The 72,089-nt window shown below is 33.2% G+C and overlaps 1 non-coding gene and 2 pseudogenes across 1 annotated transcript; 2 read left to right on the top strand and 1 right to left on the bottom strand.

Annotated features, from left to right (window-relative positions):
• The first annotated feature begins 45,931 nt into the window (after nt 1-45,931).
• Nucleotides 45,932-48,331, top strand: LOC139897731 (succinate--CoA ligase [ADP-forming] subunit beta, mitochondrial-like; annotated as a pseudogene).
• A 1,725-nt stretch (nt 48,332-50,056) lies between these two features.
• LOC139897722 (uncharacterized) lies at nt 50,057-52,224 on the top strand (annotated as a pseudogene).
• A 3,455-nt stretch (nt 52,225-55,679) lies between these two features.
• Nucleotides 55,680-55,785, bottom strand: LOC139887057 (small nucleolar RNA R71). The gene has a single exon (XR_011772907.1). It is a non-coding gene; the product is annotated as a small nucleolar RNA R71 (small nucleolar RNA).
• Nucleotides 55,786-72,089: the final 16,304 nt, after the last annotated feature.

Raw genomic sequence — 72,089 nt, 5'->3', positions numbered from 1 at the left:
ATATATATATATATATATATATATATATATATATATATATATATATATATATATATATATGTATACATATTTATTTACTCTTAGTTGTTCGTGAATCGTCGGGAGCAGTCGAAGGTCAATTGAATATATAAACATTGTTCCAAAATTTTCTAGACTCAATATTACATACCTTGCTCATCGTGTCGGAACATATAAAGATTAAGTTTAAATTTGGTCGGAAATTTCCGGGTCGTCACAGTACCTACCCGTTAAAGAAATTTCGTCCCAAAATTTGAGTGAGGTGGTCATGGCTAACAATAAAAAAATGTTTTCATGACGAATATGAGTTGATAAATAGAGTTTTATCACCATTGAATAAATTGGATAAAACGATTCGATTACTCGAAGCGTATGAATGAAACTATCACAAAAGATTGAGATAAGGTAATAGATATTCGTCTTTACTTCTGAAGTAGTCACGTTTGAATTCCGGAAATCAGGGAATTTAAAAGAAAATCTTTGAAATCTGAATAAGATTTGATTTCCTCGGGATTAAGGAAATTAAAATCTCTTTAACTTAATGCGATCATCTATCTCGATTGCTTTTTCTGGTATCTCCACTATAAATGAACTTCTTCTGTTCCATTATTTTCACCACTCCTATACTAAATTCCCAATTTCAAAAGACTTTGAAAATGCTTAATCCAGTTCTGATTCTTGTCCTTATCCTTACTATCGCAACAATCCTTCTCCTTTTCCAACTACAACAGGAGGAATCTGTTTTCTTCTATTTTGCCCTTAGGGTTATAATGTTTTAATCCTCCCGTGTCTTTATGTTGCAATAAACATTGATATACACGGTTTGTAATTTATGTGTTGTTTTCGGGTTTAATATCCTCCTTTATATTTCAGAGCTCTATGGTTTTGTTTTCTCTTCCCGACTTTAAATCAAGTGAATAATGATCCAGAATTCGTAGGTATGAAGTTTCGAATGATTATAACGTTCGAAACACGAAGGAACGTATTCTCACGATTTGACTTGTCAAATTACCAGAATTTCTGAGGATAGAACTATCAAGAATATATTTTCTTGATATGTTTATAAGTTAAGCAGAATGAAAGAGTTATGTAACATGGCACATGATGGCGTTATGTTCTGTGAATCATCACGTCCCATTAGAAACTCAGTATGACTTACTGTAATATAATCACGTTGGCCAAGCGTCATTATATTATACTAACCCATGCTTCAATTTCCAACACTTCTCCACAATTCATTCATAATTTGTACTTAGATTTTACAGAAGTTTCCAATATAATGAAATACAGAAAACACGAAGAGGTAGAGGATTTCGGACAAGAATATTTATGAAAATATCCTCAGAAATATCGAAGATATTTATGATGATATTTTGGAATTTCTAAGTTCGAAGGTTGATGAAGAAAATTTTCCGCAAGATTTTTAACATGACTTCGGAGCAAGATATTCTCTAAAGATTTCATCGGATCCAGAATTACCTGGATTCTTTGAATATAGGGTTTGGTCCTTGTATTTGTCCTTGGTCTCATTCATGGTTAGCTCAATCCGTTTTTCAGTACCAAATTTTCTATCGAGCGTTCCCAACACTCCATTCTTTATCATCAAACTTTTGGCTATTCAGGCCATCTACAATTTTACTGTTTCGTATGCATTTAATGCAGCCATATCTGAATCGTCGGTTATCAATCCGAGGTGGTTTCAAGAGAATTTTGTTTTTAGGTGATTAAATGCTGATGGTAAAATGGTGGAATATAAAAGATTCCCTTGTAAAAATAAGAGAGCACGCGGATATATCAAAATTATAATAAGGTTGTTTCGAATGAAAGGTCGAAGTTGTCTTGCTGGAGCTGTGATAAAATTGGCTATTTTGAAAAAGAATTGCAAAGTTATTTTGGGTAATAATAACACTAAAGGAATTAGCACAGCTACGTGTTAAACAATTACTCGGTTTCCGAGAGTTTTTCAGGTGCATAACTATATGTATCAACCTTTCCTTCCGTATATGAAATGCGGTTGGTACATTCTCTCAATCGAGGTGTTTTCAAGAATTATGAAAGGTTTGAATCACAGATTGTAATTGTCAAGATACAAATGAGGTTTAAGACGAAATCAAGTGGCAAACTTGAAGAATTGTTTAGTTTCATATGTTATAATCAATATTTAATTCATTTTAATTGTCCAATGTCGGCAGTCCACAGTTGATAGTCCACAGTTGACAGCCCAATATTTCATATATAGCTTAATATATAATATTCGAATTAATTAATATGTATCGTGTCCCGTGTACATGTCTCAGACTCGATCACAACTCAAAGTATATATATTATTTGAGAATCAACCTCAACCCTGTATAGAGAACTCGATCATTACTGCATATAGAGTGTCTATGGTGATTCCAAATAATATATATAGATGCGTCGATATGATATGTCAAAACCTTGTATACGTGTCCCGATATTTAAAGTGCGTAAAATAAATAACAGAAATTAAATGACGATAAATTAAATGCGTAAAGTAAATATCAGAAATTAAATGACGATAAATAAAATTGTGATAATTAAACTTCGATAAATAAAATGTAATCAGTTAGCTAGGAACAGTTAGCTAGGAATAGTTAGCGCGGATTCTAAACAAAATTCTTCATAGTTAATTTGTTTGTTTCTAACAAATTTTATTTTGTCAAATGTTTTTCTTCATTATGCCACTTGTTGGATTCTGATAAATCAAAATCCAAATATGAAATTGGATGAATATGGTTATTCTGTGGTGAACGATTTTATAAATCGGTGAATGTAAGTATGATAGTAAACGACTGTTGAATCAGCTTCGAAGAATGTACATTGTAACTTATTAATGTGAAATCTGAATATTCCTCGGGTATTACCTACCCGTTAAAATATTTTCACAATTAACACTTTGTACGAAAGAATTTTTAATTATAATCTTTATGAAAACATATATACATATATATTTTCATCAGATGTAATCATATATTCAATGAGTTAATATAATATTAATCTCATTTGATTTACCGTTATAACTAGAATACATAATCTCTAAAACCTTAGAGATTACATAATCGCCATGAAGAACGAAGATAATTGATGTAGAACGATACGTAGAATGATGATTGTACTCGAGGTACTGAATGGGATGTTGAGGCATGGATTGTTGATGGTACTGGTGCTGTTACTGATGGTACTGTTGGTGCTACTGAAGCTGCTAAATTTAGCACCATATTCTCCAAATTGATTACTCGAGCGCGAAGTTCGTTGAATTCTTCTATTACACCGGGATGATTGTCGGTCAGAACGAGCGGATGAATAAGGTGTAGAATTTTAGATAGAATATAATCGTGGTGAGATATTCGGGGAATGAGAGTGAAAATGGTGTTTTGGACTGGTTCACCGGTAAGTGCTTCAGATTTTTCGCCAAGAGGTAAATTTGGTTGGTGGAAAAAATCACCTTCTTCGCTTCTCCATTGATTAAGTCGACTACGAACCCATCTCCAATTTATCCAAAATAAATGATGGATAATTGGTTGATTCATTTCAGTTACACTGCTTTCAGAGCTTGAGTGGAAATCCATATCGGAATAGCTGTCGGAATAACTATCAGAATTGCTATCGAAATCTGAGGGACTCGAACTGGTTGAGGGATTCATCTTGTACGATCAAATGAAGGATTTTCGATAAGAAATAGATTATAGGATGTAGATTAGTACCCTGCAATACATAATTTATATATGCATATATAATACTAAAATCCCATAAGTTACGGAGGAATATACGGAAGCTGTCAGGAAAAGGTCTATAGTAACAGATACGCTAAGATATGAATTTTTATCTATACACTATCGATGCACTAAATGCAGTAAGACGTGTCTAGACTTAAGATGATAAGCAAGTGATTCCCTAAGAATGATAAGTAGATACTTTTCGACATGAAATGATAAGCAAAACTTTTGACATGCAGACACGGTCGAAGTCCAGACCCACTAATGTATCTAAAGAACTATCAGTTAGACACACTAATGCAAGACCTGGTTCGCTAAGACCACCGCTCTGATACCAACTGAAACGCCCCGTCCTAATTCATCTGGACGAAGTCTTCAACAGTTGGTCCCATTGCGAGGTTCTGACCTCTATATTCCATGAACGACTCCATGTAATATGAGCAAATGCACAGCGGAAGATTTCTTTCATACCTGAGAATAAACATGCTTTAAAGTGTCAACCAAAAGGTTGGTGAGTTCATAGGTTTATCATAAAACAATAAAATTTATCATTTTGATAGACCACAAGATTTAAATCCTGCATGGTACAAATGGGCCCGAATCCTATACCCACCTGTAATGTACATGCTATATCTTTTAAATATAGTACATCTTTCTCGTGTATGAAACCATTTTCATAAATTATAGTAACCGTACACATATCTTGTGCACAAAAATAACATACACATAACCTGTGCAAAAAATATTCTCTCGATATATAACATTCACATCAACTGGTGGCAGTTATCATGTCCACATAATTCAATGGTGGCAATTATCATGTCCACATAATTCAATGGTGGCAATTATCATGTCCACATAATTCAATGGTGGCAATTATCTTGTCTACATAATTCAATAATAATTCGCAGAACTTCTGTCTGCATAATAATTCATTCGAGGAATGTTTTGCTTTTGTCTATCTCGTCAAACATTTATAAAAGCATTTCATATATTCGTAGTTCAAAATATATTTCAAAAGCATTTAATAAAGCAGTTGTAAAAACAGCGCATGTATTCTCAGTCCCAAAAATATAAAGGGTAAAAAGGCAAATAAAACTCACGCATATAAATATTGTAAAATAGTTCATAAAGCATTTACATGTATTCTCAGCCCAAAAACGTAAAGAGTGATGTTATGCGAGGTGTATATAAAATAGCTTATATTTTTACAGAAAAAACTATTAAATACGATACAATTTTACACAAGATATTTATTTATTTATAGAATGGATATACTTAAACCTTGCTACAACACTTATAGGCAGTGTACCTAATCGTACAGTAGTGTAGTTTTTAGTAAGTCCGGTTCGTTCCACATGGAATCTTTTAATCAAAGCTTAACGCTATATTAGTTTTATTTTATAAAAATACAAATATATATAAGTAATATTATTATTATAAAGGAGGTTTTTACCGTTTAATGACCGGTTTGTCGATTTTAAAACTTTAGTCGCAGTTAAAACCTAATGTAAAATAATAAAAATAAATATAACTTAATTTAAAGCGTAAAGTAAATAACAATAATGAAATTGCGATAAATAAAAGTGCGATGAAATAAAATACAATAATTAAAAAGTACGATAATTAAAAGTGCAATTAAATACAATAACAATAAATTAAAGTGCAATAATTAGAAGTGCAATTAAATATAAAATAAAGGAAATTAAATATGAAATAAAAGAATTATGCTTATTTAAACTTCCGTAATCATGATGTTTGACGTGTTGATTTTAGTTTTATGCCCATGGGTTAATTGTCCTTTGTCCTGGATTATTTAATATGTCCGTCTAGTTTTTGTCCATAACAGTCCATCAGTCATAAATATAAAGTGCGAGTATCCTCGTCAAATTATCCTATTACCCGAAGTTAAATATTCCAACTAATTGGCGACTTAAACTGTAACAAGATTTTAATACTTTGTTTAATAATTACACCAGGTTATCGACTGCGTGTAACCCAAGATTTTAATACTTTGTTATCAATTATGCCAAGTGTCCTTGTACATAATTTCACCCCTGTTTTAATAATTCTTGTGACTATTAATCCATTCCCGTGTCCGGTTAAATGAAAAATTATTCGTACATATAAATACCCCGCCCATCGTGTCCGATCGAGTGTATACGGTTATTTATAGGGACGTCCAATTGTAAATCTTTATATTAAAATTAACAAATTATCATTTAGTTAAACAAATATAAAGCCCATTAATAGCCCATAGTCTAATTTCCACAAGTGTCGTTCTTTTGTCCAAACCCCAATTATAGTACAAAGCCCAATTACCCAATTTTAATATTTTTAGCCCAACATCATGATTACTTCGGATTAAATAAGCATAATAATAACTTAGCTACGAGACATTAAATTAAAAAGGTTGAACATAACTTACAATGATTAAAAATAGCGTAGCGTTACACGGACAGAATTTCGACTTACACCCTTACAACATTCGCTAACATACCCTTATTATTAGAATTAAAATTAAAATTAAAATTATAATATATATATATATATATATATATATATATATATATATATATATATATATATATATATATATATATATATATATATATATATATATATATATATATATATATATATATATATATATATATATATATATATATATATATATATGTATGTTTACGAGATAGAGAGAAAGATATATGATATATGGTACACCAGAGCTCGTGTTTTATAGGCCTTGTGAGCTGGAAAAGAGCCTCATGAGATCGCATGAACTTTGCCCTTCAAAGCCATGCGATCGCATGGCCAGCTGGGGAGAGCCACATTTGGTTGTTTTCTTCTGCCGACGGTTTTTAAATATAATATAATATATATATTAATTTTAAGAATTAATTATATATTATATTATATTCATGTGCATAGTTGACTTGTAATTTTTAGTCCGTTGCGTCGAGCGTTGAGAGTTGACTCTGGTCCCGGTTCCGGATTTTTGAACGTCCTTGCGAATAATTTAATATCTTGTACTTTGCGTTTTGAATCTTGTACTCTTGTAATTTTGAGACGTTTCTTATCAATAATTGGAACCTCTTTGATTGCATTTTGTACTTTTGAGCTTTTTGGTCGTTTGCGTCTTCAATTTGTCGAATCTGTCTTTTGTCTTCACCTTTTATTATTTAAACGAATATCACTTGTAAATAGAACAGTTGCAACTAAAAGCTTGTCTTTCTTGAGGAATAATGCTATGAAATATATGTTCATTTTTAGCATTATCAAATATTCCCACACTTGAGTGTTGCTTGTCGTCAAGCAATATCGTCTTGAAATACTAGAATCACTTCTTTATTCTTCACACTTTGTACATCAGTGATTTCTTTACGGCTGTATAAACAATGGCAGTAACGATGTGGTTTACAGTCCCATATGACTATAAAAATTTTGATCCTTTAAGAAATTGGATCTTTATGAAAACATTTGATCTTTTTGAAAATTCAATCTAGCTTTTACCTAGATAAGTTTTCCGGAATAACCTTTCACCGTTGTTTGCAAATTCTTTTTGTGGGTTTGGTGGGTTTCATATTTGAAAATTTTAGCTCAAAACTTACGGTTTTGTGTCACCCACTTGCTATCCTTGTATTGGGAAAGCAACACGTCCAGTATACTTGTTCCGAATATTACCTTTCGGTAAACTACCGTCCGGTTGTAAAGGAAAGCGTTGAACAAGAAACTGTTAAGGCAATGTCCCCTGACATGCTTTTAATTATGGTCTATAACGTGTCGGACGCAATTACTACCCTTGGTAGGAGCAATAGTAAAGCTCACCCTTATAATTTTTCGGTCTGGCACAAGGTCCTGTCTTTGACCATGCTATGCAACCACCGTTCTTACGGTTGACACCCGATTTGGTTCAGGTGACCTAATGAATTCCAGGTGAATTCCTAGGATTTTACGTTCAATGGTAATGAACGCATTGAAAAATGGGTTTTCAGAAAACAAATCGGTTTTAATTTTGATCAAAATATTTTCTCGTTCAAGCTCGAGTTTAGATATCATCGAATTCCATGAGTTTGTAATTCTCAATCTTTAAAGTCAATCTCAAGGATTGAGTAATATCAGGCTTAAAAGCTGATTTTTAATCTTTAAGGAGATTATCCTTTCTGGGGGTCTAATTCATTAGTCTTATCAAGCTAATTTGCACGGCGCCCTCCCCATTTTACGAGACAGATCCTCTCATGGTTAGGATAAGTCTGACCACATGGCGACCCTGTTTGATGCTGAGGTCCATGGATTTCCTGCTGATTTTAGAGATGACTTTTCTAGATTTTTCGTCAACCTACAACTGGTCTGGATGACAACTTCATGACCTAAATCAAGAAGCGCGTTTCTTTTACGGAAGACTTTACTTCCTTTTAACGATGGAATTGATTCATCGTGTAGATCCATCTTTCTTTCAAATATATTATAGTAAATCGGGTAAAACTGTTTAGTTTAGTCCAAAACAAAAGTATCTTCAATTATTTGTTACAGAAATATGTGACATATGTTTAAGATAACTTGGTAATTTTTCCCACACTTGGCTTTTATTTTCCTTTTTATTGTCCTCTATTCCATTTTAAATGAATTTTAACATTTTGGTTTGTTTCTCAATTTATGTCCTTTTCGAGGTAACAATAATTTCGATGTTAACACCTAGTTTTATCGTTCATAAATATGTATAAACATGATTTTGAGTTCATTTAATTGAAAATTTTGAAAAATTTTACTAGAATTGGGTAGTCAGTATATAAGACTAGGGCTGTTCTTTATTATCAGAGAGCACTAGATTCTAATACAACTACTACGTTACTAGTATTTTTAATGGTAACCAAGTGTTTAAAGTAAAAAATTTAAAAATCTGAAAGAATTTAACCCCTTCCCACACTTAAGATTTTGCAATGCCCTCATTTGCAAGAAATCAGTAACAATTAAAATTATTGGGGGTGATTAGCGTAGAAAAATGATTAAATTTTACCAAAGTTTCCAAACATATTGGCGTTTGTTTGCTGAATGATAAATGGTGCACATCATTTGTTCATTCCTTCTTGTTGTTACATCACATTTGTTTTTCGTTTTGTCGTCAAAACTAGCTTTTGCTGAACTTAATGCCAGTCTTTGAAAATGCGCTGTTTTACCCTGTTTTGTACAATTGACAATATACATACATACAAATATAAACATGCATGGCAATTTGAAATGGGACTTAATATCCCACTTTCAAATCCTAAATGTAAAATATTAGTACACAATAATAATAAAAATGATAAAAATTACACAAATATATCTAATAACATAAGTTTAAACATGAATAATTAAAAAGATAAAAATCATAAAAATAACCAAATGGAACTAAATCAGTCTGGATATGGGTTCCAGTTCATCTCGTCAGGTGGGTTCCATTGTTGGTTATAGGTGTTCTGATAGGCTTGGTTATAGTCATACCGGTTAAAGGGTGGTCGGATCTCGGGGCTGTGTGGCGGAAAATAAGCAGGTCGAGTAGGTACATAGTTATTTGGTACCTGATATGATAGCTGGCTCATGATTTGGTGCTGATGAACTAACCAGCTATCGTGTTGGCATCGCCTATAATCCTTGTATACACGCTCGAAGTTCCACTGCTCATACATACTATGTCTGGCCACATTCGTCATTGATTCCTCATCTATGCGAACGTGGATGTCAAGAATAGCATCTTGAAAGACATCCCTAATGTCTTTCGCTTCCTCCATTTCCTCGTCTGAGCCCCTTTCTACCTGTGGATGAGGTCCCTCATAGGGTACTGCCTGGTTACGTCTACTTTTCAATACCTTAGCACCTACATAAACTTTCAATCCTAAGGGCTCAACCTGTTCTCTACAAAGCTGTAATGGACCCCCTTGGTTCCTATCAACACCTAAATACTCTCCAATGAGAGTAACAAAAATACCTCCTCCTATTATACTCCCGTCCTGCATTCCCTCTGCCATTTTAGATAAATAAAAAGTGTGATGACCCGGAAATTTCGACTAAATTTAAACTTAATCTTAAATGATTAATGATTTCGACACGATAAGCAAAGCCTATGAAGTTGAATCTCAAAATTTTGAACTATCCAATTACCCTTCGGTTGTTCTCAACGATTCGCGAACCATTATATGTAAATAGATACATATATATACTATAACTTGAAAACGTAACAAAGTTTTAATTGCATGATACCATACATTAAACTTATTGGTTTATATATCTATTTGAATATATATGATTTCAAGTTATTTAGTAAACGATAGTAACATTCGTTTATTGATTCGATTGATATTTAGATAAGTTAACTAAAGCGTTTAAGATGAACCAGTAAAACACTAATTTGCTACAGTGTTTTCAAATTGCCACATTACTCAAAATGCTACAGTGTTTTCGAAAATCACTATTTGCTACAGTGAAATTGACTTTGCTACAGTGAATTTCTACAGTAAAATTTGACTTTGCTACAGTAACTTTGCTACAGTAAAACGCTATTATAAAAATGTATTTTAACAAATAGCGAGACGATGATTTATAGAAGTAAATGACCAAAACACTCGAAAGTTTAAGATACACTTTGAGTGATATAATTAAGGGATAATTTAAGGCTATTGATAAGGCTAAAAAGGAACATATATTTCATAGCATTATCCCCCAAGAAAGACAGGATTTTAGTTGTAATCGTTCCATATTCAAGTAATATTCGTTTATATTTAATAAGTGCGAAGACAAAAGGCGAAAACGAAGAATTGAAGACGGAAAGGTCCAAAATACTCAAATGTACAAGATACAATTAAAAAGGTTCAAATTATTGATGAAGAACGTCTAAAAATGACAAGAGTACAGGTTGCGGAACGCAAAGTACACGATATAAAATAGTACGCAAGGACGTCTGAAAATCTGGAACCGGGACCCGAGTCAAGAAGAAACGCCCGACGCAACGGACCAAAAATATCTAGTCTACTATGCACAAGAATAAAATATAATATATAAATAATTATATTAATTATTTATATATTTATATTTATTTTATATTATGTCGACAAGCTAGGAGCCAAAACAATGTGAGCTGTCCCTGGTCCTCATGCGAGTCGCATGGCCAGAAGGCCATTTCCATGCGAGTCGCATGACTCCAGATTTCAGGCCAGGTTCTATAAATTGCAACATTTTCTGCCGAGTAAAGAAAGAAAAAAAAAACACACACATACATATTACTCCGTATTTATTTTATTTATTATTTATATTATTATTATTATTATTATTATTATTATTATTATTATTATTATTATTAATAAGATTATTATTAATCTTATTATTTTTTTTATTATTAGTGTTATTATTTTTGCGATACAAAAATAATAATGTACATCAACTATTACGACGGAGTGCTGTCCAAGTAATTTTCAAAATGAGTTTTCGAGCAAGCTAGAGCTAAGGAAATTATGGGTTATTGCCAAGGAGGTTATGGGTAATGTTCGGGGGTATTTTTTGTGAATCAAACCTCGTGTTTATCATCTCCGATGCGTCTACGTGTTTTCCTGCAATATTGTATATCAATATTAAACAGTGAGTTTCATAAGATCCCTTTTACTCTCTACATTTTTGGGCTGAGAATACATGCAAATGCTTTATTAACCGATATACAATATTTATATGTGTGAGTTTCATTTGCTCCCTTTTTAAATGCTTTTGCAATATATATTTTTGGGCTGAGAATACATGCGCTACTTTTGTAACTGTTTTTATGAAATGAATACAAATACTAAAACTGATTTTTCGTGAGTTTCATTGATCCCTTTTTAATTGCTTTTGCAATATATATTTTTGGGCTGAGAATACATGCACTTTATTTTAAACGCAATGGATACAAGTACATACTAAATTCTACACTGAGTTTGAACCGAAAATCCCTTAGCTTTGGTAACTGTTAACTGCCAGTTATAAGAACTGGTGGGCGCGAGTAGTAGTATATGGATCCATAGGGCTTGATATCCCCGTCCGAGCTAGAGCGCTAGCCTTTTAACGGACGTATGCTATTTGAGAAGCGTACACGTTGGTTTGCGTGTATTTATTAAGATGATTATACAAAGGGTACAAATTATATATACGTTAAGTTTAGTTACCAGGGTGCTCAATTTCGTAGAATATTTTGATAAACGTTTCTGGATGAAACAACTGAAATCTTGTGATCCACCTTTATATACAGATTATACGAAACATTAAAACTATGAACTCACCAACCTTTGTGTTGACACTTGTTAGCATGTTTATTCTCAGGTTTCCTAGAAGTCTTCTGCTGTTTGCTTATGTGTTAGACAAGCTATGTGCATGGAGTCTTACATGGCATATTTATCAAGGAAACGTTGTATTCACCAAATCATCACCATGTATCTTATTTTGACTGCATTGTCAATGGAAGTACTATTGTAAACTTATTTACGGTGATTGTCTATATGTAAAAATCATCAGATGTCGAAAACCTTTGATTTAAATATTCATTTATGGTGTGCCTTTTCAAAAGAATGCAATGTTTACAAAACGTATCATATAGAGGTCAAATACCTCGCAATGAAATCGATGAATGACGTGTTCGTCCATATGGATTTGGAGCGATCGTCACAGTTGGTATCAGAGCGTTGGTCTTAGCGAACCAGAATTTGCATTAGTGTGTCTAACCGGTTATTGTTAGGATACATTAGTGAGTCTGGACTTCGACCATGTCTGCATGATAAAAGTTGTTGCTTATAATTTTTTTTGTTAGAAATTACCTGCTTATCATTCCTTGTGTGGAAAATTACCTGCTTATCATTTGTAGTCTAGACACACCTTATTGCATGGATTGCATGACTAGTGTATAGACAAAATGAATATCTTAGCGTATCTGTTACTGTTACCTTTACTTGACAGTTTCCGAAAGTTTCTCCGTAATTTGCGGATCCTTTGTACTATATAAAGGTATTCTATGTAATTAGAATATCATCCGATATCCGAAAATCATTTCACATCGAAAATTATTTATCTAACCGTGTAAGATGAATTCTGCAAGTAATTCGGGTTCTTCGGATTCCGATATGAGTTTCCACCCGAGTTCCGAAAGCAGTGTAACCGGAATGAATCAACCAATCAGTCACCACCAATTCTGGATGAATTGGGGATGGGTTCGTAATCAACTTAATCGATGGAGACAAGAGGAAGGCGATCCTTTCCACCAACCGAATTCACCTCTTGGTGAGGAACCTGAGGCACTTACCGGCGAACCCGTTCGAAACACTATCTTTACCCTAATTTCCAGGATATTTCGCAACGATTATATGATAACTAGAATTTTAAACTTTATTCATCCTCTCGTACCAACCGCCAATCATCCTGGAATAATAGAAGAAGTTAACGAGCTTCGCGCTCGAGTTGTGGCTTTGGAGAATATGATGCACAATTTGCAGGCATCACAGGCAGCACCGGTAGCACCACCAGAACCAGCAGCACAACCAACAACAGTACCAGTACCACCAACAACAACATCCGCACCGTAAACCTTAACCTCATAATCTGTCCCACGAGTATCAACCTCATACGCACCGTAGGCACCGAAGAATACTAATAACCATAAACGATGAAGTATTAATTCATAACTTCATTGGAGAAATATCCTGCGACGATTATGTAATCTTTAATATAGAAGAGATTATTCGTTTCTAGTTCCAACCGAAAATCAAATGAGTTTAATAACTCATTAAATCTATATTACATCTGAAGGAAATATACATACATATATTTTCATAAAGATTGTAATTGAAAATCCTTTTGTACAAACTGTTAATGATGAGAATATTTTAACGGGTAGGTAATACCCTAGAAATATATAAATTCCACATTAATATGTTACACTATACATTCTTCAATTTTGATTCAACAATCATTAACTATACTGCTCAAACCTATAGATATACGTATCTGTTCATTGCAGAATAACCATTTTCATTCAATTTCATATTCTGATTTCGATAGATCAGAATCCAAGTCAAGATTAAACGAAAAACATCACTCTTAGATTCCTACATCTTTCAAAACCATGCTTCGAAAACCATGCTTTGAATTCAGAACAGTACTAGAACATCATATGATTACATTTTGCGTTCAAACCCATCGAAATTCTTGGAAACACTTCAACTAATGAACAAACGAGAAGACAAACCAACTACACGATATCTACGAGAAGAAAGATTTGTAATTATAATCATATATCTGGAAAGCTCTCGAAACCTAAGTAAAACTTTAACACGTATCTGTGATAAATCCTTCGGCATTATCATTACTGAAAATAACCTTGCAATTCCTTTTTAAAAGTATCCAGTATTATCACCCATTCAACTAGTCAACGACGACCTTTCAGACTTATAACTTTGGCATATACGTTTTTGTTACTGGGGAACCTTTTATGTTCCACCATATTAGCAGTAAATGTACCAGCGACTCCGTCACTCTGCTATTTGAATCTCTCCGGAAATCACTATATATACATTGAAACCCTATCATGTACTCATCCACATCTTGTAACAATAGTTGCCGTTCCAACTATCGGGAATTTGCAATCAGTATTTTGAAATCTTGCAGCACGTCTACGCCAACAGTTATATGTGTACATATAACGTCTACCTCCTCAAATTACATACTTCGAATGTGAAGTTTCCGAAAAACACCCCAAACTATGAAACTAGTTCTCTGAAATTGGAACAATTCTGATGAAGCAGCAAAAACTGTAAACGACCTTAACAGTCAAAAATTTGATGATACAGAATAGTATGGTGGTAAAGCTGAGAAAAAAAGAAGGTTTGAAACTGGAAAACGGATTGAGCAAAGTATGAAGGAGGGCTGTGGATAAATCACAAAGACTAAACCTGCCTTCAAAGAATACAAATGATTCAGTATCTGCTGAAGTCATTAACGAATACCTTGCTACTAACTCAAAATCCGTTACGAACAAATCTTCTTCATCATTCTTCGATATTAGAAATTCTAAGATATCATCGTATCTTTTATTATAAATATCCTCGATATTTCTGAAGATATTTTCATAAGCATTCTTATCTGAAATCATTCATCTCTTCGCGCTATCTGTATTACATCATAAAAGAAACTATTTTAGTTTCTAAATTCTGAAACCTTCAAGTTTAAAATTTGAATGTTTTGAAGTAGTGTTGGGAACTGAAGCATGAATTAGTATAATATAATGACACTTGATCAACGTGATTATATTACAGTAAGTCATGCTGAGTTTCTAATGGAACTTGATAAATGTTCACAGATCACACCATCATCATGACCCATGTTACATAACTCTTTTATTCTATTTAACCTCTAAACATATCAAGAAAATATTTTCTTAATGATTCGGTCTTTTCCGGATATTCTGGTAATTTGACAAATCAAGATCGTACCATTACGATTACCTTCTCAGAACATTAACTATGTTCATCCAAAACTCCATACCTACGAATTCTGGACCATTACAAGAGATGTATAATCGCAAGAAGAAGAAACGAAGGGACAAAGCTCTGAAATAGAAATTGGAGTATAAATCACAGCAAATAGGAGGGAGCATTAACTGTGGATGTCAATGATTATAAAAAGATAGAAGCAGGGACTCTGAAAAATAAGGAAAGATATAAAATCCGATGACAACACATAAATTACAAACCGTGTATATCAATGCGTATAGCAATATAAAGACACGGGAGAATGAAAAACACTATAACCCTAAGGTAATGGTAGAAGAAAATAACTTCCTCTGGTGGTAGATGAAAAAGAAGAATGACAGATATGAAAGTTAGGAGTATATCAAGAATCAGAACTGGATGAATCATTTCACAATCTTTTAAAAGTATGAAATGAGGAAGAAGATGTAGGAGTAGTGAAAATAATGAAATAGAAGTGGTCAATTTATAAGCGAAATATCAGACATAGCAATCGAGGCAGATTACGCATTTAATCAAAGAAAATCCTAATTTCCGCAAATTCTGAAGAATCAAATCTTATTTAGATTATGAAGATTTTCTATTCCTTAAAATCCGGAAATCAATTGTTACTACAACAAGAGATAAGACGCATCTCTATTCTCCATTTCACTTGATTACGATAACTTCTCTCATACGCTTCGAGTAATTGGATTGTTTTGTCCATATTATTCAACGGTGATAAAATTCTAATTATCAATTCATATTCATCATGAAAACATTTTTATTGTTAGCCATGACGACCTCACTCAAATTTCGGGACGAAATTTCTTTAACGGGTAGGTACTGTGATGACCCGGAAATTTCGACTAAATTTAAACTTAATCTTAAATGATTAATGATTTCGACACGATAAGCAAAGCCTATGAAGTTGAATCTCAAAATTTTGAACTATCCAATTACCCTTCGGTTGTTCTCAACGATTCGCGAACCATTATATGTAAATAGATACATATATATACTATAACTTGAAAACGTAACAAAGTTTTAATTGCATGATACCATACATTAAACTTATTGGTTTATATATCTATTTGAATATATATGATTTCAAGTTATTTAGTAAACGATAGTAACATTCGTTTATTGATTCGATTGATATTTAGATAAGTTAACTAAAGCGTTTAAGATGAACCAGTAAAACACTAATTTGCTACAGTGTTTTCAAATTGCCACATTACTCAAAATGCTACAGTGTTTTCGAAAATCACTATTTGCTACAGTGAAATTGACTTTGCTACAGTGAATTTCTACAGTAAAATTTGACTTTGCTACAGTAACTTTGCTACAGTAAAACGCTATTATAAAAATGTATTTTAACAAATAGCGAGACGATGATTTATAGAAGTAAATGACCAAAATACTCGAAAGTTTAAGATACACTTTGAGTGATATAATTAAGGGATAATTTAAGGCTATTGATAAGGCTAAAAAGGAACATATATTTCATAGCATTATCCCCCAAGAAAGACAGGATTTTAGTTGCAATTGTTCCATATTCAAGTAATATTCGTTTATATTTAATAAGTGCGAAGACAAAAGGCGAAAACGAAGAATTGAAGACGGAAAGGTCCAAAATGCTCAAATGTACAAGATACAATTAAAAAGGTTCAAATTATTGATGAAGAACGTCTAAAAATGACAAGAGTACAGGTTGCGGAACGCAAAGTACACGATATAAAATAGTACGCAAGGACGTCTGAAAATCCGGAACCGGGACCCGAGTCAAGAAGAAACGCCCGACGCAACGGACCAAAAATATCTAGTCTACTATGCACAAGAATAAAATATAATATATAAATAATTATATTAATTATTTATATATTTATATTTATTTTATATTATGTCGACAAGCTAGGAGCCAAAACAATGTGAGCTGTCCCTGGTCCTCATGCGAGTCGCATGGCCAGAAGGCCATTTTCATGCGAGTCGCATGACTCCAGATTTCAGGCCAGGTTCTATAAATTGCAACATTTTCTGCCGAGTAAAGAAAGAAAAAAAAAAACACACACATACATATTACTCCGTATTTATTTTATTTATTATTTATATTATTATTATTATTATTATTATTATTATTATTATTATTATTATTAAGATTATTATTAATCTTATTATTTTTTTTATTATTAGTGTTATTATTTTTGCGATACAAAAATAATAATGTACATCAAATATTACGACGGAGTGCTGTCCAAGTAATTTTCAAAATGAGTTTTCGAGCAAGCTAGAGCTAAGGAAATTATGGGTTATTGCCAAGGAGGTTATGGGTAATGTTCGGGGGTATTTTTTGTGAATCAAACCTCGTGTTTATCATCTCCGATGCGTCTACGTGTTTTCCTGCAATATTGTATATCAATATTAAACAGTGAGTTTCATAAGATCCCTTTTACTCTCTACATTTTTGGGCTGAGAATACATGCAAATGCTTTATTAACCGATATACAATATTTATATGTGTGAGTTTCATTTGCTCCCTTTTTAAATGCTTTTGCAATATATATTTTTGGGCTGAGAATACATGCGCTACTTTTGTAACTGTTTTTATGAAATGAATACAAATACTAAAACTGATTTTTCGTGAGTTTCATTGATCCCTTTTTAATTGCTTTTGCAATATATATTTTTGGGCTGAGAATACATGCACTTTATTTTAAACGCAATGGATACAAGTACATACTAAATTCTACACTGAGTTTGAACCGAAAATCCCTTAGCTTTGGTAACTGTTAACTGCCAGTTATAAGAACTGGTGGGCGCGAGTAGTAGTATATGGATCCATAGGGCTTGATATCCCCGTCCGAGCTAGAGCGCTAGCCTTTTAACGGACGTATGCTATTTGAGAAGCGTACACGTTGGTTTGCGTGTATTTATTAAGATGATTATACAAAGGGTACAAATTATATATACGTTAAGTTTAGTTACCAGGGTGCTCAATTTCGTAGAATATTTTGATAAACGTTTCTGGATGAAACAACTGAAATCTTGTGATCCACCTTTATATACAGATTATACGAAACATTAAAAATATGAACTCACCAACCTTTGTGTTGACACTTGTTAGCATGTTTATTCTCAGGTTTCCTAGAAGTCTTCCGCTGTTTGCTTATGTGTTAGACAAGCTATGTGCATGGAGTCTTACATGGCATATTTATCAAGGAAACGTTGTATTCACCAAATCATCACCATGTATCTTATTTTGACTGCATTGTCAATGGAAGTACTATTGTAAACTTATTTACGGTGATTGTCTATATGTAAAAATCATCAGATGTCGAAAACCTTTGATTTAAATATTCATTTATGGTGTGCCTTTTCAAAAGAATGCAATGTTTACAAAACGTATCATATAGAGGTCAAATACCTCGCAATGAAATCGATGAATGACGTGTTCGTCCATATGGATTTGGAGCGATCGTCACAAAAAGCAACACAGTAAGGGATATTGACAAAGCTTCTAGGATCCTGAATACACTTTAGGTAGAATAAATCATGTAAGGTAATTTTTTCTTTATTGTGACCTCTCTGTGTAATCGAGTTAGCCAAAAATCTTTGAATAATACGAAGCTCAGCTCTGTCAATATGTGTATAGGAGTGTCCTCCTGCTCGTGTAAAAACATCAAAATGTGACATACGCCTCCAAATGGCGTCAGCGTCAAAGTTGCTATCTACCCTTTCACCATAATGAATCAAGTTTGTACAATCGGGTAGTAGCAACTCACCAGGAGTATATATCTGTAAAGCCCTGGCCATGTCCAGCATGGACATTCTGTACATCCTACCGCCAAGGATAAACCTAAGAAATCTTCTATCATCTATTCTAACTATATTTGTATCAAGTGATACAGTACTCATCAACTCAACACACCATTCCTTATATACAGGTCTACGAATGGTGAAAAGACGTTCCCAATCTGTAAAAGAAGAACTGCCATACCTTTGAACTAAAAGCTGTCTAACACGGTCAGCTAGATGGACCGTTTCCAAAGGAACCCAATCGATTACCCTTGGCACCTCTACATTTTTTGTTACCAATTTGAATTTGTTCCTTTGATATGTCTCGTAATCTCTCCATCTCCTATCAAATCTCAGATTAGGATGCAGAGTGTGCTCAGGAATCGTTGGGAATTCTACTGGCGGCCTCATTGGGAATACTATGAATTCATTAATAAACTGTACCGAATCATAATAAGGTATGTGCTGATCAGGCTGTTGTTGTGGTTCTTGTTGTGGTTCTTGTTCGTTTTGCATTTCTGGTTCTGGTTCTGGTGCTGGTGCTGGTGCTGGTCGTCTAGATGATGATGCTCCTGAACCTCCCGTATCGGCTTTCTGCAAAACACATTAAACACAAAATTTTTGCATCCAAATATACATTAGTGTTAGCAAAATAACAACTTAAAACAATCACTATAACATGTTAAATCAAAATTAAACTTATACACATTTTCACAATTTTTCACAATTCTACACTTTTCAAATAAGCACATATGAAAATGTATACAAAGTTCATAAGCATTTAACTCAAATAACATGTCAAAATAGTCATTACTAATAATTAAACAAATCTCGAATGGCAATTACATCAAATTAATCAAGTTCATGAATTTTGGACTTAAAAAGTCCACTTTAATCTCCAAAAATCATGTTTAGGATCAATGTTTGGATCATTTAACTACCTAAACATGTTACACTACTCAATTTAGTAATAATTCATGACAAAAATAGGCCATAACCTGTTTATATCAAAAAGCCCCAAATTGCTCAAGAACACAAACCCTAGATTTCTAAAAATTTTGAAGTTTTTGGCTTCAAATCATGTTAAATAGCATCAATCTAGGTTATACATGCATCAAATACTAATAATTTAACACTAATTACACTAGAAATTAACAAAATTGCATTAGGTAAAATATTGGTAATTATCACAAAAACTAGCAAATTTATGAGTTTAGGGGTGTAATTTTTACCATTTTGCTGAAGAATGAGAATCTAGGCATGATTAGAGCAAGAAAAATGACGAATTACGGTGGATTTTGGTGAATTTTGATGAAGATTTGAGAGTATTTTCGTGTATGTTGTGTGTGTTTTGTGAAAAGAGAAGAGCAGCTCGCTGGCTGTTATCATTCGGACCTGTATTTGGTCCCCATGCGATCGCATGGGTTCCAAGTGCAAACCCCATGCGATCGCATGGGGTGCCGGCTACAGTACTTTCAGCTTTTTTTTTTATATGTAAAACCTTATACTTTATAAAATATATAATTAATAAAATTCTAAAAATTTTGTTTTCCTTTAGGAGCGAGGGCGTTTCGGATCGTTGTCCTAGTCTGTCCCTCGACAAAATTTTAAAATTTGTCAAATCAAAGCGCGGTTTTAAAAGTAAAGATTTTGGGATTTTTTAATGTTTTTGGCATACTTTAATTCAATAAGATTAAAAATAATGATAATAAAAGTTCTCGTCCCTTCCTCGGGTAAAGCAATTTCGGTTCAAAGACCTAGTCTTTAACTTACGACGAATTTTAAAAATCATATTTTTAACTTAGCAAAATAAAGTAAATTTTTGTTTTTAAATTCACACCAAACTTAAATTAAAAATGCATAAAATTAAAAATTCACACCAAACTTAAATTAAAAATGCATAAAATTAAAAATTCACACCAAACTTATATTATATTTTAATTTTCATACAAACTTATATTAAAAATATTAATTTTTCAAATATTTACAATTTTAAATATATTGATTTAAAAAGTTTACAATAAATTTTTTTTTATACAAATTTATTAATTTTAAAAACATGGTAAAAATAAAAAATCTTTTTGGCTTTTTATCCCACTTTAATCAATCAAATATTATCAAAAATATACGCCCCTCTTTTCGGTAAAGTAATTTCGGTTCCATGACCTAATTTAACTTATGACGAATTTTTGAAATATTTTATTTTGATTGATTAAAGATATTTATACCTTAAGAATAAACGTTAAATTTCGCAGTGATGTAATAAATTTTTGTATGATATCAATAATTTTGGTCGCAAGACCTAATTTCATCGAATACCAATTTAATACTTTATAGCGAACAAATTAGCATTTATTATCAAAAGGTTAAAAATAAAAATAAAAAAATAAAAACTGTATAGACTTACCTGTGAAATATATTTCTTAGTGATATGCTCTAGCCCACTCATAAGATAGTCGGACTAATTGATTTTCCATGGCTACATAGGCGTAACCTCGAGCATTTAATGTTTTTTCTTCTAAACATATGAACGGTCCGTCTCTGCATAAAGTAACAAATTCGGTATTTGAATAGGTTTGATTATTTGAACATTTACCTTCGTGTGACCATTTTCCGCATTTGTGATATTTTTTAAGGTGTCGTGCTCTTCTTTTCGCTGCGGATTTTGATTTTCCTTTACCAAATTGTGACTTATTATCTTCGCATATGGATTCTTTTCTTACTCCGTCCAATTTACCTCTGATTAATGATACTATTTCACTTGGAAGTGTGTCATTATTACGTTTAGTGATCAAAGCGTGTAGCATTAGACCATAGTTTAGTTCACAGGAAGTCTTCATTTCGTAAAAACCTAAAAAAAATAAAAATTCAGAATGGGGGGAGAAGACTAGTTCTTTAGGGTCTGCTAGGGAAAGACCATTCGGGTTCCATTTTCGAGAACTACACGAAAACAGAAAATCTAACTCTAACAGAAATACATATTATCCTTTAAAGACTTGATTCTCCCCACACTTAGTTAGCTGTGGTATCGAAATTGTGATTAACTTCGTTGTCGACTTCCATCGGACTATCTATGTAATGTTTAACTCTATGACCATTAACTTTAAATTCAATTCCATTTGAATTTATTAATTCTATCATTCCGTATGGGAAAACTCTTTTGACTATGAATGGTCCAGACCATCTTGATTTCAATTTTCCAGGAAATAGCTTGAATCGTGAATTGAAAAAAAGAACTCTGTCTCCTTCTTTAAATTCTTTTAAACTTCCGATTCTTTTATCTTGCCATTTCTTTGTTCTTTCTTTATAGATTAACGAATTTTCGTATGCTTCATGTCTTAATTCTTCTAATTCGTTTAGTTGACTTAACCGTAGACGTCCAGCTTCATGTAAATCAAGATTACATGTCTTCAAAGCCCAAAATGCTTTGTGTTCAATTTCTACTAGAAGATGACATGATTTTCCATAAACGAGTCTAAAAGGTGTGGTTCCAATTAGAGTTTTGTAGGCTGTTCTAAAAGCCCAAAGTGCATCCTCCAATTTTATGGACCATTCCTTCGGATTTGATCCTACGGTTTTTTTAGAATACGTTTTAAAGCTCGGTTGGTATTTTCAACTTGTCCACTTGTTTGTGGATGATAAGCAGTGGAGATTTTATGAGTTACTCCATATCTTTTGAGAACTTTCTCAAGTTGATTATTACAAAAAATGAGTTCCCCGATCACTTATTAAAGCTTTCGGTGTTCCAAACCTTGCAAAAAGACGTTTTAAAAAGTTTACTACAACTCGTGCATCGTTAGTTGGGAGAGCTTGTGCTTCCGCCCATTTAGATACATAATCAATGGCTACGAGAATATATGGATTATTATGAGATTTTGGAAATGGACCCATAAAGTCAATACCCCAAATGTCAAATACTTCACATACTTGAATGATATTTTGTGGCATTTCATCACGTTAACTTATTTTTCCGGCCCTTTGACAAGCATCACAGGATTTGCAAAGAAGGTGTGCGTCTTTGTAAATTGTAGGCCAATAGAATCCAGCATCATAAACTTTTCTTGCTGTTAGTTGAGGCCCATAATGCCCTCATATTGGTCCTGTGTGACAATGGTTTAAAATTTTACTAGCTTCATCTCCGAATACACATCGGCGTATTATTCCATCTGGACAACTTTTAAACAAATGTGGATCTTCCCAGAAATAGTGTTTTATATCACTGAAGAATTTCTTTCGTTTTTGGTACGATAATCCTTTTTCAAGGAATCCACATACTAAGTAGTTTGCATAGTCTGCAAACCATGGAATTTCATTATAATCTATCTTCAATAGATATTCATCAGAAAAGTTGTCTTGTATGGCCGATTCATTTAGAACTTCTAATTCGGGATTTTCAAGACGAGAAAGATGATCAGCGGCGAGATTTTCTGCTCCTCTTTTATCTCGAATTTCAATATCGAACTCTTGTAAGAGTAAGATCCAACAGATTAATCTTGGTTTGGCATCTTGTTTCGAAAATAGGTATCTAAGAGCAGAATGGTCGGTATAGACCACCGTTTTTGCTAGAACGAGATATGAACGAAATTTGTCAAAAGCAAAGACAATAGCAAGGAGTTCTTTTTCAGTAGTTGTGTAATTTGTTTTTGCTCCTTGTAACGTCTTACTAGCATAATATATAGGTTGAAATCATTTTTCAATCCTTTGTCCTAAAACGGCTCCCATTGCAAAATCACTTGCATCGCACATAAGTTCAAACGGTAGATTCCAATTTGGTGTTATCATGATCGGCGCATTAGTGAGTTTCTCTTTAAGAATATTAAAAGATTTGATGCATTCATCTGAAAAGATGAATGGAGCATCCTTTTCTAGGAGTTTATTCATAGGAGTGGCAATTTTAGAAAAATCTTTTATGAAACGTCGGTAAAAACCGGCATGCCCTAGAAAACTCCTAACTCCTCTAACATTGGTGGGATGTGAAAGTTTAGCAATTACATCTACTTTAGCTCTATCCACTTCAATTCCTTCCTTTGAAATTTTATGACCAAGAACGATGCCTTCTTTAACCATGAAATGACATTTCTCCCAATTAAGTACTAGATTTGATTGTTCGCATCTAATAAGCATTCGTTCCAGATTAACTAGACATGATTCAAAAGTATCACCGAAGACTGAAAAGTCATCCATGAAAACTTCCATGCATTCTTCTACCATGTCGTGAAAAATCGCCATCATGCACCTTTGAAAGGTTGCAGGGGCGTTGTAAAGTCCAAATGGCATGCGTTTGTAAGCAAAAGTACCATAAGGGCACGTGAACGTGGTTTTCTCTTGGTCCTCGGGTGCTATTGGAATTTGAAAATATCCGAAAAAACCATCAAGAAAACAATAGTAACTATTTCCGGCTAATCTTTCCAACATTTGATCAATGAAAGGTAAGGGAAAGTGATCTTTTCTGGTGGCGTCATTTAATTTTCTATAATCAATACAAAAATGCCATCCTGTTACAGTCCTAGTAGGAATAAGCTCATTTTTTCATTTGTAATGACAGTCATGCCACCCTTCTTAGGCACGCATTGAACTGGGCTTACCCATGGACTATCAGAAATCAGATAAATTAAACCTGCATCTAGCAGTTTAATAATTTCTTTTTTAACAACATCTTGCATATTAGGATTTAGTCTTCGTTGGCGTTGCACATACGTTTTATGACCTTCTTCCATAAGGATTTTATGTGTGCAATACGAAGGACTTATTCCTTTGATATCATGAATCTTCCATGCAATAGCTGGTTTATGAGCTTTCAACACAGAAATGAGTTGTGATTTCTCATTTTCAGTAAGAGAAGACGATATTATTACAGGTAATTCAGATTCACCATGTAAATAAGCGTATTCCAAATGGTTTGGAAGTTGCTTTAACTCTAATTTCGGAGGTTCTTCTATCGATGATTTATATCGATATCTGTCTTCTTCTTTTAGCATTTGAATTTCTTCTGTTGTTAGTTCATATCCATTAGCCATTAGTGTAGCTAACATTTTAGTTTCATCAATTGGTTCAGTTCCTTCTCCTAAAAAACATTCTCCTGTTCCTTGTAATTCTGGAAATTCTTCTAATAATTCTGCATGTGAATCTATAGTTTGAATATAATAGCATGTATCATCTGCAGATTTAGGTTGTTGCATTGCTCTATCAACTGAAAAGGTAACACTCTCGTCCTCTATACTTAGGGTCAGTTTCTTACCAAACACGTCTATCATTGCTTTAGCCGTGTTTAAGAATGGTCTTCCTAATATGAGAGGAACTTGAGAATCTTCTTCCATGTCCAGAACAACAAAATCTACTGGAAATACTAAAGTACCACCTTTAACTAGCATGCTCTCCATTATCCCTCTAGGATATTTTATTGATCTATCGGCTAGTTGTATACTTATTCTTGTTGGTTTCAATTCTCCAAGGTCTAGTTTAGTGTATAGTGAATACGGCATTAGATTTATACTAGCACCTAAGTCTGCTAATGCTTCTATTGAACTAAAACTACCCAGAAAACATGGAATTGTGAAACTTCCTGGATCAGATAGTTTTTCTGGTATCTTATTCAACAGTACTGCTGAACAATTAGCATTCATAGTAACAACCGAGAGTTCTTCCATTTTCTTTCTATTTGAGATTAGATCTTTCAGAAATTTAGCATATCTAGGCATTCCTGAAATCACATCAATGAAAGGAAGATTTACATTTATCTGTTTAAACATATCCAAGAATTTGGATTGCTCGGCTTCAAGTTTCTCTTTTTTCATTTTACTCGGGTAAGGAAGTGGTGGTTGGTATGGTTTAACATAAGGTTTAGCCTTAACTGTGTTATCTTCATTAACCTTTTCAACTACTAGTTCTTTTTCCTTATCTTGATCAGGTTGTGGTTCTTGTGGAGTAGGAATAGTTTTATCAGAAGTTACAGGTATTTCAGGTGGTTTAAGTGTTGTACCACTTCTTGTGGTAATGGCTTTAGCTGTTTCATTCCGGGGGTTAGCATTTGTATCACTAGGTAAACTTCCCGATTTTCTTTCACCTATTAACCTTGCTAGGTTACTTACTTCTTGTTCCAGATTTTGAATAGAAGCTTGTTGATTTCTAAATGCTTGAGCATTTTGTTCATTAGTTTGTTTCTGAGATGTGAAAAACTGTGTTTGAGTTTCAACTACTTTGTCATCATATCTTCTAAATTCGGCTTTTTATCATCAGTTTGTGGTGGTTTGTTTTGAAAATTAGGTCTTTGCTGGTTGTAAGTATTGTTGGGTACTTGCTGATTGCTAGGACCTTGTTGGTTGTTGTATGGAACATTTCGGTTATAATTCTGGTTTTGAATGTAAATCGGTCTTGGCGGTTGATAATTATTCTGATAATTATTTCCAGGCCTTTGGTTTAGATATGAAATATTCTCTCTTTGTTCCATTGTTAGCTCAATACTGAGACAATCTTTTGTCAAATGTGGTCCTCCACGCTGCTCACAACTAATTCGTATTGAGTGGATATCTTTAGTCATCTTTTCCATTCGTCTCTCGACAGCATCTATCTTTGCAGAAATGGAATCTAAGTCATGGCTAGAATTGGCTCTAGCTGCTTTAGATGATCTAACAATATCTTTTTCTTGATGCCACTCATGTGAGTGGGAAGCAGTGTTATCAATAATTTTATAAGCATCAGTTTCGGTTTTTTTCATAATAGAACCACCAGCTACTATATCTATGTCTTTCCTTGTAGTGATGTCGCATCCTTGGTAGAATATTTGTACTATTTGACAGGTGTCTAAACCATGTTACGGACATCCTCTTAATAACTCTTCAAATCTTGTACATGCCTCATATAGAGTTTCATTCGGTTTCTGTGTGAACGTAACAATTTCTCCTTGAAGTCTTACGGCTTTAGATGCCGGAAAGAATTGTTTAAGAAATTTTTCAACTAAAACATCCCATGTATCGATCGCCCCTTCAGGTAACGATTCCAACCAATCTTTGGCTTCTCCCTTTAAAGTCCAGGGAAATAACATGAGATATATCTGTTCATCCTCAACTTCTCTTATTTTAAATAGTGTGCAGATCCTATTAAAGGTACGAAGATGTTCATTTGGATCTTCCTTCGGCGCACCACTAAATTGGCATTGATTAGTCACCATATGTAGAATTTGTCCTTTGATTTCATAATCTGGCGCATTAATGTCTGGATGAGTAATTGCGTGACCTTGGCCAGTGCGTTTAGCTCGCATTCGGTCTTCCATACTTAAAGGTTCTAGATTTTCTATGATTGAATTTGTTGAATCTGAATCACTAGAGGATTCTGATTTAATGGTTCATTCCTCAACAATCTCTGTTTGAATGATTGGTGGTTCCGGAGGAAAAATTAATGGTTCAGGATCTATGAATCGTCCCTGAATATTCTCCGGATTCTCAATTGTGAGGTCGGGTTTAAAAAATGGATTATCGGAAATTTGAATTGGAGTACTTGGTTGACTGGATGACGATTCTAAAGAAAAATCAACGGCGACAATATTTGCTAGATGTCTTGATCTGGTTACAGGTGGTGAACGTACAAAAGGTGGTGAACGTCTTGCTCGGTGCATTCACTGACTATCCTATTAGTTTTTAAAAGGAAAGAAAAATTATATAAGTTATCTAATTAATAGACTTTTCTGATTTTGCCCACGTTTCGAATAGCCAAAAGATGCAGCAGAGGGGCAGGATTCGTTTGGTCTCAATATAATTGAGTACTGTTTGGCTCCAATAACCCGGTCCACGTACAAATCCAACTATTACTACGAACCAGAAAATTTTGATGTCTATCAATTTAACCACTTAAAATAAATTTTTGTAATTTTAAGAAATATAGATAAGAAGAAGAATAAAAATCTATGTCCTAAAACTAGAATGTCGAGAAATAAGAAAGAAAAAGAAAGCGCGTCGAAAAAGGGCGAAAAAGAAAAGAAAAAGAGCGACTTATAAAATTTTAAAAACACTCGACTAACCCAACCTTATTACTATCACTAACTTAAAATTAAAATTGCAAATTGATATTACTAATTGGAGTGATAATTGATACATAGGTAAAAGGCGTCGAAAAATAAAAATAAGAAAGTAGCGCATTGAACCTTAAAAAGGAACTAAAAACTAAAAATTAAAAGTTGCGTCTAAAAATATTAAAGCTTAAAAGTAAAACTATATCCCAAATGGCAATATCTTAAAAAGGAACTAAAACTTAAAAAGGCGTCGCAAAATTCTAAAGCACTTAGATCTTAGTCTAAAGAAAAAGCACTTAAGGGATTTTACGGCAAAGCCTAAAATTCTAGATATAAAAATAACTATGGCAAAAATTATATCTTAAAACTAAATACGAGCGAAAAATACAAAAATTACGCTAAAACAATTAAAAAGATACAAAATATAAAAATATATTGAAAGTTGTAAAAAATTACAATTTTTATAAAAATATTATTTTTATATTATTTATTTTATAAAACTATTAATTTTATAAATTAATTAAACTAATTAAACTTAAAATACAAATTAAATAAATAAAACTAAATTAATTATTTAAAATACTAACCCTAATTAGGGTTTTAATTAAATAATAATAATAATAATAATTACACCGTAATTAATGCAGTTGGCAGACTAATCAGACGTGTCAGGTGAGCTCATGCGATCGCATGAGTTCTATGTTACCCGGCCATGCGATCGCATGGGCTAGGGTTTCGGGCCAGACACTGGGATGCTACAGTACAGGCCGAGAGTTTATTATTATTTTTTTTTTTTGCTGTATTATATTTCTGTTTTATAAATTTATGTAATATATTAATATAAATTAAAAAAACCTTATATTTTTATAAAATAAAGATAAAGAAACTTTTATATAACTTATAAATTTAACAAACTATTAAAAATATTTATATTTTTGTTTTTCTTTTTATATTTTTGAATATATTAAAACGTATTTTTACAAAAGTGTATTTTTTTTTTATAAAAGTAAACTAAAAATAAAAATCTTTTTTTTAAATTTAGTGTTGCGCTTCCGACTTTTAAGCTAGATTTTGTTCCCCGGCAGCGGCGCCAAAAATACTTGATGTTATGCGAGGTGTATATAAAATAGCTTATATTTTTACAGGAAAAACTATTAAATACGATACAATTTTACACAAGATATTTATTTATTTATAGAATGGATATACTTAAACCTTGCTACAACACTTATAGGCAGTGTACCTAATCGTACAGTAGTGTAGTTTTTAGTAAGTCCGGTTCGTTCCACAGGGAATCTTTTAATCAAAGCTTAACGCTATATTAGTTTTATTTTATAAAAATACAAATATATATATATATATAAGTAATATTATTATTATAAAGGGAGTTTTTACCGTTTAATAACCGGTTTGTCGATTTTAAAACTTTAGTCGTAGTTAAAACCTAATGTAAAATAATAAAAATAAATATAACTTAATTTAAAGCGTAAAGTAAATAACAATAATGAAATTGCGATAAATAAAAGTGCGATGAAATAAAATACAATAATTAAAAAGTACGATAATTAAAAGTGCAATTAAATACAATAACAATAAATTAAAGTGCAATAATTAGAAGTGCAATTAAATATAAAATAAAGGAAATTAAATATGAAATAAAAGAATTATGCTTATTTAAACTTCCGTAATCATGATGTTTGACGTGTTGATTTTAGTTTTATGCCCATTGGTTAATTGTCCTTTGTCCTGGATTATTTAATATGTCTGTCTGGTTTTTGTCCATAACAGTCCATCAGTCATAAATATAAAGTGCGAGTATCCTCGTCAAATTATCCTATTACCCGAAGTTAAATATTCCAACTAATTGGGGACTTAAACTGTAACAAGATTTTAATACTTTGTTTAATAATTACACCAGGTTATCGACTGCGTGTAACCCAAGGTTTTAATACTTTGTTATCAATTATGCCAAGTGTCCTTGTACATAATTTCACCCATGTTTTAATAATTCTAGTGACTATTAATCCATTCCCGTGTCCGGTTAAATAAAAAATTATTCGTACATATAAATACCCCGCCCATCGTGTCCGATCGAGTTTATATGGTTATTTATAGGGATATCCAATTGTAAATCTTTATATTAAAATTAACAAATTATCATTTAGTTAAACAAATATAAAGCCCATTAATAGCCCATAGTCTAATTTCCACAAGTGTCGTTCTTTTGTCCAAACCCCAATTATAGTACAAAGCCCAATTACCCAATTTTAATATTTTTAGCCCAACATCATGATTACTTCGGATTAAATAAGCATAATAATAAATTAGCTACGAGACATTAAATTAAAAAGGTTGAACATAACTTACAATGATTAAAAATAGCGTAGCATTACACGGACAGAATTTCGACTTACACCCTTACAACATTCGCTAACATACCCTTATTATTAGAATTAAAATTAAAATTAAAATTATAATATATATATATATATATATATATATATATATATATATATATATATATATATATATATATATATATATATATATATATATATATATATATATATATATATATATATATATATATATATATATATATATATATATGTTTACGAGATAGAGAGAAAGATATATGATATATGGTACACTAGAGCTCGTGTTTTATAGGCCTTGTGAGCTGGAAAAGAGCCTCATGCGATCGCATGAACTTTGCCCTTCAAAGCCATGCGATCGCATGGCCAGCTGGGGAGAGCCACATTTGGTTGTTTTCTTCTGCCGACGGTTTTTAAATATAATATAATATATATATTAATTTTAATATATATATTCATGTGCATAGTTGACTTATAATTTTTAGTCCGTTGCGTCGAGCGTTGAGAGTTGACTCTGGTCCTGGTTCCGGATTTTCGAACGTCCTTGCGAATAATTTAATATCGTGTACTTTGCGTTTTAAATCTTGTACTCTTGTAATTTTGAGACGTTTCTTATCAATAATTGGAACCTCTTTGATTATATTTTGTACTTTTGAGCTTTTTGGTCGTTTGCGTCTTCAATTTGTCGAATCTGTCTTTTGTCTTCACCTTTTATTATTTAAACGAATATCACTTGTAAATAGAACAGTTGCAACTAAAAGCTTGTATTTCTTGAGGAATAATGCTATAAAATATATGTTCGTTTTTAGAATTATCAAAGAGTAAAAAGGGCAAATGAAACTCACTCATATAAATATTGTAAAACAGTTCATAAAGCATTTACATGTATTCTCAGCCCAAAAACGTAAAGAGTAAAAAGGGCAAATGAAACTCACCATACTGTATTTTGTAGTAAAAATACATATGACGTCATTTAAAAAGTGTAGGGTTGACCTCGGATTCACGAACCTATATCAAGTGTATATATTAACGCATATAATTAACAGGTAATAACAATCAAACTGGTTTATATATATATTACCTATTTAATTTGGTAATATATTTGTTATTTCCAAGGTTATATATATATATTTAATTTGTATACTAATATTTATACATATAGTTATGCTAATACATATATATCTATATAATTAGTATTATATTGTTAAATCAAAAATCTGTTATATGTAAATATTTATGTAAACGATGTTATTAGGTTTGATATATAATGTATATGTAATATTAACATTGTTATAGTATATGTAGTAAGTATATTTTTATATACAAATTATTTATTTGTTAAAATGATAGTTTTGAAAATAGTGATTTACTAATAATAATAATAATAATAATAATAATAATAATAATAATAATAATAATAATAATAATAATAATAATAATAATAATAATAATAATAATAATAATAATAATAGCTTTATTAATAATGATAATACTTAGTAACAACAATGATAATACTAACATTTAATTGTGTTAATGATGGTAATTATAATAATTAGCTTATCCCTATTAACAATGTTTAATAATAATAATAATAATAATAATAATAATAATAATAATAATAATAATAATAATAATAATAATAATAATAATAATAATAATAATAATAATAATAATAATAATAATAAAAATAATAATAATAATAATAATAATAATAATAATAATAATAATAAAAATTAAGTGTACTACCTCAAAGTAACAAGTTCTTCAAAAAAATAAATGTCATTGCACGGGCTCGAACTCGCGACCTCCCGCTAACCCAATAATATCCTTAACCATTGAGCTACTAGCTTGATCTTAATTTAAACCCCATATTTATTTTATTTAACCCATCTTTCCAGCCTTAACTATATTTCTAACAAAAAAGTGTCGCCCCCAAGTCTCGAACCCTTGACCTCTGGTTCCCATATCACACGCCTAACCCATTGAGCTCTTACATGATTTTCTAAAGTAATTCGTATCTTAAATCTATTAACCCTTTAACTGTTTTCATCCATATATTCTTACTTTCATCATCATCATTAAACCTCTTCATCTATCAACACAGGTTTTATCATCTTTATTATAATCTTAGTTCATCTTAAATTCATCATCATTTACGACTTCACTGTTATCATCCACTATCATCATGTTAAACATCTTTATCATGAACTTCATCATTCATTATCTTTCGCATTATTATTAATTACAGTCACCAACGTTTCATCATCATTACTGTTACAGAAGTTGTAACGTACAGCTATAGTATTAATTCAGCATTATCGTATCATCTTAGCAAGATCAAACCGTCACCATCGTGTAATTACCAACATGTCAATTCGGCCCAATCCAAAAAGAATTATAACTCGGCCCAATTAAGGAGAAAATATAACTTGGCCCGTAGGGATTTTTCATCCACCGTCATTTATTAATCCGAACAATTCGGTGACTAGAATATAATAATATTAAGTATAATACTTGTTCTTTTATACAATTTGAATGGATGAGTTCTTCCTACGATAAAAAAAAAATAAAAAGCCTAGTTGTCTTCCCACTCATGTCTGCCATACTTCCATTTTGGGTTCCACTTGCATATACAATAATATAATATAAGATAGTACACTTTATTGACAAACTTTAATAAAGTTAAAGTATACGGGATTTGTATTATTGTCATGGATAGGTGACGGATCGAGTACAGGAGCCAGTAAGTCGAACAAGTAGGTGATGTCGTGAAACTCGTTCCCAGAAAAAAACAGAAGTAAGTAACAAAAAAAATATAAATGATGATGGTGGTTTAGTGGTGAAGATCAATGAAGATAGTGAGGGTGATTGATATATGGGTGTTCGGTTATGGTTACTCAGGACAACAATAGGATCAAGTGGAAGTAAAAAAAATATAGCAACAATCTTTTGTCCAATAATGATGGGGCCGTCTTGACTCGGAAACAGACACGTAAACAATAGTAGCAAACGAACCTGTTTTGATGGTGTTTTAAGCTTTCGAATTTATTGCAACAGTGGCTAATGATAACATAAATGAAAGAGAAGTTGCAGGTGTTGGTTGAATTCGATGATGATGGTGGTCTAGGTTGGCGAGCACGAGCAGCAACCTGAAGTAAAAGTGGTGTTCTGTGGTGGTTGTTCATAATGAAGTGGTGTTTAATTGGTGATAAGGTTGGGTGGTGATAAATGGAGGGTGGCAGTTATAGGTGATATTGTTGGTGGGTTTTGGTGATTGTAAGGTGATGGTTGTTCATTAATCCAAGAATAAGAAAAAGAAAAAGAAAGAAGTGAGTAGCAGTGGTTTGAGTGATAGTTCATAAAGATGAGATAGATAGAGATATTTGAAATGAAGTGAAGCACTAACAAACACACAGTGAGCACAGTAATCATTCAATCAATATTCAATATCTAAAATGAAATCATGGGTGCATGAATTAGGGAAAGTGAAAAGAGACTTGTAACAGAAATTGAATTCTGTCTGTTTGATTTTATGTATTTAATAATTAATGAATATAATCCTATTAATAATAATAATATTTTTAATATTATTAATAATAATTAATAAAAATAAAAGTAATAATACAAATAACAAGGATAATGATAATAAATTTAAATAAAAATACTAACTTAATAATAATTAATAATATTTAAATTACAATTAATTTATAATTTTAATCATTCTTATAATAGTATTCACAACTACTTTAGTAATAAGAATAATAATACTAATATCGATATTAATATTAATAATAATGAACATAGTAAAATAATATTAATGTTAATACAACAACTATACTTTAGCTTGAAATTAAATTTAATATATAAATTTTATGTATTATGTAATATTCAAAAATTTTATAATATATATTATATAATAGTATATATATTTACTCACATATATATATATATATATATATATATATATATATATATATATATATATATATATATATATATATATATATATACATATTTATTTACTCTTAGTTGTTCGTGAATCGTCGGGAGCAGTCGAAGGTCAATTGAATATATAAACATTGTTCCAAAATTTTCTAGACACAATATTACATACCTTGCTCATCGTGTCGGAACATATAAAGATTAAGTTTAAATTTGGTCGGAAATTTCCGGGTCGTCACATGTACTATTGTAATTTTTAGACGTTTCTCATCAATAATTTGAACCACTTGGATTGTACTTTGTACTTTTTAGGTTTTTGGTCATTTGCGTCTTCAATTCGTCGAATCTATCTTTTGCCTTCACCCATTAATATTTAAACGAATATCACTTGTAAATAGAACAATTGCAACTAAAAGCTTGTCTTTCTTGAGGGATAATGCTATGAAATATATGTTCGTTTTTAGCATTATCAATATACAATGCTATGTATATGATCAGCGTGAGCCGAGCACACCTCTTAGTTTACCCTATCATGGCGATACACTGATCAAGTGTACGAGTAACAACTACATAAGCACCTGTTTATGTTGCGGTGAGGTTTGTCAAACCTAACGGTACCGTCCCTATAAGTCCAGCTTACAAAGTAACTAATATAATCAAGCTAAGGGATTTTTGATCTGAACTCATATGTATATTCTTAGTAAGTTACTTGTAAACATTTGTAAAAAGCATGCATCTCATCCCTATAAAAACATAGTAGGGACTGTAGACTCACCTTAGCAAAAGCACTCGTAAAGATCTTAGCAAATCGTACTGTTGTCGAACACTCTCGACTGAATAACGCAACCTAATCAAGTAAATCATCTTAAGTATACACTAATAGGTCAAACTTCGTCAACCCATAGTGTACGCAAAGTCCTAGTGCTCAGACTGACTTAACGAACAAGTAAAAGTCAACTAATCCAAGCAAGTCAACCAAAGTCAAACCAAAAGTCATCTCGGTCAAATTGGTCAACTAAAGTCAAACATCTCTGTAGGTCATGCAAACATGGTCAACAAGTCAAAACTAGGTCATATAACATGTTATAGCTCGTCGTTTAGCAAATCGCATTTTCCGCATCTTAGCGCATACCTTAGAAATTCGTACGTCGTAAAGAGATACATCTATAGCACATAGCACATAATTCATAAAATTATGATCAACTATAGATCATAACTATACTTAAAATTGATTCCAAAAAGTCCAACATAAGCCTCATACGATAAATAAAAGTCCAATATCAGAAAGGGCCAAGTCTGAGTTCATTACAGAAATTTCTGCTCGCGCGTCAATTTTTAAACATTTTTTAAAAAATATAGAAAATAGAGTTTGACGAACAGCCAATTGGAGTCATCTCAAAACATCTCAAAGTATTAGTGATAAAATAATCAGAAGCATTTCTTTAGCCAATTTGTACAATTTCGCAAAACATTACAGACTCATCAGTTTTTAACCATCAATCGGACGCATCACATAGATAAGCATATATCTCATGGAAATTCATGTTCTCGCAAGTTCGCATACAAATGAAACATGTCAAGGAACACTTTAAATATCATATTCCAGAAGATCAAAGTCTAAATCAATTCCTAGCTCGTTCTAGAAATTTTTATGTGGACTTAAAAACTGATTCAGCATACATTACAAAACAAATCTTCGTTTTATCATATCGGGAGCATTACATAACCTTTCGACGCAAAACTTTAGTCCAAATTGCATAAATCTTTACAAGGAATACAGTAGCGCACTTTTCATAAGCTAAAACACAAATCATGCAACTCATAAAATTCGGATTATGCATAAAACATAGTGAAATCTTCGATTAAGCATATCTTAAGCATACAATAACGAAATCAAGCAAAATCGGAGTCTAAAATTAATATATTTTTGATATATTTCTATTTAAACACATTACAAGATCAGATCTCATACCAATTTAATCAGATCAGCAAGAAACAAATTTGTTTTTCGAACATACAACGTTAATTACGCAATCAATCAACAATTAACAACATCTATCACCATTAATTGAGCACTAGACTTGATTACACTATGTAATTGAACAAAAAACTAAATTAATGAAATTAGGGTTACTAGTTATACCTCAAACGATTAAATTGTGCACACTAACGCGTAGAGAATGACACAAGGAACAATCTTTATGCACAAGGTTTCTTCTAATTTCAAGTTGATGATGGAGTTTTAGTGGTGGGGGGTGTCGACGGTCAAGAGAGCAAGAGAGGGAGAGGGTGTCAATTTTGCTAGGGCAAGAATGAGGCTCCAATTGTTTTTGTTTGCTAATTAAATTAAGTTAGGGCATAAGAAATAGTCCACTAGATCATTAGAAGTCCAAATTACAAAACATATGGGGTGTGGGTGATGGGTTCGGCCGAATGGCCCACTAGGGTGGTCTCGGGCTCAGTTTTACTTAAATACTCGTACGCGCATGGTCCGTTTCGAATGCCGTTAACCGTACCGGGTCTCCGGAACGTTAACTAGTCGTTGAAACAAAATCACCGGACTTAATTCATTAAATAAATAACGAATTAAATAAGTTTTCCTTAAAGTTAATAATTATTGAAAATAATTATTTCGACGTTTAACTGAGTTCTGTAAACCAAAAAACTTTCTAGACGATAAACTTAATCGTAACGTTTTCTAGTTATTTCGCTAACCGAAATAAGTTCGTAAATTAATATAACATATTAATTCAACCATTTCTCTAATAAGTATGTATTTAATTCTATTAAACATACAAGTCTAAGTAACCACCGTTAAATACTTAACGGACAATTAACGATAGGAAACGGAAAAAAAGTCGGGTTGTTACATTACCCACCTGTTATGAAAATTTTTTTCCCGAAATTTTAGTGCTCATCCGCTGTAGTCGTCTCCTCGGGAAACAGTTGCGGATACTTAAGTCTCATCTGATCTTCACGCTCCCACGTGAATTCTGGTCCTCTACGGGCATTCCATCTAACCTTAACTAGTGGAATTCTGCTTTGCTTTAGTTGCTTAACTTCATAACCCATAATCTCAGCAGGCTCTTCAATGAAATTAAGCTTAGGATCAACTTGCACTTCGTCTAAGGGAATCACCAAACTTTCATCTGATAAGCACCTCTTCAAATTGGAAACATGGAAAGTATCGTGAATCTCGCTAAGTTCCTGCGGTAGTTTCAATCTATACGCTACCGGTCCAATTCGTTCGGTAATCTCAAACGGTCCAATATACCTCAGACTTAACTTTCCTCTTTTTCCAAAGCGCACTACACCCTTCCAGGGTAACACTTTGAGCATAACCTTGTCTCCAACCTGAAATTCCAAATCTTTCCTTTTAAGGCCTGCATAGCTCTTTTGACGATCTCATGCTATTTTCATTCTTTCTCGTATCTGCACGATCTTCTCAATCGTTTCATGTATAATCTCAGGACCAGTTAACTGACTATCTCCTAACTCAGTCCAACATATAGGTGATCTACACTTTCTGCCATACAGTGCTTCAAAAGGCGCTGCCTTTATACTCGCGTGATAACTATTGTTATAGGAAAACTCTACTAACGGTAGATGTCTATCCCATCCAATTCTAAAATCAATCACATACGCTCTTAACATGTCTTCTAGTGTCTGAATCATTCTCTCACTTTGCCCATCAGTCTGCGGATGGTATGCTGTACTCATGTCTAAACGAGTTCCTATGGCTTCTTGCAAAGCTTGCCAAAATCTAGATTGAAATCTACTATCTCTGTCGAAAATAATCGATAGCGGCACTCCATGTCGTGAAACTACTTCCTTTATGTAGATCTGTGCCAACCACTCCATCTTATCTATTTCCTTAATTGGTAGAAAATGAGCAGACTTCGTAAGACGAGCAACGATAACCCATATCGTATCATAACCTCCTACCATTTTAGGCAACTTAGTGATAAACTCCATTGTAATGTTCTCCCACTTCCATTGGGGAATCTCTGGTTGTGTCAACAAACCTGATGGTTTCTGATGCTCTGCCTTAACTTTAGCACAAGTCAAGCACTTACCTACATAAGTAGCGATTTCAGCTTTCATATTAGACCACCAATACAGTGCCTTAAGATCTTGGTACATCTTGTCGGATCCAGGATGAATAAAATACCTTGTCTTGTGTGCCTCTTCTAGCACTAGTTCCCTTAATCCGTCAAACTTCGGTACCCATATCCTGTCGATAAAATACCGGGTTCCATCGTGTCGAGTAACAAACTTCTTATCAATTCCTCGAAGTGATTCGGTAGCAACGTTCTCTTCTTTCAATGCCTCTAGCTATGTGTCACGTATCTGAGAAGTAAGGTTCCTTCGGATAGTCAAGTTCAATGCTCTAACTCAAATAGGCTTAACTCTCTCCTTCCTACTCAAAGAATCTGCCACTACATTAGCCTTACCGGGATGATAGCTAATGTCGCAATCGTAGTCATTCAACAATTCGATCCAACGTCTCTGTCTCATATTAAGCTGTTTCTGATCGAAAATATGTTGCAAACTCTTGTGATCAGTGAATACAGTGAACTTTGTACCATACAAATAGTGTCTCCACATTTTCAGTGCAAAAACTACAGCACCAAGTTCTAGATCGTGAGTCGTATAGTTCAACTCATGTATCTTCAATTGTCGAGATGGATACGAAATCACTTTCTTACGTTGCATCAACACGCAACCAAAACCTTTCAGTTAAGCATCGCGGTAAACTACGAAATCCTCGGTTCCTTCGGGTAAAGACAAAATCGGTGCAGTCGTTAACTTCTATTTTAACAACTAAAATGCAGCTTCATGCAACTTTGTCCATTCATACTTCTTACCCTTGTGAGTCAATACTGTTAACGGTCGGGCAATAGTAGAAAATCCCTCAATGAATCTTCTATAATAACCACAATACCTAAAAATTGTCGTATCTGCGTTGGCGACTTAGGAGTCTCCCATTTCTTAATTGTCTCTATCTTCGCAGGATCAACTTGAATACCATTGACTCCTACGATATGACCCAAAAATTGCACTTCTCGCAACCAAAAGTGACATTTCGAAAATTTCGCGTACAACTGCTCCTTCCTGAGCATCTCTAGTAACAAACGGAGATGTTGCTCATGTTCTTTCTCATCTTTAGAATATACCAGAATATCATCGATAAACACTATAACAAATTTGTCTAGATATGGATTACACACACGGTTCATGAGATCCATGAACACAGCCGGTGCGTTCGTCAATCCAAATGGCATTATGGTAAATTCATGATGACCATAGCGTGTCCTAAACGCTGTCTTCGGTATATCTGCTTTCTTTACTCTCATTTGATGATAACTTGACCTTAGATCGATCTTAGAATAACATGCTCATCCTTGCAATTGATCAAACAAGTCATCAATCCTCGACAACGAATATCTATTTTTGATAGTCAACTTATTCAACTCCCTATAATCAATACAGAGTCTCATAGATCCATCCTTCTTCTTCACAAACAGTACTGGAGCTCCCATGGTGATGAGCTCGGTCGAATGAATCCTTTATCTAAAAGCTCTTGCAGTTGACTAGATAACTCTTGCAATTTGGGTGGTACAAGTCTATACGGTGCACGCGCTACTGGTGCTGCTCCGGGAACTAAATCAATCTGGAACTCTACATATCTAGGCGGAGGTAATCCTGGTAACTCATCTGGAAACACATCGGGAAATTCTTCAACAATGGGCAAATCTTCAAGTTTCTTGCCTTCAGATTCAGTTTTGTTTACGTGAAACAGCATCAAGACAGCCCTTTCTCATGTGTTTCTGCACCTTCAAACAGTTAATGAAATGTAACGGCATATTGCTTCGCTCTCCATACACCATTAAAGGTTCACCTTCAATAACAGGAATACGAATCGCTTTCTGATAACAAACAATGTCAGCTCTATTCTCGACTAACCAGTCCATTCCAACCATAAGGTCGAAACTTCCTAGCTTAATTGGTATCACATCTATCTTAAACGACATTCCAGCCAAAGTCAAAGTACAATCACGGTAAACCTTATCAGCACTCATTAGATTACCATTTCCTAGCTCTATAGAATATAAGTCTTCTAATGATGATACAACATTCTTAAGATTATGGCAAAAATCTCTAGACACAAAGTTTCTATCAGCTCCGGAATCGAAAAGTATATAAACATGTTGATTATCGAGAAGAAACGTACCCGTGACTAGCTTAGGATCATCACGAGCTTCACTGGAGTTAATGTTGAAAGCCCTTCCTCTTGTAGGTTCATTAGTCTTACTAGCAGTTGGGCAATCCTTCCGAAAATGACCTTCTTTTCCGCACCCATAACACACATTCGTACCAGCTTTACACTCGGCAGTCAAATGTCCACTCTTCTTGCACTTATCACACCTTTTCAAACAATCCCCCGAATGATGCCTATTACACTTAGCACACAACGGGAACTTTCCCTTATAACCAGAATTAGCATTTGGAGTTGCAGCATTACTCTTACCAGTATCTTGTTTCTTAAAAGGCTGCTGATTGTAATTCTTCCCTGAGTTATTGTTATTGTTCCATTTTCTCTTATTGTCATGAGCTTTCGACTCAGTTGAGGCAGGAGCCTTTCCTCGCTGTTCAACTTGATCGATCAACTCACTAGCCATCTCAACAGCTTCTTGTATAGTCCTCGGCTTCGAAGTAGTTACACCACTTTAAATATTCTCGGTCAAACCTTTCGCATACAGAGTGATCTTACGGTGTTCGGGAGTAACCATATGCGGACACATGAGAGCCAACTCAAAGAATCTCTTGTTGTAGCTAGTCAAATCAGTACCCACTAGCTTCAGGTTTTGGAGTTCTCGCTCCATCTTAACAGTTTCGGTGCAGGGACAATACTCTTCGATCATCCGTCGTTTCAAATCCTCCCATGGAGTCTCAAATGCTTGATCCATACCTAATGATTTTGCATAGGTATTCCACCATGTCAAAGCACCATCAGATAGCTTACAAGATGCAAACTTCGTTCTATCCGCATCTCTACAACCACTGATACGGAAAACTGACTCAAGCTTCTCAAACCAACGAGTCAAACCAACTGGACCTTCGGTGCCATTAAACGAGCGTGGTTCACAACTCAAGAAAGTCTTGTACGTGCATCCTGCTTGTCCATTGTTTTGAGTATTAGTCATATCCTGGTTTCGCTGATTCGTAGCGTTCACATTGTTACTATTGGTTCCGTTTCGGAGTTCTACCACATCCTCGGTTAATCCTTCGGAAATCCACCGACGAACATCAGCTTGGGAAACTGGCTTGGGCAGCATTATCTTTCTGGTCAAGATAGCACATTCGGTTAGTGTCAATGAAATCGACATATAAAATATACTAGCAACGGAACGATGCATAGTAACTAATAATAAATCATAGCGATTTTAGTAGCACTAGTGATATGTAATAGCGATACATAGCGTTTAGTAGTAGCAGTAGTAAGAACAATGTACACTAGTAACATTATCACTAATTAGCAATAGTAGTAGCAACACTAAGCATAAATCATCATTAATAAACCAATACTTAAAGAAATAAACTTCTCGTTCAAAATCATGCATAACCAATGAAAGTAACATATTCCTTATGTCATAAGTAAAACCACATAAGTAAAGCCACATCTAACAATGTATGCGCGAACATCATATAATAAACAATAATAATCAAATAATGTTTAATAGCGTGGAACAAATCTAGTCGAGCGATCTCTATTTGCGTTTCTGGAGTTCCTTCAACAAGTACTCGACCATTTTCTCCAAATTTTTGACTCGTAACGTGAGGTCACTAGGGTTGTTGTCATTAGCAGCAGCAGTGAAGGTACTAGGTTTAGAAGTAGATGTAGAAGCGTCATAAGGATGAAAATAGCGACACATCTTAAGTGACTGGTTATCATAGCGAAAACTCTTACAAAAGGGGTTATTGAGTTGAGCAGGTCCTTTCGGTATTCTACAGTGGCCTCTCGGTCCATAGGGGATAACATAATCGGGTTTAACAAAAGACGATTGAGGTGAATCGGGTACATCAAGTTCGGATTCGGATTCGGGTTCCGATTCTTCCTCGGAATCCTCTATCGGTTCCTTTTCTTTAGGCTAATTCTCATGCTCGGTTTCCATCTCGGGTTTCGATTCGGTATCATCCAAAAACTCGAGTATCGTATTTCCTTGCGCGTGTACGGTTTTCTTGGATTCTGTGTCGGAGTCGATAAGAATGATAGGATTAGAAGAAGTCATCTAGCACTCAAAGAAAACATAAAGTTAGTCACTTAGTAATCATTGCATAATAGATACCAAGTAACATAGCAATTTATTTAACTAGAGTTCATGTAACTTAACAAGTCTAAGGTTACAGTCTAGACGCACTAGTTCTCCTAACGTTCGACTTTCTAATGCAGCCTAGTACTAGGTAACCAATCTGCTCTGATACCAAATGTAATACCCCTTCAGAATCTACTAACGGAATATTAACTCCTGGTCCCACAGTTTAGCGGTCACGCCCTCTATATGAGATGTTTTCGAAAATTATTCGCATTAATCATTATAACAAAGTCATTTATTAAAGAAAATGTAACTGGAAACATTTGACGTCAATGACTAATGTAAATGAACCCAAACATCTTAAAAGAAAACAGTTTAAATGCAAATATTTGTTCTTGAAATGAAAATAATAAACATGCTGGACGCCGTCCAGTTCTAGCAGCAAACAGCATATAACTTCATTTAAGCGGAAGCACTAGCTCTATGTACATGAGATGAAACATGCAAAACGTCAATGAAAAACGTTGAGTGAATCTACAGGTTTAGTAAATCATTTCTTAAGTTAGGCCACAAGATTTTTCTTAGAAAACATCATAGGAAAAGTATACATTATCATGAGCACTTGATTATAAAGCTTTAACCTTTGCGTGAGCCGAGCATACGTCTTAGTTTACCCTATCATGGCGATACACTGATCAAGTGTACGAGTAACAACTACATAAGCACCTGTTTATGTTGCGGTGAGGTTTGTCAAACCTAACGGTACCGTCCCTATAAGTCGAGCTTACAAAGTAACTAATATAATCAAGCTAAGGGATTTTTGATCTGAACTCATATGTATATTCTTAGTAAGTTACTTGTGCCAAACACGTAAAACATTTGTAAAAAGCATACATCTCATCCCTGTAAAAACATAGTAGGGACTGTAGACTCACCTTAGCAAAAGCACTCGTAAAGATCTTAGCAAATCGTACTGTTGTCGAACACTCTCGACTGAATAACGTAACCTAATCAAGTAAATCATCTTAAGTATACACTAATAGGTCAAACTTTGTCAACCCATGGTTTACGCAAAGTCCTAGTGCTCAGGCTGACTTAACGAACAAGTAAAAGTCAACTAATCCAAGCAAGTCAACAAAAGTCAACCAAAGTCAAACCAAAAGTCAACTCGGTCAAAGTGGTCAACTAAAGTCAAACATCTCTGTAGGTCATGCAAACATGGTCAACAAGTCAAACCTAGGTCATATAACATGTTATAGCTCGTCGTTTAGCAAATCGCATTTTCCGCATCTTAGCGCATACCTTAGAAATTCGTACGTCGTAAAGAGATACATCTATAGCACATAGCACATAATTCATAAAATTATGATCAACTACAGATCATAACTATACTTAAAATCGATTCCAAAAAGTCCGACTTAAGCCTCATACGATAAATAAAAGTCCAATATCAGAAAGGGCCAAGTCTGAGTTCATTACAGAAATTTCTGCTCGCGCGTCAGTTTTTAAACATTTTTCATAAAAATATAGAAAATAGATTTTGACGAACGGCCAATTGGTGTCATCTCAAAACATCTCAAAGTTTTAGTGATAAAATAATCAGAAGCATTGCTTTAGCCAATTTGTACAGTTTCGCAAAACATTACAGACTCATCAGTTTTTGACCATCAATCGGACGCATCACATATATAAGCATATATCTCATGGCAATTCACGTTCTCGTAAGTTCGCATACAAATGAAACATGTCAAGAAAAACTTTAAATATCATATTCCAGAAGATCAAATTCTAAATCAATTCCTAGCTCGTTCTAGAAATTTTTATGTGAATTTAAAAACTGATTCAGCATACATTACAAAACAAATCTTTGTTTTATCATATCGGGAGCATTACATAACCTTTCGACGCAAATTTTTAGTCCAAATTGCATAAATTTTTACAAGGAATACAGTAGCTCACTTTTCATAAGCTAAAACACAAAGTATGCAACTCAGAAAATTCGGATTATGCATAAAACATAGTGAAATCTTCGATTAAGCATATCTTAAGCATACGATAACGAAATCAAGCAAAATCGGAGTCTAAAATTAATAACTTTTAGATATATTATTAAACACATTACAAGATTAGATCTCATACCAATTTAATCAGATCAACAAGAAAAAAATTCATTTTTCGAACATACAACGTTAATTACGCATTCAATCAACAGTTAACAACATCTATCACCATTAATTAAGCACTAGACTTGATTACACTATGTAATTGAACAAAAAACTGAATTAATGAAATTAGGGTTACTAGTTATACCTCAAACGATTAAATTGTGCACACTAACTCGTAGAGAACGACACAAGGAACAATCTTTATGCACAAGGTTTCTTCTAATTTCAAGTTGATGATGGAGTTTTGGTAGTGGGGGGTGTCGACGGTCAAGAGAGCAAGAGAGGGAGAAGGTGTCGATTTTGCTAGGGCAAGAATGAGGCTCCAATTGTTTTTGTTTGCTAATTAAATTAAGTTAGGGCCTAAGCAATAGTCCACTAGATCATTAGAAGTCCAAATTACAAAACATATGGGGTGTGGGTGATGGGTTCGACCGAATGGCCCACTAGGGTGGTCTTGGGCTCAGTTTTGCTTAATTACTCGTACGCGCGTGGTCCGTTTCGAATGCCGTTAACCATACCGGGTCTTCGAAACGTTAACTAGTCGTTGAAACAAAATCACCGGACTTAATTCATTAAATAAATAACGAATTAAATAAGTTTTCCTTAAAGTTAATAATTATTGAAAATAATTATTTCGACGTTTAACTGAGTTCTATAAACCGAAAAACTTTCTAGACGATAAACTTAATCGTAACATTTTCTAGTTATTTCGCTAACCGAAATAAGTTCGTAAATTAATATAACATATTAATAATTCAACCATTTCTCTAATAAGTATGTATTTAATTCTATTAAACACACAAGTCTAAGTAACCACCGTTAAATACTTAACGGAAAATTAACGATAGTAAACGAAAAAAAGTCGGGTTGTTACAATTCCCAATCACCATGTTCGGTCTTTTGTTGGAAAACTTATTAGTGTCTTTTGGTTATGTAATCGGATTTGATAAATATGGTTTTAAATTATGTAGCGTATGTTGTTAAAGTCATTTGTACTAGTAGGTGTTTTAAAGATTATTGGAAAACATAATCATGGCGTCGTTTTAATAGTATAAATTGTTATAAAAGAAGGAAAAAAAATTATGGGTCAGTTTAACGGCGGGTTGGGTCGTTTCAAAAAAAATTTTAAATGACTTTTAATCAATGAGTTTAACTTCAATAAAAAAGGGCAATGATGTTGAAGGTTGTCTGAAAATTTATAGATGGTTCTAATGATGTTGAAGGTTCTTTTCATTATAGAGATCAATCACAAGGTAAATAACGACATTCAGTTTAATTAACAATTAAGGTATTCTTATATAAATGTTGAGGGTTCGTTTAAAATTTGTGCTGAATTATTGTTATGTTTGATAAGCATATGAATTCACCTTCATCTAATATGTATTGTGTTTGTCACTATTTGATAACTAACAAAGTAGTTACGAATATAACAACTGATAATACACATTTATAATCCTCTATTTCACCATAACCTAAAATGTGCATCTAGTAAATTCACCTTCATCTATTTCTCCATTGTGTTTGTTATGAGTTATTAGTTAGGAGTTTGTTATAAATAAAAGCGAATTATGATTATAAGTTAACAAGTAGACCAAGTACATTGTTATGATATGTAGTCTATGTTCCTATTGACTTCAGTTGTGTACAGTCAATCTGTAATAACATGCCCAACTTTATAACATACAAATTGTAAGTATGTTTAGTACTAGTATATATTTGATACCATATGCATCTTCATCTAGTATCTACATCTTCATCTAGTCTTTGAGCAGACTGTTTAGTATTGTATTATTTTATGTGTATCTAACCTTATTTATATTATATTTATGTTTTACATAAACAAATCAACCTGGTTTTGAATATGTAACCTTGTTAAAATTAGTATCTACATCTTCATCTAGTCTTTAAGCTTATTATTGCCTGCCGAGAGGGTGGAACCAGCATTGAAGACCTTGCAGAAAAATACCCTGACATGATCATAAAAGTATGCCTTTTTTGACACCATGTTTTCTTGTCATCCTTATGTGGGGACCCACTTTTTTTTTTTTTTTTTTTACCAAATTGACTTTTCACAGGTACCTATTGATGTTTTCAAAGGCATTACAGATAAAGATGCTGCTAAAGTTGTAGATGGCCTTGCTCCAAAGGTAGCTGACAGGGCCGCTTCAATCTAACAGGTGAAGAAACTGTATAACCTTTTCCATGAATCGGACTGCACACAGTTAGAGGTGAGCATTACTTCTATAAACAATTTGTATCTTCATTTGTTGGTGACAAATTTTCCCATATTTTGGTTTTAAGTTTGAATCTCCTTCTTCAGATCAACCCCATTGCTGAAACTTCCGATAACAAGTTGGTAGCTGCTGATGCAAAGCTAAACTTTGATGATAATGCTGCTTATCGACAAAAAGAAATTTTTGCTCTTCGTGATCCAACACAAGAGGATCCCCGTGAGGTATAACTAATCCATTTTCTTTGAATATATATGAAGACATTATTCTATTTTCTATATTATTATAACATCGTCATCTGGGAACAAAATTCATTTTTTTTGAGATATAAATGATGATAACAAACGAGGAGGTTGTATGCATTAGAAGTGTGCTTGGACGAATTTTAATCCGTATGACCTGGATTTGACCCGTTTGAGATCAAACACAACCAGCGGCGAAAATATTTGAGGACAGGGGGCACTCACCCCGAGTTGATTTGCACTTTTTAGTGTAAAAATTTTGGATTTTTCGATTTTGCCTCATGTGGAAAAAAAATTTTCCCCAAAGTCTCCATATTTTGCCCCAAAACCTTCAGATTTTGCCAAAAAACCTCTACATTTTGGCCAAAAACCACCATATTTTTTGCCCCAAAACCTCCATATTTTGCCCAACAAAAGTTGCTACGCTTTTAAAAAAAATTTCGCCCCCGGTGAAAAAATATTCTGCTTCTGCCACTGAACACAACCAAGTCAACCCTTTATTAAGTTACATAAAAGAGCGCCTCTAGACAAAAAACAATAAGTTGTGGTTAATGCTATTTTTGTTGGTACTCAATTTCAATAGGTTGCAGCTGCAAAAGCAGATTTGAATTATATTGGTTTGGATGGGGAAATTGGATGCATGGTGAATGGGGCTGGATTGGCAATGGCCACCATGGACATCATTAAGTTACATGGAGGGACCCCTGCTAATTTTCTTGATGTAGGTGGTAATGCTTCTGAAGGACAGGCAAGTACTTTTTTTTATAAGTAGAAAAAAAAAAATAATTAAACTTTTGAAAACTTGTATGCATATTGTTTATAGTTGTAAAAATTAATGGAGCAGGTTGTTGAGGCTTTCAAGATATTGACATCAGATGAGAAAGTGAAAGCAATATTGGTGAATATATTTGGAGGAATAATGAAGTGCGACGTGATTGCTTTGTCTTTGAATAATGAAGTGCGACGTGATTGCTTTGTCTTCACTCAATTGCCTATACTTTGTCTTTGAACCATTAGTAGATTTGACCGGTGATGGGAGTATAGTTATAGTAGAGTTGGATAGTCGAACAGGGGATGGTTAAAATTGTTAGATCAGGTTGGTTTGGGTTGCTGTTAACACCTTTTTGTTCAAAATGTTGTTACAATTAGTTAGAGTGTCAAATTGGAGTACAAAAGTCATATTTTTCAACAATTGCTATCTATATATGTGTACAACGATCTAGGAGGTTTTATAATTTGAAAACGTACTTTGGACCGGTTTCCTTTTGTGCTATCTTTTGTTTATTTTACTAGATGGACCGTTTGAGATCAAACATAACTCAAATCAACAACCCATTTATAGGGAAATGCATAGTAATTGCCACCTTCGAGTTTTAGTATAATCGTACCAAAAAGATCTTACTATATATGTGTAAAAGAAAATTGTTATTTTAGGACTTTTGAAGTTTCGTAATCAAGGATAAGGCCAGTGCTCTTGCAAATGAACATGGAAGCTTATTTGTTGAGTGAAGTGCTATAATTTTGAATAATGTACACCAATGTTCAAAGAGCTTGCAGCAGAGGTAAAGTAGAACCTGCAATCCTTTCTAAGTTTTTCATATGAATTTTTTTTTATTTAAACTTCTTTGTTTTCTAGATCATGATAAATGTGTTATATAGTGAGTCGTCTTTTACATTTTTCATTATCTGATCAATGGAATGTAAAGGTTAATAATTTGAGTGTCTGGTTAAAACAAGCTTATTGGGTGGGTAGAAATAGGATTCGGGTATGTTGGGTTCACCCGCATAATTTGCAACTAAATTGATTTCTTGAATACTTTTGTTATTAACTTTAATAATTATTATTATTATTATTATTATTATTATTATTATTATTATTATTATTATTATTATTATTATTATTATTATTATTATTATTATTATTATTATTATTATTATTATTATTATTATTATTATTATTATTATTATTATTATTATTATTATTATTATTATTATTATTATTATTATTATTATTATTATTATTATTATTATTATTATTATTATTATTATTATTATTATTATTATTATTATTATTATTATTATTATTATTATTATTATTATTATTATTATTATTATTATTATTATTATTATTATTATTATTATTATTATTATTATTATTATTATTATTATTATTATTATTATTATTATTATTATTATTATTATTATTATTATTATTATTATTATTATTATTATTATTATTATTATTATTATTATTATTATTATTATTATTATTATTATTATTATTATTATTATTATTATTATTATTATTATTATTATTATTATTATTATTATTATTATTATTATTATTATTATTATTATTATTATTATTATTATTATTATTATTATTATTATTATTATTATTATTATTATTATTATTATTATTATTATTATTATTATTATTATTATTATTATTATTATTATTATTATTATTATTATTATTATTATTATTATTATTATTATTATTATTATTATTATTATTATTATTATTATTATTATTATTATTATTATTATTATTATTATTATTATTATTATTATTATTATTATTATTATTATTATTATTATTATTATTATTATTATTATTATTATTATTATTATTATTGTGTCCTTATAGACTGAAACATGTTGTATGTCAAAGCTGGACAAACATGGCTATTGAAGACCTTGAGATGTTGAACTGGCGAATGCAGAGTAAAGCATGAGCAACTCAGGAATCAATGCACCAACATCGCAATCTTTAGCGAACTATGTGTTGTTGGCAATCGTTTATGGTGCAATTTTGATCGGTAGAAAGCAAAAGATGAAGGTTAGTAACCTTCAAGCATCAAATTCACATCCCATTTCTTAATTTTTAATGCACCTGATTGTTTTCTGAATGGTGATTGCTGAAACTTCTATGGACTATAGAATTTGGGTGTTGTTTTTATATTATATTATACCAGGACATTATATAACTAGCTTGATGTATACCGAGTATGGTAATGTACAATTACCAGTTTCTAACTCTAAGAAACTTTATATATCTTCAAGTAGCTATGATCATTTTAGTATGTGTTAATCCAAACACCCATGGATGTAGCCAGAAAACTCATCAAGCACGTTTAAACTTATTCATGTTTGAGTACTATTATTTAGTCCTTGGGCTGGTAGATGTTGAGGCAAATTATCTTGGTAAATCTTCTATGATCCTAAATAAAAAATTCAACCCATTTACTTTGAACCGGTTGTTTCGTTTGTATTATATCTTAAACAGGTCACCTATAATTACTCGCTTACGATGAAAACCAACCAAAAGGATTGAAAATCGTCTAAAGTAATTTTCGATGGATATAACCTATTCTTTTCTTTCTTAAGGTTTAGGTTGATTGTCATTTGTAATAATATTTCTATGTAAATGTAATCCTAATAATATATTTTCTTGAATAGACAAATTTCCTCTGACCCATCATTCAGGTTGTCCATCTTGCCACCTTTATTACCATGATAATCTTTCATTGTATTTTGAACATGTTTATCATTATTGAAACATACCTTCAAGTAAATGATCAAATAAGTAACTGTGTATTAATACTGAGAAGTATTAAGTTGTATGTGCATTGTTGAACGGTAGTCAAGGCGCATCAGTACACATCATTAACAAGCGTTATGCTGCTCGATTGTTGGTCGATCCCACATGTCATAATTCTTACGTGGTTCTTTTTAAAGACAAAATACAAGTTCAAGAAAAATTGTAGGCGTCGTTATTTGTGTTGCTGGTCTTGTGCTCCTTGTTTTTTCAGATGTACATGCAGGAGATCGTTCACGTAAGTATATACTTTAATCACATTACATTTATCTTTAACATTTGACTTGGGTATTAGTATTTTAAGTATATTCTTACTAATGTTTGTGTTTGTTTAGAGTGTGGGAGTAACCCCATAAAGGGATATGTATTAATTGCATGGGCTACACTTTACGCCGTCTGCAATGTTAGCGAGGTAAGCAAAATAATTATGATCGGGTCTATATATGTGATGCTTTATCTCAAACGGGTCAAATAAAAAAAGCTTAGCAAAATAATAAATGAAATCAAATGGGTTGAAAGCTATTGTATATTTTTAATGCTTGCAAATAACATTTTAATATTTAGTTTGTTGTTTCAGAAGTATAATTTGTATAACAATCTATTTTTCATACACTAATTTTACTATGAATATGGACAACTATATGTTTGCGGGTCAAATCACCTTGATGTGTTTCAACGTGCAGTAAAAGGTTACCTGTTTAGGCCCGTTACTAAGCCCATTAGTTTTGCAGGAGTTTTTTGTGAAAAAAAGCTGATCAATTTGAACTATTGGCGATGTTAGGGCTGTTTGGTGCGGTTTGGAGTGGTATCCAAATGTATCCTTTTGCAGTTGCAATGTTTAGCCTTTTTGCTATTGGTGTTCCAATCCAACTAAAGGTGAGATCTTGTGTGATCTTCTTATTTATTTATTGAAAGTTTTATGCGTTTCAATAAAGCTAACGAAACACTTTTTGATTTTCCATATCAATAACCCTGTCTTTGAAGTTTGTTTTTGCTAATTTAAAATGCAGATGAGTGGATCTACAATGCTAAACTTGTCTTTGTTGACATCTGACATGTGGTCAGTTCTGATACGCATGTTTGTGTATCACGAAAAGGTTTGTACGAATAGTCGAGATTTAACGTTGAATTTTGAACGAAGCTGACCTTGATATATGTTATCAGGTTGACTGGATGTACTTTGTGGCGTTTGGTGCTGTTGCTATGGTAAATAATGTATGAATCCATGTTGATTTTGAATCTACTTGTCTGTCTATATCTTTATGTTATCGTGATAACAATTTCAGTAGTTTTTTCTGGTTGAAACCCGCAAGGTTGCGGGTATTAAACTAGTTTATATTATATTTATGTTTTACATAAACAAATCAACCTGGTTTTGAATATGTAACCTTGTTAAAATTAGAAGATAAAAATAAAAGAAAAAGGGAATATGGAAGTGAGTTTCAGATTTAAAATAAATAAAATGTCAAAGATAAAAAATAATGCAACACAAAGAACAAAAAAAATTAAAAGTTACTACAGATAAGCCAAAAGAAAATCAAGAATCTATTTCTACAAGGCAAAGTCTACAATAATGATTTTAAGTTGTAAATAATTTATCAAAAGAACAGAAAAATGGTATGATTTTTATGGGATTTTAAAGCCTGATACCTTTTGAAATTGATAAACTACTTGGGAGATTATCTTTATGGCTTGTTGAAAGCTTGAACGCAAAAGAGTTGAAACTTGATATAGGGTCGGTAAAACTTGAAATTACAAAAGAAGATGTTCATGATATCCTTAGATTCCCAAAAGGGGAAATATCTGTAGTAGCAGTAGAGATAGCGGGAATTGGTAGCAAAAGGTTAATTAACGAATTTAGAAGATTATATAAGAAAGTTCTTAGAAAAACACAAAGGATATATGTTACAAATGTTCAAGACTCAACTGTATCAGATAAGAAAAGAGGATTTAACTTAAAGTTGTAGACGATCTAACCACTAACCGTGCGATGAAAACTAACATGCCTTTCAAAAAAAAAAAAAAAAAAAAAAAAAAAAATGTTGTAGACACTAGTTTTGATAATGGCAATAATGGCAGAAGGTGTTAAAACTCAAATGTCAGTCAAAAATTCCTCCCATCAATATCTAGTTTAGATGATGTGATAAGAATTGATTGGTGTGGATATGTTCTGGAACGTTTCAAATGAAGAAAAGATAAATGGTGTGGGAATGACAACGGTTGGTGATATCGCCTATATTATACATGTTTGCACATTAATTTAAGGCGGTATTATTCTCATTTAAGCTAAATTGTGCCATATTCTAATGAATAAATTGATGTTTTATGTGTTTGGAGTTGTTGGTATGTTTTTGTAGGCAAAGCGATGAAAAAAGATGTAAAAAGGAGTTAAAGATGATGTAAGGATGAAAGCTAGAGGATTTACACATGAGGATTAAAGAGAATTCGAAGAAAGTGAAAACATCCCCATCTGTTCATTTAACCGTCATCTATCATGTTCATAAAAATTCTAGAAAACCCTAGTCTACAAAAAAGAGCCGCGGGCCATCAGAAGAGCCACCCTTTCATACAAAATAGCCCCCGACTATTTGAAAAGCCAACAACTATCATATTGAAGATTTGAATATCGAAATGTTTGAAGAAAACAATTCGAGCTGCCAGCTATGGAAACGGCGGGTACCAATAAAGTTCTAGAATGTGGAAAGAGCCGCCGGATATGCACACTAGTAGCCTGCTAAAATGGAGAAAAGCCACCGATTGTAACCAACAAACGCTGGCTCGAAAGGAATTCGGATTTTTGGGATTTTTGCCCTATAAAATAAAGATATCAGCTGTAGTGTTTTGTATCACCTTTTAATTCAGTTCAATTTAGTTTGTTTAGTTTTCTATCAAGATAATTAGGGTTTTACTTTTCAAGTCTTCATGGATTCTAATATCCCAACACTTTGTTCTTAATTTTTTTTTTGATGTATTTCTTATTTATATTTAATGTTTACTTTGATTTATTCTTTAATATTTATATTTATTTCAATTCTATTTATAATTCATTGTTTGATTGTTAATTTTAACTACATGATGAGCTATGTTAGTATTCACTTGGTATTAACATGAACCCTAGTTAGGATTAATGACTATTTTTACAGTGTTATTATAAATTGTATGGGTTACAATTCATATGTTTGAGTAAAGATCCATTGATTATCTAGAGATTGAGAGAGAATTGTATTTGTAGGTAAAGGATAAGATTAATAAACCTAGTTATACCAAATAATTACCTCTTACTAGTTTTTTCAGTATGTCAAGCTAGGTAGTTATATTTATTAATGAATATGACCCATTTGAAGATAATAAATTCACTAGTATACACCTAAGTCTTGAAATCTTGATGAACTTTACAACACATTATTATGTCTCTCCCATGTATGAAGTTGGTGATTTAATGAACCTAGTTAAGTCAAACGCTCAAATCATAATTATCAACCTAATCCATGTTAAGATATCATTTTGCTGGTTGATCTGACTAAGTAACTCGATATTTGAACTAAAGTACCACTCATTTAACTAAACTATTATCTAAGATTAATCCATAGCTAAAGGGATTGTGAAAGTCCAGGTGAATACATTTTTATTATATTATTTATTTTATTTCTATTTAATTGTTGTTTTAGTTTAATCAACTCCCCCCAAATCAGCTGCTACACCTTTATTCAACAAAACTTAATTGCCATACTTTCTATCGGATGAACTTAACTTACCTGCTACCTATTACTACCATGATCAAGATTATAACCTGTAGTGTGTGCTAGTACTTAGTTAGTTAGTTCTGCTTAATAAATTTAAGAGTAGATTCTGCATATCAAACTTTTTGGCGTCGCTGTCGGGGAGTGCGTGTCAATTTTTTTTGTTTTATTTTTATGTTGGTAGTTGAAACATACCAATCTATATTTAAGATAAGATTGTTTAAGGGTTAGTAGTGTCTAGGATGCTTTAATCCGGACAATTGGTTGTTGGATATTCTGAACAGTCACCAATTATATTGGGACCAAAAGGATCCTGCCACTCCGTGCAACTTGGTTGTTATCTTAAACAACAAAAATTTGTCTGAATGTATTGATTAGTTGATCAAGGACCACGCTTTCGTTGTTTTTTTATTCATTTTGTTGAAGCCAATTTTTACAAAAAATTTTATTTTATTTTCATTTATTTTATGTTCTTTTCAGTGTATGACCCGTTCATCCGAGAGTGAGCCGGTCAACCCATTTAGTTGTCTCGAAAGTCTTTTTCACACTAACCATAAGAGAAAAGAATCTCACACACCCAAGGTGTCTAGTGAGGAGGATACTGTCACTAAAGAGTCAAAAAGCATTTCAACTAAGGAAAGTGCAACAATGGCCGATCAAAGTATGGAAGCACTCATGAAAGCCAACCATCAAGGACATGGATCTGCAATTACTAAATCCGAGATTAAGATTGAGTTTGAAAACAAAGGACAATTTCTGCATATGATTTGTGACCAATGCGAGTTTAGCATAAATGCAAGAGAAGATGCAAACATTTACATATATTCATCGGGATATGTACATTGTTCAAGTTAAAAGCTGTTGAGGATGAAGTTGTTTACCTATGTATCTTTCCACGGACTTTGAAAGGAGAAGCTAAAGACTGGTTAGAATCTCTTACTGAAGGAGAAATCAAAACATGGGGAGAAATGGTAAATAAGTTCTTAGAAAGATTCTTTATTGCTTCAAAGACTGCCAACTGCAAGCTGAGATTACTCAATTCATGCAAAAGAAGAGTGAAACTTTCTATGAAGCATGGACTAAATTCGGTAAGATGATGAGAATTTGTACACAACATGAGTTATCTACTTTTTTAAAAAAGCAAATTTTCTATAAAGGAGCTAATATTGCTACAAGGAAAGAGTTTGATACTGCTGGCTGCTGGAGGATCAATTATGAGAAAGACACATGATCAAAGAAAAATGTTGAAAGGCGCATCCCGAGGTTTTTCCAACAAAATGGGTGAAAAATGATCGTGAAAAATATAAAGCGCCCATAACAATCGCAAACGATGCGGTTGAGCTTGGAGAGCACAAGTTTAACCCTCATGACCAATCCAAAGTGAAGTTGTCAACCAACAAAAAGGAGGAGCTGTTCAACATAAAAAAATTCAAGTGAAAAACGAGGTGGTCGAAGCAATTATTGATACGGGAAGTGAGAAGAATCCAATATCAGCTAGTCTCGTGCAACGATTGGGTTTAGAAACCACGCCACATCCTCGTCTGTACACTTTGGGATGGATACAAAAAGGGACCGATACAAAAGTAACCCGACAATGTAAGTTATATTTTGCAATTTCCAATCAATTCATAGATGAGGTTACATGTGAAGTTGTCCCGTTAGATATTTGCCAAGTTTTGATACCTATTTCCGGCTACCGGCTAGTGTCAACAAGTATCGGCACATTATCTAGAACTGTTCATGATGAGGTGGATTGCAAATTGATGTTTACCCTCGGGACAAATATCCCTGCATATCCGGAACACGGTCTGAGTACCGTGGGTGGCTTAATCAATCTTTCAGAACCAAACTGTGAGGTGGTCCGTCTAGTGCTCTTCGGCTATGTGATCAAGTTCTAGAGTGAGAAAGTACTGTGTGAGACAGAAAGTGTGTTCTCTGTCACCAGTCCATGTGTCTAAAAAGTTATGGCCCAGGTGGCCTATTTATAGGTGTGAGAGGTCTTGAATGTTCAAAGATACACGTGTCACTTTATTAGTGGTTACTTTATACTAAACATACGTAACCGACTTTGAGCTTTATGCTGATGTGGCATATACTGCTCACGTGCTCATTACGTTGATATTTAGGGTTTATGCATTTGATGCGACCTGCGGGGCTTACGCAAGGCGTTGGGCGGCTGAGTGTTATTTATCATAATTTCATGAACGGAGAATGTTGGACGTATAATTACTAATTTTTCCTTTTAATGCTATTATATTGCCATCTACTTATGCTTTCCAGTATTTGACTAACATTTTATGTGTGCAAACCACGGTGTACATCATTAAGTCCCCCAGTTTGATGTCTTTATTTTGTAAAAATAAAGATATCAAACTTTTTAAAAGAAAATAAAGTATTTCACTGACTTGACCTTACCATGTGTAATTATTTTGGAGGCTGGTTTGACAAAAAAAACTTTTTAAATTTTAAACCAAATCGAAATTGTAAAGATTTGTTTATATTTTCAATCTACATATTTTCAATCTACGATTAATTTGATATCTCCAAATTTTAACCGCCTTTTCAATTTCTTTTTACTTTTCGCAAATATCTTTCAAGAAACCTAAGTTTTTTTTACCTACAAAATTCCCTCTCATTTCTCTTTGTCTTCTTTCATATCACCTCTTTACTTACTCCATGGATGTCACAGATGTTGCTGATGTTCGTTCTTATGTTAATAGGATCGTTTTGGATACCCTTTGTCGACAATACCACTGTTTATTTAGCACTGATGCTATTATTCCTCTCCTGCAAGATCGTGCATCTCATCCCCCAACTGGGAAAGTTGTTGTTTATGCTTATGCCTTTTCCCATGGCAATTTATGATTTTCCTTTACTGAATTCTTTTTAGAAACCTGCAATTTTATTGTGTTAGCGTTGGTCAATTTGAGCCTTTATCGCTTCGGAAGATTATAATATTTGAAATGTATTGTCACACGCTTGGAATTACTACTTCTATTCGCATTTTTCTCATCTCGTTCATCTAGATTCTTGCGAAAAAGGGTGGTTTCGCTTTGATAAGTGTTATAGTCTTTTTAACGATTGGCCCAAATACTTGTTTTTCAATAACAACGATGAGATTTCCAATTTTTCACAAACACCCGTTATTGGCGTATCAACCCTATTCCTTATACAATTATCTATGAGAGGTTATCTGAGTGAAAACTCTTAAATACTATTAAAGCAAATCGAATTTCTGATCGTCGTTATTCTGAACATTTGATGTCTCACATCAATGAGTATTGACTAGAAGAATGAGCATGGTTTTTCCATAATTCTTCTTAATAACAAAAGTTTGATCATTTTCTCTTTTCTCTGCAGTTGTTATTCTTCTTCTCTTTTTATTAATTATCTATTATTTATTGCAAAAATTTCTCCTATCGCTACCACGCGTCATGAGAATTACGGCTCTCTTCGTTTTGCATCAAAACCCATTATTGAAGAAGATCATAATTGTAATGACCTGCCAAAATCGCTATTGACGCGGTATAATAACTAACGGTCCCACATCGAGGTTATGCCCTCTATATTTAACATTTTGATAAAGTTTACATTCATTAATAAAAGAGTTTTCCAAACATGGGCAATTACAAAGAATAGCCAATTCCCGAAGTAAATAAGTTGCTAAGTGATATTGCTAAAAAGTCACATTTTTACATCGGTATTAAGGCCCAGAAATGATAAAGTTCCAAGATTTATCGCTAAAATACTCGTTTTGTCGGTTAAAATTGAAGATCAAAAAATTACAAAGATGATGCAAAAAGAATCAAGCGAAACAGAGCTAAAACGAAGATTCTAGAGCGGAAACGGTGAAAGACAAGTTACGACCCCGGAAACCAAGTTACGACCCCGAGAACGAGCAAGACGATCCAAGCAAACAGCAAGACCAGAAGCAAAACCGGCCTGCCACACCGGTCTACCATTGTGGAGCCGGCCTGCCACATGACTCGACCACCGGCCACAGGAAACAGCCTAGGCAAACGGCTTGCATGGTACCGGCCACCCACGCCGGATTGCCAGGCCGTCCTGCCAACCGTTTTCCAGCCAAAATTCATCTATCAAAGGGGTCATTTGTCATCCATTTTTACACACACTTCAATTCACTTCTTTCTCTCTATCTCTCTCTTTATACAATAATTAGTCATACTTTAAAGGTATTCGACTCCGAAGAGTGGGAAAATTATTTTCCGGAGAAGAATGCCTAAGACTGTATTAGGAGCGGTCTGGAGTTTGAGGTTGTCACTTTTGTATTTTTGGATGTAACACCCCAGCTTAACATGACCACAATATTGTCCGCTTTGCTCGCAGGTGCACGACTTTTTTTTGGAAACCACACACGAGAATCACTTTCCCAGGAGGTTACCCATCCTGGTAGTGTTCTCGCCCGAGCACGCTTAACCACAATGTACTCATACTTCTGCTCAGCCTGTGGTCCCAAAACGCGTTGTGTCATTTAAGCGTGAGTATTACCTTATAATCCCATGATCACTCATGTCCATGGGCGATGTGGGATTTGCCTAGGGTGTTACATTCACCCCCCCTTAGGGAATCATCTGTAGTGACTCGAACTTTTCCATGTTGATATATATATTAAATGAAATTGTTATTTACATGATTAAGTGTTTCCAACATGTTAAGCAATCAAACTTGTTAAGACTTGATTAATTGAAATAGGTTTCATATAGATAATTGACCACCCAAGTGGACCGGTGATTCACGAACGTTAAAACTTGTAAAAACTATACGATGACATATATATGGTTATATATATAGTTAACATGATTTTATTATAAGTATGTATCTCATTAGGTATTTTAACAATGAGTTATATACATAAAAATGAGACTATTAATTTAAGAAACTCGAAAACGATATATATAACGATTATCGTTATAACAACGTCTTACTAGGTACATATGAATCATATTAAGATATTGATACACTTGGTTAATTATGTTAAATATATTATTAAGTGTATTAACAATGAAATACATATGTAAAAATAAGACTACTAACTTAATGATTTCGAAACGAGACATATATGTAACGATTATCGTTGTAACGACATTTAACTGTATATACATCATACTAAGATATATTATATATCATAATATCATGATAATATAACAATTTAACATCTCATTTGTTATAATAAACAATGGGTTAACAACATTCAACAAGATCGTTAACCTAAAGGTTTCAAAACAACATTTACATGTAACGACTAACGATGACTTACCGACTCAGTTAAAATGTATATACATGTAGTGTTTTAATATTTATTCATACACTTTTGAAAGACTTCAAGACACTTATCAAAATACTTCTACTAAACAAAAATGCTTACAATTACATCCTCGTTCAGTTTCATCAACAATTCTACTCGTATGCACCCGTATTCGTACTCGTACAATACACAGCTTTTAGATGTATGTACTATTGGTATATACACTCCAATGATCAGCTCTTAGCAGCCCATGTGAGTCATCTAACACATGTGGGAACCATCATTTGGCAACTAGCATGAAATATCTCATAAAATTACAAAAATATGAGTAATCATTCATGACTTATTTACATGAAAACAAAATTACATATCCTTTATATCTAATCCATACACCAATGACCAAAAACACCTACAAACACTTTCATTCTTCAATTTTCTTCATCTAATTGATCTCTCTCAAGTTCTATCTTCAAGTTCTAAGTGTTCTTCATAAATTCCAAAAGTTCTAGTTTCATAAAATCAAGAATACTTCCAAGATTGCAAGTTTACTTCCAAGTTTTCTAAATCCATTCCAAGTAATCATCCAAGATCAGGAAACCTTTGTTACTTATAGTAGGTTATCTTTCTAATACAAGGTAATAATCATATTCAAACTTTAATTCAATTTATATAACTATAACAATCTTATTTCGAGTGGAAATCTTACTTGAAATTGTTTTCGTGTCATGATTCTGCTTCAAGAACTTTCAAGCCATCCAAGGATCCTTTGAAGCTAGATCTATTTTTCTCATTTCCAGTAGGTTTATCCAAGGAACTTGAGGTAGTAATGATGTTCATAACATCATTCGATTCATACATATAAAGCTATCTTATTCGAAGGTTTAAACTTGTAATCACTAGAACATAGTTTAGTTAATTCTAAACTTGTTCGCAAATAAAAGTTAATCCTTCTAACTTGACTTTTAAAATCAACTAAACACATGTTCTATATCTATATGATATGCTAACTTAATGATTTAAAACCTGGAAACACGAAAAACACCGTAAAACCGGATTTACGCCGTCGTAGTAACACCGCGGGCTGTTTTGGGTTAGTTAATTAAAAACTATGATAAACTTTGATTTAAAAGTTGTTATTCTGAGAAAATGATTTTTATTATGAACATGAAACTATATCCAAAAATTATGGTTAAACTCAAAGTGGAAGTATGTTTTCTAAAATGGTCATCTAGACGTCGTTCTTTCGACTGAAATGACTACCTTTACAAAAATGAGTTGTAACTTATTTTTCCGACTATAAACCTATACTTTTTCTGTTTAGATTCATAAAATAGAGTTCAATATGAAACCATAGCAATTTGATTCACTCAAAACGGATTTAAAATGAAGAAGTTAGGGGTAAAACAAGATTGGATAATTTTTCTCATTTTAGCTACGTGAAAATTGGTAACAAATCTATTCCAACCATAACTTAATCAACTTGTATTGTATATTATGTAATCTTGAGATACCATAGAAACGTATACAATGTTTCGACCTATCATGTCGACACATCTATATATATTTCGGAACAACCATAGACACTCTATATGTGAATCTTGGAGTTTGCTGTACAGGGTTGAGGTTGATTCCAAAATATATATAGTTTGAGTTGTGATCAATACTGAGATACGTATACACTGGGTCGTGGATTGATTCAAGATAATATTTATCGATTTATTTCTGTACATCTAACTGTGGACAACTAGTTGTAGGTTACTAACGAGGACAGCTGACTTAATAAACTTAAAACATCAAAATATATTAAAAGTGTTGTAAATATATTTTGAACATACTTTGATATATATGTATATATTGTTATAGGTTCGTGAATCAAGCAGTGGCCAAGTCTTACTTTCCGACGAAGTAAAAATCTGTGAAAGTGAGTTATAGTCCCACTTTTAAAATCTAATATTTTTGGGATGAGAATACATGCAGGTTTTATAAATGATTTACAAAATAGACACAAGTACGTGAAACTACATTCTATGGTTGAATTATCGAAATCGAATATGCCCCTTTTTATTAAGTCTGGTAATCTAAGAATTAGGGAACAGACACCCTAATTGACGCGAATCCTAAAGATAGATCTATTGGGCCTAACAAACCCCATCCAAAGTACCAGATGCTTTAGTACTTCGAAATTTATATCATATCCGAAGGGTGTCCCGGAATGATGGGGATATTCTTATATATGCATCTTGTTAATGTCGGTTACCAGGTGTTCACCATATGAATGATTTTTATCTCTATGTATGGGATGTATATTGAAATATGAAATCTTGTGGTCTATTGTTACGATTTGATATATATAGGTTAAATCTATAACTCACCAACATTTTTGTTGACGTTTAAAGCATGTTTATTCTCAGGTGAATATTAAGAGCTTCCGCTGTCGCTTACTTAAATAAGGACGAGATTTGGAGTCCATGCTTGTATGATATTGTGTAAAAACTGCATTCAAGAAACTTATTTCGTTGCAACATATTTGTATTGTAACCATTATGTAATGGTCGCGTGTAAACATGATATTTTAGATTATCATTATTTGATAATCTACGTAAAGCTTTTTAAACCTTTATTGATGAAATAAAGGTTAGGGTTTGTTTTAAAATGAATGCAGTCTTTGAAAAACGTCTCATATAGAGGTCAAAACCTCGCAACGAAATCAATTAATATGGAACATTTTTAATCAATAAGAACGGGACATTTCAGTTGGTATCCGAGCGTTGGTCTTAGAGAACCAGAAAATTTGCATTAGTGTGTCTTATCGAGTTTGTTAGGATACATTAGTGAGTCTGGACTTCGACCGTGTTTTCTTTAAAATTGATTGCTTAACATTTTTGTTGGAAACTATATATTATTAACATGTATATATTATGTGATATATTAATCTCTTAACATGTTTGATATTGTGTGATAGATGTCTACCTCTAGCACAAATCCCATTGACTCACCTAATAATAACGAAGAGTCGAATATATATTGGACTGATTCACAAGTTCCCGAAGAGGAACCGGAAGAAGAATCAGAACCGGAAGAAGAATCAGAACCGGAAGAGGAGGAACCGGAGGAGGAAATAGAACCGGTGGGGGAAATAATAAAACGGTTAAGTAAAAGAAAATCCTCAACCAACCGACCAAGGTTAATTATGGTCAATGGTGTTTCCGCCAAGGAAGCAAAATATTGGGAGGATTACCAATTCTTCGATGAATCGGATTCTGACGAGAATTCCGATGATGTTATAGAAATTACCCCAACTGAATTTAAAAAAGCAAAAGAAAATAATAAGGGAAAGGGCATAAAAATAGAGAAATCTAATTCCAACCCCGATGAACTTTATATGTATCGTCAACCCCCGAAGTCCTTAAGTTGTAACAATGACCCGGGAACCTCTAAACCACCAGGTTTTTCTAAACCGTTATGGAAAACGACAGCTAGTATTAGGGGAACATCATATATCCCTAGAAACTTGGAAAAACGAACCAAAACCGAAGAAGAAGAAACGAGCGAGTCGGAATAAGATAGTTGTATTCGTGTGGTGTAATATATGTAATATAGTGTGCTTATGCTTTATGATATATGTAAAAATTGCTTGTATTAATAAGTATTTTTTTATGAATCTAACTCTTGTCTATTTTACAGTTTAAAAACACAAAATGGATAGACAACCCAATATTTTAAGAGACCTACCTGGAGACATGATTGATGAAATCCTGTCTAGAGTCGGTCAGAATTCCTCGGCACAACTATTTAAGGCGAGATCAGTTTGTAAGACATTCGAAGAACGTTCCAAGAATGTCTTGGTTTATAAGAGACTTTCGTTTGAAAGATGGGGGATATCACATTGGGAAACCCATAAGTTACGATGTGTTTACTTTGACGCATATATTGCGGGGAACCCAAATGCTATTTTACGCAACGGGTTAAGAAATTATTTTGACTCAATGTATCCGAATATAGGACTTCATGATTTAGAAAAAGCGGCTAACATGCAACATAAAGAAGCATGCTATGCTTACGGGTTAGTAATGTTCTCTTCTCACCAAAGTGAGAAAAAGAACATCGGGCTACAACTATTAAACAAAACGTTCCCACAAGTGACGGAGTCGGTAATTGGGGTAAGAAATGAGGTTTTTAGGTAATTACGAGACTGTTGGTCATTACGTAACCCTCGTCCCTTTGACGATGTTACAACACGCTATCTTATCAACGGCCATAATGGTTATGTTCCACAAGACCAAGGATGGGAAGTAGTCCTAGTAAAACCAGAATGCATGACTTGTTTCTGGACGTATGAATTATGTTTCTTTATTGCCTTTGTTGAACGACTTGTGTACTAGCTAGAATTATCTTCACAACTATCTTGTATCAAAGTTATTGTGTGCTATATTTCATGCTTTATGTAAAATAAGCGGTATTGTAAGTTTGTAAAATATTATATAAAAGTTTGAACGCGAAATATTATTATAATCAGTTTTTCATATAGAATTGTAGTAGTTGAATTGTATATTAGCTACTAAGTATGAACTTAACGGGTAGGTACTACCCGAATTTAAACTTATAAAACGCTAATATGAAGAAAAAGATTTTATAAATGAGTTCATATTATGCTACGAAATACTATTAACTACTCTTAATATTCTGTATGATTAACTTGTTCCATTTGAATATTTTGAAGGAAATAGCACCGACTACTTGACACACCGTGAATATGAATGAAGAGGAATTCCGTACTTTTCTAGCTTCAAACATAGCCGCAGTACAGGCTGCGCTACATACCAACAATAACCTTGGATCTAGCAGTACAGGAAATCGTGTAGGATGCACCTACAAAGAATTCACTGCCTGCAATCCTTTGGAATTTGATGGAACCGAAGGACCGATCAGATTGAAACGGTGGACCGAGAAGTTCGAATCGGTGTTTGCCATAAGTAAGTGTACTGAAGAGGACAAAGTGAAGTACGCTACGCATACCTTCACAGGTTCTGCGTTAACATGGTGGAATACTTATCTAGAGCAAGTGGGACAAGATGATGCGTACGCACTACCGTGGTCAGCATTCAAGCACTTGATGAACGAGAAGTACCGTCCCAGAACCGAGGTCAATAAGCTCAAGACAGAACTTAGAGGGTTACGAACCCAAGGATTTGATATTACCACGTACGAAAGACGATTCACAGAATTGTGCCTATTGTGTCCAGGAGCGTTCGAAGATGAGGAAGAGAAGATCGACGCGTTTGTGAAAGGATTACCGGAAAGAATCCAAGAAGATATAAGTTCACACGAGCCCGCCTCCATACAACAGGCATGTAGAATGGCTCACAAACTAGTGAACCAGATTGAGGAAAGAATTAAAGAACAGACGGCTGAAGAGGCCAATGTGAAGCAAGTCAAAAGAAAGTGGGAGGAAAACGGTGATAAGAATCACCAATACAACAACAACAGTAGCAACTACAACAATCGTCCCAACAACAATAACAACCGCAACAACAACAACAATTAGAAGCAGCTATGCCAAAGGTGTGAAAAGTATCACTCGGGATTCTGCACCAAATTTTGCAACAAGTGTAAAAGAAATGGTCATAGCGCGGTGAAGTGTGAGGTCTACAGACCAGGGGTTAACAGAACGAAAGGAACAAATGGTGTCAGAACGAGTAATGGCGGAACAAGTAGTGTCGGAGAAAGTTATGCCAATGTAGTTTGTTATAAATGTGGAAAACCAGGCCACATTATTAGAAATTGCCCGAACCAGGAGAACACGAATGGACAAGGCCGCGGAAGAGTTTTCAATATTAATGCGGCAGAGGCACAGGAAGACCCGGAGCTTGTTACGGGTACGTTTCTTATTGACAGTAAATCTGCTTACGTTTTATTTGATTCGGGTGCGGATAGAAGCTATATGAGTAGAGATTTTTGTGCTAAATTAAGTTGTCCATTGACGCCGTTGGATAGTAAATTTTTACTCGAATTAGCAAATGGTAAATTAATTTCAGCAGATAATATATGTCGGAATCGAGAAATTAAACTGGTTAGCGAAACATTTAAGATTGACTTGATACCAGTAGAGTTAGGGTGTTTTGATGTGATAATCGGTATGGACTGGTTGAAAGAAGTGAAAGCAGAGATCGTTTGTTACAAAAATGCAATTCGCATTATACGAGAAAAAGGAAAACCCTTAATAGTGTACGGAGAAAAGGGCAACACAAAGCTACATCTTATTAGTAATTTGAAGGCACAAAAACTAATAAGAAAAGGTTGCTATGCTGTTCTAGCACATGTCGAGAAAGTACAAACTGAAGAAAAGAGCATCAATGATGTTCCCGTCGGAAAAGAATTTCCCGATGTATTTCCGAAAGAATTACCGGGATTACCCCCACATCGATCCGTTGAATTTCAAATAGATCTTGTACCAGGAGCTGCACCAATAGCTCATGCTCCTTACAGACTCGCACCCAGCGAGATGAAAGAACTGCATAGCCAATTACAAGAACTTTTAGAGCGTGGTTTCATTCGACCAAGCACATCACCGTGGGGAGCTCCTGTTTTGTTTGTCAAGAAGAAAGATGGTACATTCAGGTTGTGTATCGACTACCGAGAGTTGAACAAACTTACCATCAAGAACCGCTACCCACTACCGAGAATCGACGACTTATTTGATCAACTACAAGGCTCGTCTGTTTATTCAAAGATTGACTTACGTTCCGGGTATCATCAAATGCGGGTGAAAGAAGATGATATTCCAAAGACTGCTTTCAGAACACGTTACGGTCATTACGAGTTTATGGTCATGCCGTTTGGTTTAACTAATGCACCAGCTGTGTTCATGGACCTTATGAACCGAGTGTGTGGACCATACCTTGACAAGTTTGTCATTGTTTTCATTGATGACATACTTATTTACTCAAAGAATGACCAAGAACACGGTGAACATTTGAGAAAGGTGTTAGAAGTATTGAGGAAGGAAGAATTGTACGCTAAATTTTCAAAGTGTGCATTTTGGTTGGAAGAAGTTCAATTCCTCGGTCACATAGTGAACAAAAAAGGTATTAAGGTGGATCCGGCAAAGATAGAAACTGTTGAAAAGTGGGAAACCCCGAAAACTCCGAAACACATACGCCAGTTTTTAGGACTAGCTGGTTACTACAGAAGGTTCATCCAAGACTTTTCCAGAATAGCAAAACCCTTGATTGCATTAACGCATAAAGGGAAGAAATTTGAATGGAAGGATGAACAAGAGAAAGGGTTTCAGTTATTGAAGAAAAAGCTAACTACGACACCTATATTGTCATTGCCTGAAGGGAATGATGATTTTGTGATTTATTGTGATGCATCAAAGCAAGGTCTCGGTTGTGTATTAATGCAACGAACGAAGGTGATTGCTTATGCGTCTAGACAATTGAAGATTCACGAGAAAAATTATACGACGCATGATTTGGAATTAGGCGCGGTTGTTTTTGCATTAAAGACTTGGAGGCACTACTTATATGGGGTCAAAAGTATTATATATACCGACCACAAAAGTCTTCAACACATATTTAATCAGAAACAACTGAATATGAGGCAGCATAGGTGGATTGAATTGTTGAATGATTACGACTTTGAGATTCGTTACCACCCAGGGAAGGCAAATATGGTAGCCGATGCCTTGTGCAGGAAGGACAGAGAACCCATTCGAGTAAAATCTATGAATATAATGATTCACAATAACCTTACTACTCAAATAAAGGAGGCGCAACAAGGAGTTTTAAAAGAGGGAAATTTAAAGGATTGAATACCTAAAGGATCGGAGAAGCATCTTAATATTTGAGAAGACGGAACCCGGTATAGGGCTGAAAGGATTTGGGTACCAAAATTTGGAGATATGAGAGAAATGGTACTTAGAGAAGCTCATAAAACCAGATACCCAATACATCCTGGAACGGGGAAGATGTACAAGGATCTCAAGAAACATTTTTGGTGGCCGGGTATGAAAGCCGATGTTGCTAAATACGTAGGAGAATGTTTGATGTGTTCTAAGGTCAAAGCTGAGCATCAGAAACCATCAGGTCTACTTCAACAACCCGAAATCCCAGAATGGAAATGGGAAAACATTACCATGGATTTCATCACTAAATTGCCAAGGACTGCAAGTGGTTTTGATACTATTTGGGTAATAGTTGATCGTCTCACCAAATCAGCACACTTCCTGCCAATAAGAGAAGATGACAAGATGGAGAAGTTAGCACGACTGTATTTGAAAGAATTCGTCTCCAGACATGGAATACCAATCTCTATTATCTCTGATAGGGATGGCAGATTTATTTCAAGATTCTGGCAGACATTACAGCAAGCATTAGGAACTCGTCTAGACATGAGTACTGCCTATCATCACAAACTAATGGGAAGAGCAAAAGGACGATACAAACGCTTGAAGACATGCTACGAGCATGTGTTATTGATTTCGGAAACAGTTGGGATCGACATCTACCGTTAGCAGAATTTTCCTACAACAGCAGCTACCATTCAAGCATTGAGATGGCGCCGTTTGAAGCACTTTATGGTAGAAAGTGCAGGTCTCCGATTTGTTGGAGTGAAATGGGGGATAGACAGATTACGGGTCCGGAGATAAAACAAGAAACTACCGAGAAGATCATCCTAATTCAACAACGGTTGAAAACTGCCCAAAGTCGTTAAAAGAGCTACGCTGACATTAAAAGAAAAGATATAGAATTTGAAATTGGAGAGATGGTCATGCTTAAAGTTGCACCTTGGAAAGGCATTGTTTGATTTGGTAAACGAGGGAAATTAAATCCAAGGTATATTGGACCATTCAAGATTAATGATCGTGTCGGACCAGTAGCTTACCGACTTGAGTTACCTCAACAACTCGCGGCTGTACATAACACTTTCCACGTCTCGAATTTGAAGAAATGTTTTGCTAAAGAAGATCTCACTATTCCGTTAGATGAAATCCAAATCAACGAAAAACTTCAATTTATCGAAGAACCTGTCGAAATAATGGATCGTGAGGTTAAAAGACTTAAGCAAAACAAGATACCAATTGTTAAGGTTCGTTGGAATGCTCGTAGAGGACCCGAGTTCACCTGGGAATGAGAAGATCAGATGAAGAAGAAATACCCGCATTTATTTCCAGAAGATACGTCAACACCTCCAACTGCTTAAAATTTCGGGATGAAATTTATTTAACGGGTAGGTACTGTAGTGACCCGAACTTTTCCATGTTTATATATATATTAAATGAAATTGTTATTTACATGATTAAGTGTTTCCAACATGTTAAGCAATCAAACTTGTTAAGACTTGATTAATTGAAATAGGTTTCATATAGACAATTGACCACCCAAGTGGACAGGTGATTCACGAACGTTAAAACTTGTAAAAACTATACGATGACATATATATGGTTATATATAGTTAACATGATTTTATTATAAGTATGTATCTCATTAGGTATTTTAACAATGAGTTATATACATAAAAATGAGACTATTAATTTAAGAAACTCGAAAACGATATATATAACGATTATCGTTATAACAACGTCTTACTAGGTACATATGAATCATAGTAAGATATTTATACACTTGGTTAATTATGTTAAATGATAAGTAAATATATTATTAAGTGTATTAACAATGAAATACATATGTAAAAATAAGACTACTAACTTAATGATTTCGAAACGAGACATATATGTAACGATTATCGTTGTAACGACATTTAACTGTATATACATCTGATGTTATGCGAGGTGTATGTAAAATAGTTATTAATTTTAGCAGAAAACACTATTAAATACGATACAATTTTACACAAGATATTTATTTATTTATAGAATGGATATACTTAAACCTTGCTACAACACTTATAGGCAGTGTACCTAATCGTACAGTAGTGTAGTTTTTAGTAAGTCCGGTTCGTTCCACAGGGAAATCTTTAAACAAAGCTCAACGCTATATTAGTTTACTTTTATAAAAATACAAACATATATATAAGTAATATTATTATTATAAAGGGGGGTTTTTACCGTTTAATGACCGGTTTGTCGATTTTAAAACTTTAGTCGCAGTTAAAACCTAATGTAAAATATAAAATAAATACAAGACTTAAATTAAAGCGTAAAGTAAATAACGATAATGAAATTGCGAATAATAAAAGTGCGATAAAATAAACTTGCGATAATTAAAAAGTACGATAATTAAAAGTGCGATTAAATAACAATAAATAAAAGTGCGATAATTAGAAGTGCAATTAAATATAAAATAAAGGAAATTAAATATGAAATAAAAGAATTATGCTTATTTAAACTTCCGTAATCATGATGTTTGACGTGTTGATTTTAGTTTTATGCCCATGGGTTAATTGTCCTTTGTCCTGGATTATTTAATATGTCCGTATGGTTTTTGTCCATAACAGTCCATCAGTCATAAATATAAAGTGCGAGTGTCCTCATCAAATTATTCTTATACCCGAAGTTAAATATTCCAACTAATTGGGGATTCGAATTGTAACAAGGTTTTAATACTTTGTTTAATGAATACACCAGGTTATCGACTGCGTGTAAACCAAGGTTTTACTACTTTGTTAACAATCACACCAATTACCCTTGAATGTAATTTCACCCCTGTTTTAATTATTCTAGTGGCTATTAATCCATTCCCGTGTCCGGTTAAATGAACGATTATTCGTACATATAAATACCCCGCCCATCGTGTCCGATCGAGTGTATATGGTAATTTATAAGGACGCCCAATTGTAAATCTTTATATTAACATTAACAAACTTTCATTTAGTTAAACAAATATAAAGCCCATTAATAGCCCATAGTCTAATTTCCACAAGTGTCGTTCTTTTGTCCAAACCCCAATTATGGTACAAAGCCCAATTACCCAATTTTAGTAATTAGCCCAACATCATGATTACTTCGTTTTAAATAAGCATAATAATAACTTAGCTACGAGACATTAATATAAAAAGGTTGAACATAACTTACAATGATTAAAAATAGCGTAGCGTTACACGGACAGAATTTCGACTTACACCCTTAAAACATTCGCTAACATACCCTTATTATTAGAATTAAAATTAAAATTAAAATTAAAATATAAATTATATATATATTTATATCGTATATATGAGAGAGAGATATATTATTTTGTGTCTTTTTAAACTCGGCAGAAAACTGGCTTTATATAGGACCTGACCAGCATTTTTACTCCATGCGACTCGCATGGATTTTGTGATGGCCACCCTGGATCCAGCCAAATTGCTTTGTTTTCTTCTTGCCGACGTAATATAATAATAATATAATATATAATTATATAATTATATATATATTATATTATATTCTTGTGCATAGTAGACTAGATATTTTTGGTCCGTTGCGTCGGGCGTTTCTTCTTGGCTCAGGTCCCGGTTCCGGATTTTCGGACGTCCTCGCGTACTATTTTATATCGTGTACTTTGCGTCTTGTAACTTGTACTCTTGTTATTTTGAGACGTTCCTCATCAATAATTTGAACCTTTTTGATTGAATCTTATACTTTTTAGCTTTTTGGACCTTTCCGTCTTCAATTTGTCGAATCTGCCTTTTATCTTCACTTTTTAATATTTAAACGAATATCGCTTGTAAATCGAACAATATCAACTAAAATTTTGTCTTTCTTGGGGAATAATGCTGTAAAATATGTGTTCATTTTTAGCCTTATCAATATTCCCACACTTAAGCGTTGCTTGTCCTCAAGCAATATAGTCTTGAAACACTTGAATCACTTCTTTATTCTTCACACTTTGTACATAAGTGACTTCAATACAGCGGTATAAACAATGATAGTAACGATGTGGTTAAAGGTGGGTGTGTCTTTTTATGGTTGCCTCGGGTTTAGGTCAACGACACTGGCAATCAAATAGCCGATTTACTTTCGGTTTCCAAAGCAAAGTGCACATTTGAAAGGTGGTTTACAGTCCCACATGACTATAAAAATTTAGATCCTTAAGGAAATTGGATCTTTATGAAAACATTTGATCTTTTGAAAATTCAAGCTAGATTTTACCCTAGACAAGTTTTCTGATTTGATCCATCATCGGTGTTGCAAAATATATCTGTGGATCAATATTTT

This window comes from Rutidosis leptorrhynchoides, chromosome 1 (genome assembly GCF_046630445.1).
Source record: "Rutidosis leptorrhynchoides isolate AG116_Rl617_1_P2 chromosome 1, CSIRO_AGI_Rlap_v1, whole genome shotgun sequence".
NCBI lineage: Eukaryota > Viridiplantae > Streptophyta > Magnoliopsida > Asterales > Asteraceae > Rutidosis > Rutidosis leptorrhynchoides.
Note: the sequence above shows the minus strand (reverse complement) of the source record. Positions and strands in the feature narration are given on the sequence as shown.